Source organism: Dendropsophus ebraccatus, chromosome 10 (genome assembly GCF_027789765.1).
Source record: "Dendropsophus ebraccatus isolate aDenEbr1 chromosome 10, aDenEbr1.pat, whole genome shotgun sequence".
Taxonomy (NCBI): Eukaryota; Metazoa; Chordata; class Amphibia; order Anura; family Hylidae; genus Dendropsophus; species Dendropsophus ebraccatus.
This window is the reverse complement of record NC_091463.1, coordinates 85,911,733-85,978,526: the sequence shown is the minus strand read 5'-3', so window position 1 is coordinate 85,978,526 and position 66,794 is coordinate 85,911,733. Positions and strand designations below refer to the sequence as shown.

Below are 66,794 nucleotides of genomic sequence, written 5' to 3'. Positions count from 1 at the left end.
AGCGGCGATCGGAACCTTTCCGGGTCATCGGTGACCCGATGACCCGGAAAATATGGCAGTCGGTGCTGTCCGAGGACGGCACCGACCGCCATTACTGTAAAAAGTAATGGTGGCCAGGTGCCACCGGCCCGATCGCCGTGAACGGCCGGCCACTACCGGCCGGCCGTTCACGGCGATCAAAGTCCCCAAAAGTTATAAATACCTGCTCCGGACCCCTCAGCTAGGTAACTGAGGGGTCCAGAGCAGGTATTCGTACATTACTCACCTGTCCCGGGGTCCTGATCGGCGTCTTCCAGGTTCGCGGCGTCCTCGTGGTCTCGTTCGGGTCTTCGGCTTCTTCCGTGACGTCACGTTCGGCTATTTTCGGCTCCAGCGTCGGGTTTTCAGGATTTTCCGCTCTGCTGCCCTCTAGCGGCTGATATGTGTAATACACTTATCAGCAGCTACAGGGATGTTCAGTATGTAGTAAAGTTTTTTCTTTTGTTTTTTTTTTCAATTTTTTTTTTTTCTATTTTCTGCACCCTATCGCCGCTGAGTGTTGATCAGCATCGCACGAAAGTGTGCTGCTAATCAGCAACTCCTCCTTTTTGGCGTAGGGTGTTTTTTTTCTCTATCCTACTGCCACGGTCTGCTGATAAGTGCCGCACATAAGTGCGGCATTTATCAGCAACACCATTTTTGGCGTAGTTTTTTTTTTTTTTTATACTTACTGTAAAAAAACACGTAAAAAACACTACATTACACCACACTACACTACATTGAATAAAGTTTGACACTACACCACTACATACCCCATATACTAGTCCCCGTATAAAGATGACCCCCAGGGTGTTTTCGGCGTCAGAGGGATACGTTATTATTGCCTCCGACACCGAAACAGCCAGTGAGGATAAATGGGGGGATCCTTCGTTCCTCCATTCATCCTCATCCTCCAGTGACGTGTCTGGGGGATAGCGTAGTGTATGCTGCCTCCCAGACACGTCAGTACCATCCCAATAAGAGATCACGGTATGGCGTAAAATTCTACTAACTCTGTGAGCGTACCTCAGGGTACTCTTACAGATTTAGGGTAGGTGCACACTGCGCAATGGCGAAGATAAACCTTTGTGCATTCCGCAGCTGGCACCCACCGGCGGACTGATGCAGGCACGCGTCTCCACCCGTGTCATAGACTCCATGTTATGTTATACATTGGACAAAGAGCGGAATCCGCCCGTGCATAGAATGGAGCTTATGACATGGACGGAGACGCGCGCCCGCATCAGTCCGCCGGTGGGTGCCAACTGCGGAATGCACGAAGGGTTATCCTTCGCCATTCCGCAGTGTGCACGTACCCTTAGAGTGTATGAAGGAAGGGACACCCGAATGCAGCCCCCAGATGCCCCCCCCCCCCATCCTCGGAACAAGTGGGAAGATCATCCGGGAACTGATCTTCCCACTGCTGGATAAAGGTCACCACCACCTGTACGGGGATAACTTTTATACCAGCACCCCCTCTTCCGCTCTCTCGCTGCCTGAGCTACTGTAGCTTGCGGCACGATCCGAACATATCAGAAGTAGTAATAGGGCCCTAATATTTAGCAGCCATGGAGCGGACCTAGCACTTCTGGATATGAGGGAGCCCGTATCGCACCAGGACAACATTTTCCAGGTGACGTCCCCCACACTGGAGAAAGGGAGACCCCAGAAGAAGTGCAGAGTGTGGCGTAACATGGGGATCAGGAAGGACACCATTTTCCCGTGTGACACCTGTCCTGATCACCCCGGCCTCTGCATACTGGATCGCTTCAAGGCACACCACACGTCATTGGGGTTCTACATTATCTAAATTCTGTCCCTTATTCCTATTTCAGGGGTCACGTTGATCCAGGGATTATTCTGATCGCCATTATGGAGTCAGGAAGTAATTTTTTCCCAGTGATGAGGCTACTGTCGTCTGCCTCACGAGGGTATTTTGCTTTCCTCTGGATCAACACAGGTTGAGTTTGATGGACACCTGTCATTTCTAACCTTATAAACTAATAATTGGCCTAATACCCCCAAATAAATTAGAATTGTCCCTTTTCCCCAGCTAAGTAGGTATGGCCGCCATTCCCATTACAGGATGCCATGATGCAATTACAAAGCCTCTGTGCGGCCAGGACAGTAGAAACCCCCAACAAGTGACCCCATTCTGGAAACTACACCCCATAAGGAATCTAACAAGGGGGGCAGCGGGTATATGGCCCCCTGGTGACGGCCACATTTGGGACGTGAAAATGAAAAAAATGGTATTTTTTATTTTCACGGCACATGTTCTACACATGTGTCCGTCACCAGTGGGGTCCATATGCTCACTGCACCCCTCGTTAGATTCCTTATGGGGTTTAATTTCCAGAATGGGGTCACTTGTCGGGGGTTTCTACTGTCCTGGCAGCACAGGAGCTTTGTAATTGCGACGTGGCCTCCATCCTCCATTCAAGCCTCTAAATGGCGCTCTGTCCCTTTGGTGGCTTGCCCTGTGCCCATATGGCACATTATGTCCACATGTGGGGTATTTTCGTACTCAGGGGAAATTACCCTACACGTTTTGAGTTCATTTTCTTTTTTAACCCCTTGTGGAAATGGAAAAAAATCAAGGCTAGACCAACATTTAGTGTAATTTTTTTAAAATTTTTACTCTAAATCATTAATCTTGTCATGATTTTTTCATTTTCACAAGGGGCTAAAAGGTAAAAAAAACACTAAATGTGTAGCGCAATTTCTCCTGAGTACGGATATACCCCACATGTGAACATAAAGCGCCATGCGGGTGCAGGGTAAGCCTCCAAAGGGAAGGAGCGCCATTTGGTTTTTTGAGGCTGGATTTGGCTGGATTGGATTTCGAGGGGCCATGTTGCATTTAAAAGGCCATTGTGTTGCCAAGACAGTTGAAACCCCCCACAAGTGACCCCATTATGGAAACTGCACCCCTCAAGGAATGTATCAAGGGGTGTAGTGAGCATATGGACCCCACTGGTGACGGGCACAAATGTGGAACAATGTGGTGTGAAAATGAAATATTACATTTTTTACACTATAATGTTGGTCTAGCCTTGAATTTATCATTTTCACAAGGGGTTAAAAGAGAAAAAAAACACAAAATGTGTAGAGCAATTTCCCCCGAGTCCGTAAATACCCCACATGTGGACATAAAGCGCCATGTGGGCGCAGGGCAAGCCTCCGAAGGGAAGGAGCGCCATTTGGATTTTGGAGGTTGGATTTGGCTAGAATGGATTATGAACGCCATGTCACATTTACAGAGCCCTTGTGCTGCCAAGACAGTGGAAACCCCCCACAAGTGACCCCATTATGGAAACTACACCCCTCAAGGAATCTAACAAGGGGTGTAGTGAGCAAATGGACCCCTTGATGATGGGCACATTTGTGCCGTGAAAGTGAAAAAATGAAATTTTTCACTTTCACGTCACATTGTTCCACATTTGTGCCCGTCACCAGTGGGGTCCATATGCTCACTGCCCCCCTTGTTAGATTCCTTGAGGGGTGTAGTTTCCAGAATGGGGTCACTTGTGGGGGGTTTCCAGTGTTTTGGCAGCACGAGGGCTCTGTAAATGCGATGTGGCCCTTGAAATCCATTCCAGTGAAATCCAGCTTCCAAACGCTCCTTCCCTTTGGAGGCTCGTCCTGCGCCCGCTTGGCACTTTATGTCCACATGTGGGGTATTTCTGTATTTGGGAGAAACTGCGCTACACTTTTTGTGTCTTTTTTTCCTTTTATCCCTTTGTGAAAATGAAAAATTGAAGGCTAGAACAACGTTTTAGTGTAAAAAATACTTTTGTCTTTTTTCACGCCACATTGTTCGGAAAATCTGTGAAGCACCTGTGGGGTCCAAATGCTCACCGCACCCCTTGTTACATTCCTTGAGGGGTTTAGTTTTCTAAATGGTGTCCCTTTAGGGGTGTTTCTTATGTTTTGGCACCCCAGAGCCTCTGCCAACCTGAAGTGGTACAGTCAGAAATGACCAAATATAATGGAGCCATTGAAATTCACTAGGCGCTCCTTTGTATCTGAGGCTTGTGGTTGCGTCAAATAGCGCAATAGGGCCACATATGGGGTATTTCTATAAACTGCAGAAACGGGGCAATAATTATTGGGGTGCATTTCTCTGGTAATAGGGTCATAATTATGAAAAATATTGGATTACAATAAAATCTCTGCACAGAAAATAAAAATTTTCAAATTTCTTACACACTTAGCTTTTATTTTTGTGACTCCCCTAAAGGGTTAAAAAACTTTCTGGATGTGCTTTTGCAGAGTTTAGGGGGTGCAGTTTCTGAAATGGGGTGCTTTGTGGGGCTTTCTAACACACAGTCCCCTCAAATACACTTTAATTAGGGGCCCACCTGAACAGGTCCCTAAAAATATCTGATTTTGAAATTTTACCGAAAATTTGGAAATTTGCTGCTAATGTTTTACGCTTTCTATTGTTTAAAAAAAATGAAAGATAGTTTAATAAATGCCGCCAACATAAAATAGACATGTTGCTAATGCTATTTAATATATAATTTATGTGATATAACCATTTTCTGTATAAGCAGAAAAGTTTTAAAGTTGGAAAAATGCATTTTTTCACAATTTTTCACGCTATTTTGTTTTTTTTCATAAAGATTTGTTATAAGTATCGACTCCAATTTACTAGAAATGTGAAGTACAATATGTCACGAGAAAACAATCTCAGAATCAGCCGGATAGGTAAAAGCATCCCAAAGTTATTAATGAATAAAGTGACTCTGGTCATATTCATAAAATTTACTCCGGTCCTTAAGGCCATTTCAGGCCCGGTCCTTAAGGGGTTAAAGCTATGGATTGGTCTGCCCATTTCTCAGATTGAGCACATCTGTGACATCATCTCCTCCATCCACCAACATCTCGTTGTACCACAGACTGTCCAGGAGTTTCTTTAGGTCTAGGAGGAGATCCCTCAGGAGACCATCCACCACCTCATCAGGAACATGCCTACGTGTTGTAGGGAGGTCATCCAGGCACGTGGAGGCCACACACAATACTGAGCCTCCTTTTGACTTACAGGACATCACATCAAAGTTGAGTTAAGGACATTGCATCAAAGATAGATAAGCCTGTAGTGTATTTTTCACTTTAATTTTGTGTGTGACTCCAAATCCAGGACACCAGTGGTTAATAAATTTGATTTCCATTAATGATCCCAGATACTGAATGCTGACTGAGACAGAAAAACTGCCACACCTCTGATTGCAGTGGGTAGATCTTTGTAACAAGTGCACTGCTCCACAGCTGTTGAGTGCCATTGCTGCCTTGGGGTACCCATCGAGTGCCTGGGTCTTCCTGAATGCTAGTCTGCTAACTAGCTAATGGTGTACCCCTTGGTGTACCTTGGGCCTACCTGAATGCTAATGTGCCAACTAGCTTATAGTGTACCCTGGGCCTTCCTGCACACTAGTCTGCCAAATAACTGATGGTGTACCCCTTGTTGTACCCTTTTCCCTCTGCAACCACAACATTATGCTTGGGACCTGATGCTGGCTTAGTGGAATAAACACATCTCCTTCCCCTGATGAAGATGACGATGCCTGTGCTCCCAGATTCCATGTGGGTTCTGCCACATCATCGTAGTCAGAGATGTAGGTTTCCTCTCCAAGACTGTCTTTTTATGGTGGGATGCCTTTCGATCCTGTTACTTTGTAAGAAGGTGCCCCTGCTTGGCTCTCATGACTGCTTTGGGGCCTAGCAACCCCTGGAGTTTAACCACTGCCTTCCAAATGCTGACTGTCCTCCCATTCCTCAAAAAGGGGGGATTTTCCTCAGCCCTATCTCCTGTCATGTCTTTGCCGTAAGCACCTATGGTGGACCATCAGCCAGAGAGCTTATGACAAGCCTAGCACGATTTTTTTGAATCAAAATTAACTTTAAAATTAAATAAATAAAAATGAAAATTAAATTGGCACTTACAGTAAATTGGTGCCACTTTAAGAGGGGACAAAGGGTGCCACACAAGGGGAGATGAAGGGGTACTTTAAGGGTATAAACCCACACACCGTATATGCAGCAGATACGCAACAAATACGCAGCAGATTTGTTGGTACAGATTTGATGCTGTGTTCAGTTATTTAGATCTAATCTGCTGCGAGTTTGCTGCGAGTTTGCTGCGTATCGCAGCAGTAAATACGCTGCATATACGGTGTGTGGGTTTATACCCGTATAAAGGTGATTGGAATGTATTTAAGATTTTACACCGCTAATCCAACAAAGTTTGACTGGCTGAAGATTGTATTTGTATCTATCTATTTTGGATTTTGTTTCAGATTTACGGGTATATAGTGGCGATTACGATTTGGTCACTATCCTATATACTGAATTAGATCTGTTTTTCATGTGTAGCATGCATTATATTGGGGCTAGAGGCCTGGTTTTATATGGGGTTGCTTTGTACACTGGATTTGATTTTGGACTTGAGATTTTCCAATTTTTGGTATTGTCACTGTTATACTAACCTACGCTTTGAGTCTACATACGAAACTACGCTTTGAGTCTACATACTCAGGTAAAGAAGGAGGACAGGCTCAACCACCTTATTGATGGCTTTATGCGGTGCAGAATAATGGTCCAACAACTTTTCCAGTAAAAAAAATGTGTCCACCAATAAAGATATTTCTTATTTCTTCTTATAGACTTTGGGCCCTATTCCACCGGACGATTATCGTTCAGATTATCGTTAAAACGTTTGAATCTAAACTATAATCGTTCGGTTGAAATGCAGTTAACGATTAACGACCGAACGAGTAATCGTTTTATAAGACCTGGACCTATTTTTATCGTTGCTCGTTCGCAAATCGTTCGCATTGAATAAGACGTCGTTCGCAGTAGATACAAACGCAATAGCGAAGTAATAGCGAAGAAAAAACGATCGCAAATATGATCATAAATAACAATTATCATTCCATGGAAATGAGTGAATGTTTTCAGGTCTTTCGCAATAGCGGTCGTTTGAGATCGTTAATCGTTAACGATTATGCGAACGATAATCGTCCAGTGGAATAGGGCCCTTAGAGTAACTAAGAGGAACTTTATGCAATTTGACAATTTGTCAGATACATTGTACAGGTACATATTGCTGAGTGACATGAGACAAACAGTAGCCAAGTTGCAGAAAATCTAAATAATTTATGTAAAGTCGTTGTGAAATGGTTCTTCAACAATATGTATAATTTGTGGATATAATTTGGAAAGGTGATGAATGTGATCATATTTATTTTAAAGTTATGTTATAACACTCATGTATTCATTTGAAAGACAAGAACAATGTATTCTTTGTACTGAGCTGAGCTCCTCTCTTCATAGCTAAAGAAAATAATAGAAAATAAGGAAGTTTCCATCTAGAATATGTAATGTTTCTAATGTACAAATAAAAATAGAATAAGTATTTAGAAAGTCTTAACCTTACAAGATGTCCAACCATCGAAGAAGGGCATGGGTAATGGATTGGATGACTAAGTGACCAAAGTCTAAGGTACACTTTAAAATCCAGTCCTAAATTTGCTGTAAGGCTTGATATAATTTGTTTCTCGGAATCCATATCGAGATTGTTCAGTGTCGTATCTAACCCTATTATGTTGTTTTCAGATGCTTGAGGTCTTTATGTGTTCTGAATTCTCTCTGAAGTTTGAGTATACTTTATGGAGGAACTAAGGATGCCTAATACAATATAGGGGCATAGAGAACAGAGGTACCTAAATACTTAGGAAGACACATAGAGGTATAACCACTATATGGATGTACACTATAGTATATAATATTCCTCCTTATATATAGGCCCCCTCTCTGCCTCCATATAGCAGTTAGGTCACTTCTGCATGACCACATAGTGTGTCATCATATAGTAGTTAGGTCCCTTTGTTCTCTGTGCTCCCATATAGTATTAGGCATACTTAGTTCCTCCTTATTGTATACTCCATACTTAGGCCCCCTATCTGCATACATATAGTGGTTCTACCTCTTTGAGTTTTCCTATAGTAGTTAGGTCCCTCTGTTCTTTGTGCCCCCAAATAGTATTAGGCATCCTTAGTTCTTCCATATAGTATAGGCCCCCCTCTGTGCCTCCGTACAGTAATTGGGCCCCCTCTCTCCATCTATATAGTAGTTATGTCTCTCTGTGACCCATATAGTAGTTAGGTCACGTCTGTGCATAGATGTAGGTAGCCCCACCACTACAGTTGTTAGCTAGTTAGTTGTATGCCCCATTTAGGTAATCTCTCTGTAGGTAATCCCTCTCCCTTGTAGGTGATTATTTATCTGCAGGTAATCCTCTGTAGGTAAGTTCCCTTCTCCTGTAGGCAATCTCTCTAAAGGTAATCCCACCTGTAGTAAGCCTCCTCCCCTGTATGTAATCTCATCTCTCAAATCAATCCTCCTGTAGATAATCCCCATTCCTGTAGCTAACCCCTGCTGGTAATACCCCATCCAGTAAACCCCTTCCCCTGTAAGGGATTCCCCAATGTTGGTATTCATTCTCCTAATATGTGCTTATAGTAAAAAGCTTAGGAGAATCAGGGGGCGTTGGCACTTAATCAGAATCAATGGGTGCTGCTACCAGGGGTTTAAAACATTAACTGGGGGACTGGCTTTGGCCAGTCCACCCCTGGCAATGCTGAAAGGCTATATAATGTTTTAGGCTATGTCCCTGTCACAGCCTTAGGGTATGTTCACACTGAGTAAATAAGGCGGAATTCCACGGCGGAAGACTTAGAATAATGCCATCAGCAGCCAATTGAATCCCAGGACAGGTCATAGATAAAAGTTGTCTATCCAATGGTACCAATAGTTTGGGGGGCAGGGAAGTGGCGTCTGGATACAGGTTCACTTTAAAGGGAAACTGTAGCGCAAGGGGTGCCTCAATGTTATTCGGGGTAAACTCCTTCCCGGAGCACCCTTAGGAGCACTGCCGCACCATCCGGCCTGACCCCTCCATTGATTATCATTAGAAGAGGCAGGCCAGATGATGTGGTAGTACTCCTAATGGTCCTAATGGTGATCTAACCTGCTAATAGTTCCCCTTTAAGGTTAAATCAGCAGTGTTCTTAAGAGGTTCATTTCTAATTGCACTTTATATATCTCTATATATTAAACTATTATTAGAGATGAGCGAATACGATTCGATCAAGATGATATTCGATCGAATATTGCGGTATTCGAAAGATTCTAATTAAATCGAGTTGTGTGGGGAATACGCGGGAAACATTTGAAAGCCCTCCCATCGCAGTTGGCGCTTTTTTTTAGTTCAATCACCATGCAGGAAGGCCGTAAGGGACCCTGGGAGTATCCACGTAGCGCGAAAACGGCGTCAACCCTCATTGGATGGCTGAACCACATGACCTTGAATCTTAAATACTTGGCTCTTGCCTCTCGACCGCAGATGCGCTTTCAACCTAGCCAGGGAAAGATCTTGCAGCAGGGAGAGATAGGTTTTAGTAGCTTTTTGGTTAGGCAGGCTCAGTGTCGGACTGGGGTACCTGGGGCCCACCAGAGGAAATGATCCTTGGGGCTCACCAAAGAAGAATCGTTAAAAAGCAACATACTGACCCGGCCCTATCCTGGATTCATCTGAATCTGTGACAACTCCCTTGTGAATGACATGTTTTCAGTAGAACTATAACTCTCAGAATACCCTACACTTATGATCCTCCGGTCCTCCGATGGCCCAGTCCGACACTGGGCAGGCTTACTACAGAACCCAAAAGTCCTTTTCAGGGCTAAGATCCAGTGAAAAAGTCATCTCTGAATCCAAAGCATTTCTCAGTGCTAAGACATAGATGATAACAACAGCAGCAGCAGCAAGTGTATTCATTCCGGTACCCAGTGTGTACAAGTGACTTATAGTGTCCCTGGTTTAGCCCACTAAGGGCACGTTAATAAGGACACCTGATATATAACGTTCCAGTAGCCCAGTAAAAGGCACGTGATACATTATGTTCTAGTAGCCTAGAAAAAGGCACGTCATACATACTGTTCCAGTAACGTTCGTAAAGCATGATGCGTGATATGTGCGAATAACATGATGCTCTAAAGACGCACATTGGAATCATGTATGTAACGCTGAGCAAGAAATACGAACGAAATGTGTGAACATTGCCATAAACTTTCGTAAAGCGTTCGCAAATATTCGAAACTGCGGAGAGTGGCATTATACTGCTATTTTGGGGTGTTGGGTGCACCCAGGAATGCTCCCCCTAATGTCCCAGTGTCATTCCAGAGGTGTTCGAATCAATTAGGGAGGTTTCATGGGGGACTTGGTGACCTCCAAGTGGTCGAATTTTGATTTCCAATTTTTCTCCCATAGATTATAATGGGATCGAATATTCGTTCAAATAGTCGAATCTCGGTGCCTATTCGATTCGAATTCTCAAAAGTCGAATATTTCACTACTCGCTCATCTCTAACTCATTATCATTATACCCTTGTTACTAGGAGTAAATGTTTGCTATTATTTTCTCTTTGTCTCATCTCTTCTCCCTGTGGGTTTTTTTAATGACCCAAGGGAAACTCTGAATACACAATTGTTTGTCTATATAATCCCCACACCTATCACCACCGCGCTCCGTTATTCATGGAGAATATCCCTGACACTTTTCTTTCAATCTCTCCCTTGTGCAGCTGTAATTTGCTGGATATATCATTTAGAAATTTTATGTTTTAATTTGTGCAAAGGTTATGTTTTATGTTCTTGGAGCCGAGCCTGTACTGGAACAAATGCATAGAGTATATGTAACTATAGATATAGTAGAGTTAACAGTCAGTGTCGTGTGAACTAATTATCATGCTAAAGCTCTGACTGTTAACTCTGCTACATCTGTATTTGCCACAGCTGACAGTATTCCTTACCTACAGATGTAGCAGAGCTATCAGTCAGGCTTGGTGCGTGAAAGCATCGAGGTAATGTTCTATGATACATCATAGTAGGTACACAGTATGGGCTTCTATTGTAACTTCTTGTACATTTGTAAGATAACAAATACTATTGAAAATCCTTTTTATACTTATGCTTCATATTATAACAGATAAATACTGAAATAGTTCTGCAAAAATGATATGAAACATTATTTTTTTATATTTGATTGAAAAATTATTGAGATTATTGTTATCTTGAAATTCTATTTTTTTTTTTCTTCCATTTTTCAATTTAAATGGATCATGGTAATGTGACCACAACGACCTATTTCATCATTCTCGGGATCTCAGAGAAGCCTTTATTACAATGTGTTGTCTTCCTCCTGGTTCTGCTCATTTATCTCCTCACTCTTGGAGGTAACATCACCATCTTCCTCCTTGTTTGTCTAGATCACCATCTCCATACTCCCATGTACTTTTTCTTGGCCAACTTGTCTCTCTTGGACGTTAGTTGTTCTACAATCTCTCTTCATAAAATCCTTATTTCCTTCATATCGGGAGATAACACTGTCTCAGTTGTTGAATGTTTTGTGCAAATGTTTGTCTTTTTGTCGTTGACTTGTAATGAATTATTAGTATTGGCAGCTATGGGTTATGATCGCTATGTCGCTATCTGTAACCCTTTACGTTATCATGTGGTCATGGACTCTAAACTTTGTATCTTTTTGGCTTTTCTATGTTGGGGTTGTGGTTTTCTTGAGATCTTACCAGGTTTTATAGAGTTATTCAAATTAACTTGTTTTAAATCCAATGTGGTGGACCATTTCTTCTGCGACGTGGTGCCAGTCTTGAAGCTATCCTGCAGTGACACATCTTTTCTTCAGTTCTATACCCTCACTGTGGGGGTGCTTATTTGTTCTTTTACCCCCTTTGCCCTTACATTCATCTCCTACGTTTTCATCATCTCCACCATCTTGTCCATACGTTCTAGCAGTGGCAGACGTAAAGCCTTCTACACGTGTTCCTCTCACCTTATAGTTGTCCTCTGTCTCTACGCTTCTCTTGTCTTCCAGTATTTGAGACCATTTTCATCCATCAATTTAAGCTCCAATAAATATTTATTTTTGTGTAACACAGCTGCCGTCCCTATACTGAACCCCCTGATCTACAGCCTGAAGAATAAAGATGTAAAAGCCGCTATTAGGAGAAGAATTAAATTTGTGGGAATCCCAACTAATAGTAAAGATCATAAACTAAACATATAGATACACCCAGCGCAGATAATTAGTGGGTCAGTCAGAATAAGGAGGATTATATAGGTGACAAATACCTGTATGGAAATCCAGCTGGAAAGGTAAATATATCACTTGCCCAGATGCCGATATCAATGGAGTTCAGCCGAAGTCCACATCCAGCTTTTATGCAGTGTAGAGAAGTTAATCAATGGGAAGAAATCTTCTGAACTCGGCAGATGCTCCGGCCGGTAGCACTGCACATAAGTTCACACAGTCCAGTTTTCCGTAGCAAAAAAGTGGGATCCTGAGTGACGTCACGCTCCTTAGGTATGGATCCTAGTGCAAGCCAGAAGTTATCCTATGCATTTCAGTGTACACGGACACCTATACTAACACAGTGAGTTGACTGCATTACTAATAGTAAAGATCATTGAAACTATGACTTTAGGGTTCTGCCGCATGAAGAATTTAGTTTTTTAAGTTTTATCAGGGCTGTATTGGAAATACTGGAATAATAACATTGTGACTGATCTTTTAAGATATACCTGTCAGATCACATTCAGAAAACATAATGTTGTTATTTATTATATTAAAGGGTCAAAGACAACTGCTAAGGTATGAAAGTGTCAGGGCCCAGGGGAACAAAAAGAGACAGGAAAAGTGGGGCCTAAGGCTAGCACACACAACGCTGTCCAAGTATACTCACAGAGCAGGTCCTCAACAACCATCCACAACTGCTCTGAAATAAGTGCTCAAACAGCACAAAACACGGACAGAAAAAATACAAACAAAAGACCGGACACAGAAAAGAATGGTCAGACAGGCCAGGTCAGCAACAAAGAGGGCGAGCAAGGTACAAAAACAGACAAAGTAAGTACAGTTAGACACAAGCAGGCAAAAGGTCAGGATACCAGAAAGCACTGAAAGCAGGACAAAATGCTGGATGAACAGAACGAGCTGGACAAAGCAACCGAGAGCCCTGGACAGAAGGAAGGAAGATTCCTATAAGGGAAACAAAGTCCCAGACTCAAAGCTCATAGGTCCAGGCACAGAAACACTGAAGAACAGAGGAGAGACCTGTCCATTAAAGGGGTAGTGCGGCGCTAAAAAATTATTCACAGAATAACACACATTACAAAGTTACACAACTTTGTAATGTATGTTATGCGCCATTTTGTGCCAAACATCATCTTCGGACGGATCGCTGAATCCCTGCCGCCGTCCCCCCTCCGCCGCGTCACAACTGTGCTCAGCCGCGATTGGCTGAGCATAACTGTGCTCAGCCAATCGCAGCTGAGCGGCTGATGACGCGGCGGAGGGGGGGCGGTGGCAGGAATTCGTCCGTCCGTCCAAAGATGACGTTTGGCACAAAATGGCGGACGGCTCTCGACACGGATCAGGTAATGTATAATGCACCACACACTTCCGGGTACACGGGTGGGGGGGGTGGGACACGGGAAGGGGGCGATTCACAGACATAACATACATTACAAAGTTGTATAACTTTGTAATGTGTGTTATTCTGTGAATAATCTTTTAGCGCCGCACTACCCCTTTAAAGTACGGCAGAGAACTATGGTAACAAGGCAAGAGCAAATGTGCAGGGAGAACTGAAAAACATGGAATGGACAACTGAAGCTTTGAAGGACACAGAAAAACTTGAAGCAGAATATTAACCCCTTTGGGACACAGTTATTTTTGTTGTTTTTTTAATCCTGGTGTTTAACCCCTTAAGGACAGAGCCTGAAATGGCCTTAATGACAGAGACAAATTTTATGAATATGACCAGTGTCACTTTATTCATTAATAACTTCAGGATGCTTTAACCTATCCGGCTGATTCTGAGATTGTTTTCTCGTGACATATTGTACTTTACATTTCTGGTAAATTGGAGTCGATACTCATAACGAATCTTTATGAAAAAAAAACAAATAATGTGAAAAAATGTGAAAAACTGCATTTTTCCAACTTTGAAACTTTTTTGCGTATACAGAAAGTGGTTATACCACATAAATTATATATTAAATAGAATTAGCAACATGTCTACTTTATGTTGGCGGCATTTATTAAACGATCTTTCATTTTTTTTAGACAATAGGAAGCTTAAAACATTAGCAGCAAATTTCCAAATTTTCAGTAAAATTTCTAAATCAGATATTTTTAGGGACCTGTTCAGGTTTAAAGTGTATTTGACTGTATGTTAGAAAGCCCCACAAAGCACCCCATTTCAGAAACTGCACCCCCCACACTCTGCAAAAGCATATCCAGAAAGTGTTTTAACCCTTTAGGGGAGTCACAGAAATAAAAGTGTGTAAGAAATTTGAACATTTTAATTTTCTGTGCAGAGATTTTATTGTAATCCAATATTTTTCATAATTATAAACCTATTACCAGAGAAATGCACCCCAATAATTATTGCCCCTTTTCTGCAGTTTATAGAAATACCCCATATGTGGCCCTATTGCGCTATTTGACGCAACCACAAGCCTCAGATACAAAGGAGCAGCTAGTGAATTTCAACGCCTCCGTTATATTTGGTCATTTCTGACTGTACCACTTCAGGTTGGCAGAGGCTCTGGGGTGCCAAAACCTAAAAAACACCCCTAAAGGGACACCATTTAGAAAACTACACCCCTCAAGGAATGTAACAAGGGGTGCGGTGAGCATTTAAACCCCACAGGTGCTTCACAGATTTTTCCGAACAATATGGCGTGAAAAAAGAAAAATTTATTTTTTACACTAAAACGTTGTTCTAGCCTTCAATTTTTCATTTTCTTAAAGGGATAAGAGGAAAAAAAAGACACAAAATGTGTAGCGCTGTTTCTCCTGAGTACGTAAATACCCCACATGTGGCGATAAAGTGCCAAGGGGGCGCAGGACAAGCCTCCGAAGGGAAGGAGCGCCAATTGGCTTTTGGAAGCTGGATTTCACTGGAATGGATTTCAAGGGCCATGTCGCATTTACAGAGCCCTCGTGCTGCCAAGACACTGGAAACCCCCCACAAGTGACCCCATTCTGGAAACTACACCCCTCAAGGAATCTAACAAGGGGGGCAGTGAGCATATGGACGCCACTGGTGACGGGCACAAATGTGGAACAATGTGACGTAAAAGTAAAAAATTTCATTTTTTCACTTTCATGGCACAAATGTGCCCGTCTTTAAGGGGTCCATATCCTCGGTGACCCCTTGTTAGATTCCCTGAGGGGTGCAGTTTCCAGAATGGGGTCACTTGGGGGGGGTTTCCAGTGTTTTGGCAGCACGAGGGCTCTGTAAATGCGACATGGCGTTCATCATCCATTCTAGCCAAATCCAACCGCCAAATTCCAAATGGCGCTCCTTCCCTTCGGAGGCTTGCCCTGCGCCCACATGGCGCTTTATGTCCACATGTGGGGTATTTTCGGACTCGGGGGAAATTGCTCTACACATTTTGTTTTTTTTCCCCTCTTTTAACCCCTTGTGAAAATGATAAATTCAAGGCTAAACCAACATTATAGTGTAAAAAATGTAATATTTCATTTTCACGCCACATTGTTCCACATTTGTGCCCGTCACCAGTGGTGTCCATATGCTCACTACACCCCTTGTTACATTTCTTGAGGGGTGTAGTTTCCATAATGGGGTCACTTGTGGGGGGTTTCAACTGTCTTGGCAACACAGAGGCCTTTTGAATGCAACATGGCCCCTCGAAATCCATTCCATCCAAATCCAGCCTTCAAAAACCAAATGGCGCTCCTTCCCTTCGGAGGCTTACCCTGCACCCGCACGGCGCTTTATGTCCACATGTGGGGTATTTGTGTACTCAGGGGAAATTGCGCTACACATTTAGTGTTTTTTTTTATCTTTTAGCCCCTTGTGAAAATGAAAAAATCATGACAAGAATAATGATTTAGAGTAAAAATTTTACAAAAATTACACTAAATGTTGGTCTAGCCTTGATTTTTTCCATTTCCACAAGGGGTTAAAAAAGAAAATGAACACAAAACGTGTAGGGTAGTTTCCCCTGAGTACTAAAATACCCCACATGTGGGCATAATTTGCCATATGGGCACAGGGCACGCCACCAAAGGGACAGAGCGCCATTTAGAGGCTGGAATGGAGGATGGAGGCCATGTCGCATTTACAAAGCTCCTGTGCTGCCAGGACAGTAGAAACCCCCCACAAGTGACCCCATTCTGGAAACTACACCCATAAGGAATCTAACAAGGGGTGCAGTGAGGATATGGACCCCACTGGTGACAGGCACTTACGTAGAACATGTGCCGAGAAAATAAAAAATACCATTTTTTTTCATTTTCACGTCCCAAATGTGGCTGTCACCAGGGGGCCATATCCCCGCTGCCCCCCTTGTTCGATTCCTTATCGGGTGTAGTTTCCAGAATGGGGTCACTTGTGGGGGGTTTCTACTGTCCTGGCAGCACAGAGACTTTGTAATTGCATCATGGCCTCCTCTAATGGGAATGGCGGCCATACCTACTTAGCTGGGGAAAAGGGACAATTCTAATTTATTTGGGGGTATTAGGCCAATTATTGGTTTATAAGGTTGAAAATGACAGGTGTCCATCAAATTCAACCTGTGTTGATCCAGAGGAAGGCAAAAACTCCTCATGAGGCAGACGACAGTAGCCTCATCACAGGGGAAAAATTCCTTCCCGACTCCATAATGGCAATCAGAATAATCCCTGGATCAACGTGACCCCTGAAATAGGAATAAGGGACAGAATTTAGATAATGTAGAACTCCAATGACGTGTGGTACGCCTTGGAGCGATCCAGTATGCAGAGGCCGGGGTGATCAGGACAGGTGTCACACTGGTAAATGGTGTCCTTCCTGATCCCCCTGTTACGCCACACTCTGCACTTCTTCTGGGGTCTCCCTTTCTCCAGTGTGGGGGACGTCACCTGGAAAATGTTGCCCTGGTGCGATACGGGGTCCTTCATATCCAGATGCGCCCGCATCAGTCCGCTGGCGGGTGCCATTCGCCATTCCGCAGTGTGCACGTACCCTAAATCTGTAAGTGTACCCTGAGGTACTCTCACAGAGTTTGTAGAATTTCACGCCATACCGTCATCTCTTATTGGGACGGTACTGGCGGAAAAGACGTGTCCGGGGGGCAGCGTACGCTACGCTACCCCCCAGACATGTCACTGGATGATGAGGATGATGAGGATGAATGGAGGAAAGAAGGATCCCCCCCATTCATCCTCACTGGCTGTTTCGGTGTCGGAGGCAATAATAACGTATCCCTCTGACGCCGAAAACACCCTGGGGGCCATCTTTATACGGGGATTGGTATATGGGGTATGTAGTGGTGTAGTGTCAAACTTTATTCAATGTAGTGTGGTGTAATGTAGTGTTTTTTACGTGTTTTTTTACAGTAAGTATAAAAAAAAACCCTACGCCAACAAAGGCGTTGCTGATAAATGCCGCACTTATGTGCGGCACTTATCAGCAGACCGTGGCAGTAGAATATAGAAAAAAAACACCCTACGCCAAAAAGGAGGAGTTGCTGATAAGCAGCGCACTTTCGTGCAATGCTGATCAACATTCAGCGGCGATAGGGTGCGGAAAATAGAAAAAAAAAATTTTGAAAAAAAAAATAAAAAATTTCTACATTCTGAACATCCCAGTAGCTGCTGATAAGTGTATTACAAATATCAGCCGCTAGAGGGCAGCAGAGCGCAAAATCCGGAAAATCACGAGGCTGGAGCCGAAAATAGCCGAAAGAAGCCGATGGGGACCGCCGGAAAGACCCGAAGACGCGCCGGAAAGATGGAGGATGCCGCGAACCCGGAAGACGCAGATCAGGACCCCGGGACAGGTGAGTAATGTACAAATACTTGCTCTGGACCCCTCAGCTACCTAGCTGAGGGGTCCAGGGCAGGTATTTATTATTTTGCTGGACTCTGATCGCCGTGCCACTGGCCCGATCGCCATTACTTTTTACAGTAATGGCGGTCGGTGCCGTCCTCGGACAGCACCGACCGCCTTTTTTTCCGGGTCATCGGGTCACCGATGACCCGGAAAGGTTCCGATCGCCGCTATTGGCTGATCTGAATTGATTGTTAATCACCCCCCGTGCCGAGAAGCTATGATGGCCTGCTATGATTTATAGCAGGCCATCTGCCCCGATCGCTGTGTGCGAACACGCAGCGATCGGGGAAACATCGGGCGTAAATTTACGCCCTGATGCGCTAAGTACCAGGGCGCGAGGGCGTAAGTTTACGCCCGATGTCGTTAAGGGGTTAAAAGGCCAAATCGCTTGCACTTTTTATCACCTACAAACTCACATAAGCCCTTATTTTTTGTGACACCACTTGTACTTTGCAATGACAGTCTTATTTTTTTCACAAAATATGCTGCGAAACCTGAAAAAAATTGTGTGGTGAAATTGATGAAGAGGAAGCAAATTGTTTGATTTTGGTGGGTTTAGTGTTTACGCTGGTCACCCTATGGTGAAACTGACTGTTATCTATGTTCCCTAATTCAGTATGATTACAGTGATAGGTAACTTATAAACCTATTATTTTATCTGACTGCTTTTAAAAAATTAAAAACTAAATGTGTTTAGAATTGCTCTATGACCATACTTATAACGCTTCTATTTTTTGATGTATGGGGCTATTTGAGGTGTAATTTTTGTTCCATGATCTGTACTTTCTACTTTTTCCAGATCTACTTTTTATGTACTTTTTACAGATCTGATGTGAAAAATCTGCAATTATGCACTTTGGCAGTTCACCATGCAAGATCAGGAATACCATAATTTAATAGTTCGGGTGATTCCGCACTCAGTGATACCAAATAATATTATTTTTTATTTATTTTTACAAAATAGAAAAAGGGGAGAGGATTTAAACTTTTAATTTGGAAAGGGGGCTTATTATTAAAAAGACTTCTTTTTTTACCACATTAACTTTTAGCCCCACTAGGGGCACCTATGAGCAATATACTGATTGCTCAGAGGGATCAATGTAGTATGTATATACTACATTGATCCATGAATCTACTGTTCAGATCACCCTTTCACGATTGCTTCGCGCGGAGGTGGGGGGTCCATCCGGCCACTAGACCACCAGGAGAGGTGTTATATAGCCATTTAAATGCTGCTGCATCTAAATAGTTAATTAGTTTGGCACGGCAATCGGTCTCCGATGGCTTTTAGCTGATAGCAGTCGGGAGCCACGAGGTTCAGAGCGTGGTTGTGGAGTGACTCCTCTCTGACCTGCCCCAGAACATACGGGGTTTAAGGCTAAAAATGTAATCTCTGGTGCAGAGGTCGTAACTTCACCCAAGAGGGCGGCACTGATGTTTTATCAGGCATGATAAAGACACTTCCTGTCATGGCTTTCATAGATATGCTTCCCTAAGCTATAGCCTACAATCCCTACGGGGTCTTATGACTGAGGTTCCAAAAACTATTTCTAATGTTGCCATTTAAAGTTTGTAATAATTATGTCCATTTGTTACATGTGATGCTTTGTCTTTGTTTTCTATTATTACTAATAACTTTTACTTTAGAACACACACAAAACAGACTATTGATTATTCTTGAAACTTTAAAGCTCTTATATCTGGAAACCAAAGTAAGACGCCTTATACTTTTGTGTCATTGTTACCTTGGCATCCACATAATCTCCCATAGAACTGCAACATTACTTGCTAAACTTTCTCTAATTCTAAAATTTCTTTGAAGTATGGGTAGGATATCATTGAAGGTCATGTCCACATGTGCTACAAACTTTTTTGAGGTCATCAAATTTTTTAAGAGCATTCTGGGACATTTTAGCCACAATTGGTCCCTAAGGGCTTGTCGAGACCATTCTGTGAGGATGGAGCCATGGTATCGTTTTCACCGGAACCTGCATATGAGGGTCAGAGATTTATTAGGGTCTCCAAACAGTTTTTTTCTCATGCATAACTACTGCCCGTTTGGTAAACCGTTGTGATGGTAGGAATTTCCGCCCTTTACACCCTACTAACACCAAGCTGCTACCACCCTAGACCGGGAGCATCATTTTAGATATTTTAATCCTGACTCTTCTCAGTACCCATAGTAGTGGTGGGCACAGACTAACAATAAGAAGGTTAGCTTTGTAATGGAAAGCCATCTGTAAAACAGCTGCACTTCTAAGCTAGTAATGTGGAAAAAAAAACACTAGGAAAGACATTTTTTTTTTTATAAAAACACACCCCACCCTTGTCCATATAAAAGGGTGGAATATAAATAAAGTTTTATTAGTAAAGAGGTAAACAAAACAAATAGTTTATTTATCTAGCCTTGGTCCAGCTCTGCTACTAGGCTTTATGGGTAAGGGCAAAAAATGTGCCAAATTGTGAATGGGGATTGTGCAACACAATCTGACACACCTTCTGCTTTTGTTGAAAAAAACCTCTGTGGCACTAAGCAGAAACAGCAAGTCAGTCCTGTATACAACAGATCTGGCTTACTTTCTTGCATGGCATAGATGAACTGTGACAGAAGCAGCATGCTCCTTCCAGGGATTCTACAAACAGTAAGCCAGGGATCCACAAACAGTAAGCCAGGGATCCACAAACAGTAAGTCATGAACAAATAAAGTATCCCTAGCTAGTGGAGCAGGGATTATCAGTAGTCCTGCTTCGCTTTCCATTGTACTCTACGCTAATAGCACTGAGCACCATATTATAGCCATGGCAGTCCTTGGAGCCTTGGTCAGACTCTTAGCTGCCATGGCAACTGCTGTGTACCAAAAGTGACACAGCAAGCTCCATCAGATCCTGTCAGATCCATTACATGCTACTTACCATCTGACATTTATAGAGCAGTGTTGAGCCACAAACCTGAACACTCAGCATTTGACACCCAGTTGGATGTCGCCCTAGGGCTGCCAGGAAAACATGGATGCAGCCTATGTCTGTATCCATGTTTTCCAGGACTCTTTAGAGCAGTATCCAACTTCTCCAGCTACTGGGAGTGAAATGCTGAGCGTTCGGATTTGGAGAACAGTTCCGAACAATTTGGCTTGTTTGCTCAACACCAGTAAGGGTACTATTACACGGAACAATAATGGGCCGAATCGCTCCACGCTCCAGGGCTGCTGCTGCCGCTGCCTGCTTCTCCCCGGGTCCCACGTGCTCTAGCTTCTGAGTGGCCTGTCAGCTGACAGGCCGCTCAGCCAATCACAGGCCACGGCGGTCCCGGCCTGTGATTGGCTGAGCGGCCTGTCAGCTGACAGGCCGCTCTGAAGCTAGAGCGCGCGGGACCCGGGGAGAAGTGGACCGCAGGAGCAGCCCTGGAGCGTTAATGGGTAATGTATATAGTTTAAGCAAGGGCTGCAAGGACATCGGTAACGATGTCCTTGCAGCCCTTGTTAAATGATTATCGGGCCGTGTAACAGGCCCAGCAAACGAATGCCGATCTAGCAGATCGGCACTTGTTTACAGGTATTATCGGGCCCCCATCAGCCTGTGTAATACCACCCTAAGGAGACAACTACTAGAAGTGGACTAACTTGTGTTCGTTTTAGTAGCAGCAGGCTTTCTGCCCTGTTATGCAGCCGGGATCCTGCTGCCCTAGATAGCACAATAATGCACACAATGATAGAGGAAGCTACCTTCCTCTGTCATTCCCTTTACATGGCATGTTCTCTGTTGACCACTGCATGTAAAGCGTTAAACTGTTGGGAATGAGCTCCTCTTCGTTTCTGGCAGTTGCAGCAGGGTCCTAGCTGTAGCTGTGTATTACACCCGGGCTCCTGCTGATTGATCATGAAGGGTGCAGTGAAAAAGTCCCAAAAGCTTCAGTAATAATCCCAACCTCTGTTCTGGGAAAACTGTTGTGCTGTTAAATATTCTTCATAAATGAATTGGTGTCTTAAAAATTGATTTAAGACACTTTTAGGAACATTTGCTACAAAATTTCTCAGCCCTGTAATGTCTCTAAAAAGTCACCTCCAGGTTAGATAAACTTAACATGCTGAGGATAAAGGGAAGGCTCTTCTCTTCCTTCTTCCGGATTGGTGCTCTGGAGTTGGTAACCCTGTCCCCAATGCACCAAACTGCCTTACTAGATGCAGTATTAGGCCAGGTTCACACTACATATAACACCAGCCATCACAGAACGGCCTGTGTTACTAAAGATCATCCTGGCCGGTACTGCAGTATCAGCCAAATTATCTTAATTTCTGCTGACTTTGGATGCGGGCGCACCCGAATTCACCGCCGCACACAATGGAGTGTGCGGCCAGAGCCACACACACTGTTGTGTGAACTGACATGTTCTGTGCGGCCGCTATTCAATGAATATCGTCAACACAAAACTGACATATCAGTTTTTCGTGCGGCCAGATGGAATCCTGGACCGAATCATATACTGTGTGTATACGCTGCGGCCTGGATTCCATCCATTCCAATACAATATATGTTTTGCAAAAATCACGGCCATTGTGCAAATCGCAACAACAGACGTGATTTATGCAAAATATACATTGTGTGAACATGGCCTTAAACTGCAAACTCAATGGAAAAAGTGTTAAGGATGAAGATAAGAGACTTACCTTCATCCTCAGCGCTCTGTGCACAGTAGCAAGCTATTAGCAAATTAGAATCGGTTAGGTGTCTAACAATCATGGATGGTATAGACCTGGCATGTCCAAAGTCCGGCCCACGGGCCATTTGCGGCCCGCGTTCCGAACTTTTACGCCCCCCCCCCAGGTATCCGGCAGCAACAGATACCTTGCGCCACGCCACTCTAGTGCACAGAAAAGTGCACTACAGCAGTGTTTTTCAACCAGTGTGCCGCGGGCGCCGTCCCCCTCACCTACTGGCCCGGACGTGCTCCTCTAATCAGGGGAGACCAGGAGCGTGGTGGGCCCACCACGCTCCCGGTCTCCCCTGATTGGAGGAGCACGTCCGGGCCAGTGGGTGAGGGGGACGGTGCCCGCGGCGAGCATCTCAAGGAAGGTGAGCAGGGATGGGGGAGAAACAGGAGATAAGCAGGGGGGAGAGAAACATGGGGATGGGGGAGAAGCAGGGGGGAGAGAAACATGGGGATGGGGGATAAGCAGGGGGGAGAGAAACATGGGGATGGGGGATAAGCAGGGGGGAGAGAAACATGGGGATGGGGGAGAAACGGGGGAGAGAAACATGGGGATGGGGGAGAAGCAGGGGGGAGAGAAACATGGGGATGGGGGAGAAACGGGGGAGAGAAACATGGGGATGAGGGAGAAGCAGAGGGGAGAGAAACATGGGGATGGGGGAGAAACATGGGAGAGAAGCAGGGGGGAGAGAAACCTGGGGATGGGGAGAAACGGGAGAGAAGCAGGGGGGAGAAAAACATGGGGATGGGGGAGAGAAACAGGGATATCCCTTTTGTGTTTATCGAAACAGGCCCAGGTTTCACACTGAGTGAGTATAAATACATTTAGAATCTATATTATTAACTATATGTATAATATGTACTGTTTTAGTGTCATTTTGTGCCATTTTGGTTGGTGGTGTGCCCCGGGATTTTTTTAAGTATAAAAAGTATGCCGTTTTCAATAAACTTTGTAAAAAAAAGTTTATTTGCATTCATTTTAATGGTCTAAAGAATGTCAAGCAAAATGGTCGGCCCTCGCACATGTTCACTTCATCAAATTTGGCACTCTTCGAAAAAAGTTTGGACATGCCTGGTATAGACCAAAGAAATTTGCACTAACATAAAGTACAATGTATCAAGAAAAATTATTTCAGAATCACTTTCCTAAGTTAACGAATCACAAAGTTATTAGCCCACATTTTAATTGCACTTTATGTATCTGTATACAAGTTAGAAACTTCAAAAGAGATATTTTTATTATTTATCCATTATCTTGTGTGCTTTGGGTTATCTTCCTCTTATCTCTTCTCCCTGTGGGTGTTTTAATGACCCAAGAGAAACTCTGAACACTCTAATATTTGTCTATATAATCCCCAGTCCTATCACCACTGCGCTCCATTCATTTGTGAAGAATATCCCTGACACTTTTCTATCGATATTCAGTTTGCTGAATATATAATTTATGTGTTCTTGGTACTAGCAATGTAACTGGAAAACAGATGAATAGAGTATATTTATACTCTATTCAATTCATATGAACAGTCAGTTTTAGGTATCATGCTACATCTCTGACTGTTAACTCTGCTACATCTGTATGTGCTACACCTGACAGTATTCATTACCTTACCTACAGATGTAGCAGAGTTAACAGTCAGACTTGGTTCGTGAATGTATCAAGGTAATGTGTGATGGTACTGTACATCTCTACACAATATGGGTTTCTATTACAACTACTTGTGTAACATAAAAATACTATTGAAAATATTTTACACTTATGTTGCATATGGTATATGTTCTATATGGTAATAGATACTAAAATATTTTAGTTCTTTAAAAAAAAATCCTAAGTTTTTGTTTAAAAAAAATTTACTTTATTGTTATTTTTAAATTCCATTTTTTTTAATTATACAATTTAAATGGATCATAGTAATGTGACCACAACGACCTATTTCATCATTCTCGGGATCTCAGAGAAGCCTTTATTTCAATGCTCGGTCTTCCTCCTGGTTCTGCTCATTTATCTCCTCACTCTTGGAGGTAACATCACCATCTTCCTCCTTGTTTGTCTAGATCACCATCTCCATACTCCCATGTACTTTTTCTTGGCCAACTTGTCTCTCTTGGACGTTAGTTGTTCTACAATCTCTCTTCATAGAATCCTTATTTCCTTCATATCGGGAGATAACACTGTCTCAGTTGTTGAGTGTTTTGTGCAAATTTTTGCCTTTATGTCATTGACTTCTGATGGACTGTTGGTTTTAGCAGCTATGGGATATGATCGCTATGTTGCTATCTGTAACCCTTTACATTATCATTTGGTCATGGATTTTAAACTTTGTGTTCTCCTGGCCTCTCTGTGTTGGATTTGTGGTTTCCTTGAATGCTTACCAGGTTTTCGAGAACTCTTTAAATTAACATGCTACAAATCCAATGTGGTGGACCATTTCTTCTGTGACATGATGCCTGTCCTGAAGCTATCCTGCAGTGACACGTCTATTCTCCAATTCTATATGTTCACTGTGGGGGCACTTATTTCTGCTTTTACCCCATTTATCCTAACATTCATCTCCTACATTTTCATCATCTCCACCATCTTGTCTATACGTTCTAGCAGCGGCAGACGTAAAGCCTTCTACACGTGTTCCTCTCACCTTACAGTTGTCCTCTGTCTCTACGCTTCTCTTTTCTTTCAGTATCTGAGGCCAACGTCATCCATCAATTTAAGCTCTAGTAAATATTTTTTTTTGTGTAACACAGCTGCAGTCCCTATATTGAACCCCCTGATCTACAGCCTAAAGAATAAAGATGTGAAAGCCGCTATAAGGAGAAAATTGAAATTTGTGGTAACTTCAACTAATACTGAAGACCACTGAAATCTCACGCTTTTGTCCCATATAGTTTATTAGTTTTATCCAGGCTATAATGAATAATTGTGACAGATCTTTTCAGATATAATTTTCAAAACTCATTCAAGGAACATAATGTTGTTTTATAGTACGCCACCTGACACCTTATTTATTGTTACTCAACTATTACAATAAAGGATTTTGACTCCAGTAACAGTGTTATTCTTATCTATAGCCTGTATACACTGAGAGGCTAAAGAGTAACAATGTTTTGAGCTTTTGACCTTCAGGCTCCATATCTCACCATCCACTACAGCTTAGTATTTCCTAAATCCATCTTTGGCTTTCAACACTGCTTGAATCCTCCTGGGCATGCTCTTCAAGCATGTCAAAACCGATATCTGATCCCAGGTCTTTTCTACACATTCCCAATGTTGGTGCTTACTGGTCAACTCACTTGGGTACAAATACAGCTCTTTCTTCAACTCTACACACAAGTGTTCCATTGGGTTAAGGTCTGGGGACTGTGGGGGCAAAATCAGCAACTTTACCTCATTGTCATTGAACCATTTCTTCGCGAATCTTGACGTATCGTTTGAATCGTTGTTTTGCTGAAACACTATGAAACACCCATAGTACTTAACCCTTACAGGACCCGGCCAATTTAAATTTTTGCGTTTTCATTTTTTCTTCCTTGTGCTTAAAAGGCCATAGCACTTGTACTTTGCAATGACAGGCTGAACTTTTGCATAAAGTACAATGCAAAACAAGAAAAAAATTCAATGTGTGGAGAAATTGAAAACAATTGGGGGGGGGGGGTGTTTTTACGCCGTTCGCTCTGGGGTAAAACTGTTATATATGTTCCTCAAGTCGTTACGATTACAACGATATGTAACATATATAACTTTTATTTTATTTGATGGCTTTTAAAAAAATTTAAACCATTGTTAACAAATATATGTTCCTTAAAATTGCTCCATTCCCATGCTTATAGCGCTTTTATCCTTTGGTCTATGGGGCTGTGTGAAGTGTCATTTTTTGCTTTCTATCGGTATCTTGATTGCGTATATATGCTTTTTTAAACGCTTTTTATTACAATTTTTCTGGATTTGATGCGACCAAAAATGAGCAATTTTGCACTTTGGGATTTTTGGCCGCTTACGCCGTTTACCGTGCGAGATCAGGAATGAAATAAATTAATATTTTGGGCGATTACGCAAGCTGCGATATGAAACATGTTTATTCATTTATTTATTTTTATTTATAACATGGGAAAAGGGGGGTGATTCAAACTTTTATTAGGGGAGGGGGCTTTTTATTAATAATAACACTTTTTTTTTTTTACACTTATACTAGAAGTCCCCCTGGGGGACTTCTATTATAACTACACTGATCTCTCATTCTGTCAGTGTTTTGTCAGCGTAGTGTCCAGTGGCTAGAGCTGCTACCAGGAGACATGGAGGAGGCCGTAGGAGGGCAATAACACAGCAGCAGGACCGCTACCTCCGCCTTTGTGCAAGAAGGAACAGGAGTGCAGTGGCAGGGCCCTGCAAAATGACCTCCAGCAGGCCACAAATGTGCATGTATCTACACAAATAGTTAGAATTGGACTCCATGAGGATGGTATTGGGGCCCAACGTCCACAGATGGGGGTTGTGCTCACCAGCATTGGCAAACTCACCACTGGTGCCCTGTGCTTTTCACAGATGAAAGCAGGTTCACGCTAAGCACATGTGACAGACGTGACAGAGTCTGGAGATGCCATGGAGAACGATCTGCTGCCTGCAACATCCTTCAGCATGACCGGTTTGACAGTGGGTCAGTAATGGTGTGGGGTGGCATTTCTTTGGAGGGTCGCACAGCCCTCCATGTGCTCCCCAGAGGTAGCCTGACTGCCATTAGGCACCGAGATGAAATCTTCAGACCCCTTGTGAAACCATATGCTGGTGCGGTTGGCCCTGGGTTCCTCTAATGCAGGACAATGCTGGACCTCATGTGGCTGGAGTGTGTCAGCAGTTCCTGCAAGATGAAGGCATTAAAGGGAACCTGTCACCCCCCGTGCCGGGGTGACAGGCTCCCGACCCCCCGTTACAGCCCCCTATACTCACCTGATCCCGCCGGGTCCCACTTCTGGATCCGGTCGGGTCACGGAGATATCAGCCACTGCAGCCCGGAGCGCGCTGAGAGATGAGTCCAACGCTCATAGAGAATGACGGAGCGCTGGACTCGCCTGTCATTCTCTATGAGCGTTGGACTCATCTCTTAGCGCGCGCGCGGGTCTGCAGCGGCTGATATCTCTGTGACCTGACCGGCTCCAGAAGCGGGACCCGGCGGGATCAGGTGAATTTAGGGGGCTGTAGCGGGGGGTCAGGAGCCTGTCACCCTGGCACGGGGGGGTGACAGGTTCCCTTTAAAGCTATGGACTGGCCCACCCGTTCCCTATACCTGAATCCGATTGAGCTTATCTGGGACATCATGTCTCCCTCCATCCACCAATGTCACGTTGCACCACAGACTGTCCAGGAGTTGGCGGATGCTTTAGTCCAGGTCTGGGAGGTGATCCCTCAGGAGACTATCCGCCACCTCATCAGGAGTAGAGACAATCGAACAGTGGAAAATCTTAGGTTCTATAGAACTCGAACCTTGTCAAACCTTCCGCATTTGATTCCCGATGCCTTCCTGGTCCATGGGGAAGGAGGAGACAGCCCGTGTACCGCCTGGAATTCTAAGATTCAGCCTAGGTAATATGCTGTATCCTCCTTCCCCACGGACCGGGAAGGCCATGGAAATCAAATGCGGAAGGTTCGACGAGGTTCAAGTTCTATAGAAGCTAAGATTTTCCGCTGTTTAATCATCTCTAATCAGGAGCACGTTCAGGCATTGTAGGGAGGTCATACAGGTACGTGGAGGCCACACACAATACTCAGCCTCATTTTGACTTGTTTGCATCAGCCTGTAGTGTGTTTTTTCACTTTAATTTTGTGTGTGACTCCAAATTCAGGCTGCCACTGGTTAATAAATGAGATTTCCATTGATGATTTCTATGTTATTCTGTTATCAGCACATTAATATTAAATTAGAATATTTTATTCATTCAGATCTAGGATGTGTCATTTGAGTATTCCCTTTATTTATTTTCAGCAGTGTCCATAAAATGTCACGAAAGAGTTAGTAGATTTCCGTACATATTTTCCATTGATTATTATTTCATTTCCAGTTGCTCTTTACTTATTAATGTAAAAACTACATCAAATAAACAAGTTTCCTGGATATACAAGTTTTTGTAGTTTCCTGGATATATAATCTACATGACTCATGTATAACTGGTGGCAAAGATGGCAGTATATTTTGTTGAACTTAACCTGCAATGAAACCAAGGACTTGACTCATTTTCTATGTGTATAAAGTAGCAGGTAATACTTTATTCTCATGGCTTCATATTGCAATAACTAATTTTATAGAAATTCTCAGTTCTCAGGAAATTTTATGAGCGAGACATATTTGTTTTTTTATATTTTTCAAAATTAACAATTTTATTGTTTTCCTGAAATATAATGTTGTATTCTAACATTTAAATGGATCATGGTAATGTGACCACAACCACCTATTTCATCCTTACCGGGATCTCACAGAAGCCATTGTTGCACTTTATTGTTTTCCTCCTGGTTCTGCTCATTTATCTCCTCACTCTTAGAGGTAACATCACCATCTTCCTCCTTGTTTCTCTAGATCAGTGATTTTCAACCTTTTTTGAGCCGCGGCACACTTTTTATACTTAAAAAATCCCGGGGCACACCACCTACCAAAATGGCACAAAATGACACTAAAACAGTACATATTATACATATAGTTCACGGAGTTCACTCTTGGGGGTTTTAAATCAGCTTCTTATCACCACAAGAGCTGCTTTTTAAGCCCTCAAGAGTGACATATGCCGGGCAGAGATCCTTTCAATAAATTATTCATTTTAAAAAAGTGAAATAAAAAAGGATAACCCCCTCATATATACAATCCCATGTAACCTCATACATACAGTCCCATGTATTCCCATATATATATATATATATATATATATGTATATATATATATATATATATATATATATATATATATATATATATATACAGTTCCATGTAAACTCATACATACAGTCCCACGTATATGAGCACATAATTATCAGCACCATATACTGTGGTGATGTGCACTGTATAGCCACAGTATATGGTGCTGATAATTATGTGGCTCATATAACTGCAGTATAAAGGGGTACAATGAGACGTACTATGGCCATGAGGCCAGAGTACAAGTGCCCCCTGCTTTGCCCTCATACAGTAATAATGCCCCCTGCAGTATGCCCCATATAATAATAATGCCCCCTGCAGTATGCCCCCATATAATAATAATAATGCCCCCTGCAGTATGCCCCATATAATAATAATGCCCCCTGCAGTATGCCCCCATATAATAATGATAATGCCCCCTGCAGTATGCCCCATATAATAATAATGCCCCCTGCAGTATGCCCCCATATAATAATAATGCCCCCTGCAGTATGCCCCCATATATTAATAATGCCCTCTGCAGTATGCCCCCATATATTAATAATGCCCCCTGCAGTATGCCCCCATATAATGCCCCCTGCAGTATGCCCCCATATATTAATGCCCCCTGCAGTATGCCCCATATAATGCCCCCTGCAGTATGCCCCCATATATTAATGCCCCCTGCAGTATGCCCCATATAATGCCCCCTGCAGTATGCCCCCATATAATGCCCCCTGCAGTATGCCAATATGCACCAATAGTTTAAAAAAAAACAAAAAAAAAACAAACCATCATACTCACCTAATCGGCGCTGTGTGTTCTCCCTCCTCTTCAGGCTCCGTCCTGTGAGCCGCGGCGACTGAACCTCCGGCAGGCGTGATGACGTCACATCATCACGCCTGCCGGAGAGGTCACGTCCCGGCCTCCCATAGGCTGCTGGCATGAAGTGCCGCGGCCTATGGGAGTCAATGTCAGAGCAGGACGCTGACAGGTCCTGCTCTGACATTGTGCGCGATTGAATGTTTCGCCCGCTCACTGTGTGAGCGGGCGGAACATCAATCCATCGGCATATCCCTAGAAGCTGCGCGGCCGCAGCTTCTAGGGATATTAAAGGGACAGTTTCTAATTTCCGACCGGGATCCCGCGGCACAGCTGGCGGGTTCTCACGGCACACCAGTGTGCCGCGGCACCCCGGTTGGGAAACGCTGCTCTAGATCACCATCTCCATACTCCCATGTACTTTTTCTTGGCCAACTTGTCTCTCTTGGACGTTAGTTGTTCTACAATCTCTCTTCATAGAATCCTTATTTCCTTCATATCGGGAGATAACACTGTCTCACTTGTTGAGTGTTTTGTGCAAATGTTTGTCTTTATGTCTTTGATTTGTGATGAACTGTTGTTATTGGCGGCTATGAGTTATGATCGCTATGTTGCTATCTGTAACCCTTTACGTTATCAGTTGGTTATGGATTCCAAACTTTGTGTCCTCCTTGCCGCTCTATGTTGGGTTTTTGATTTTCTTGAATGCTTACCAAGTTTTATAGAACTTTTCAAATTAACGTGTTATGACTCCAATAGGATGGACCATTTCTTCTGTGACGTTGTGCCTTTCCTGAAGCTATCCTGCAGTGACACATCATTTCTCCAGATCTATATTTTCATTGTAGGGGTTTTTATTACTGGTTTCATCCCCTTTGTTCCTATATTCATCTCCTACAGTTACATAATTTCCACCATCTTGTCTATACGTACCAGCAGTGGCAGACGTAAAGCCTTCTACACGTGTTCCTCGCACCTTACGGTTGTCCTCTGTCTCTATGCATCTCTTGGCCTCCAATATTTGAGACCAACGTCATCCACAAATTTAGGTTCAAGCTAATATTATTCTTTGTTCAACACAGCTGCCATTCCTATACTGAATCCTCTGATCTACAGCCTGAAGAATAAAGATGTGAAGGCCGCTATAAGGAGAAGAATGAGATTTTCTGTAATATTGCTTAATACTAAAAACAATAACAAAAAATAAAGAAACCATTAAAACCATGACTTAACCCTTCAGGCATGTTTGCCAGTACTCATTTAGGGAACATAAGCAAAATTGGTTAAAAGAAAAAAAACATTGGTTTGATTTTAAAAGAGCAGTTTAAAAAGTTAACGTCAAGCTCTGATCGTGTACAATGTGTCATGCAGACACATAAGTAATTCTTTTTTTTTTAAAAGGTTATTTTTATTTATTCCAATGGGGGATTACAAAAGCCATCAATCAAAAAAAGGAAAGGAAGGTTGTCACGTCCTGAGATTAAAAAATTCTCTACTTTATTCCAATGGATTAAAATCTCATGGTACAAAAGTCACAAGTAAGGAGTCAATAAGAAGTATCTTTTTGTCTCCTTACTTGTGACTTTTGTACCATGAGATTTCAATACATTGGAATAAAGTACAGAATTTTTTAATCTCAGGACGTGCCGACCTCCCTTTTCTTTTTTTGGTTCGTGTTTTATTAAGGACTGGGATATCCTCAGGTTGGGCACTCACCAGGTGAGCTGGATGAACTGTTTGCTTTTACAAAAGCCATCAATACTGCAATTGTGTGATTTGCTTTTTGTTTTTTTCATTTTGTTATTTTTAGGTTGCAGAATTATTAAATCATTGTGATATTATATTTATGTTGTTCTTAATGTTTTATCTCTCAAGTGTATTATTAACACGAAAAAAGTAATAATGATATTAATAATAATTTGTTTATGTGTCATGTTCTTCTCCATTCACAGACCTGTGGCATAACTTGCTTTTGAGGTATGAGCTGTAGTGACATTTTGATCACTATTGAGAAATTCTTCATGGTATTATGGCATTGAAACTTTTTTCTTTCAAATGTTTTTTTTATGTTTTGATAGATTTTAGGGTTTTTTTTTTCTTTACATTTGCTGGCCAGATTCCACATGTAGTTTGTTCAATCCAGGGTTATAACAATTTAACGATTGATGGTTTTCATGAAGAGGAACCACTTGGTTATGTAATAAGCTTACTAGTCTGGTGCAACTTTGACACACCTTGGCATGTCCCACCACTCCTTCCTCTTCCCAGCCACCTGCCCACTTGCACTGTCAGGCAGTATCTACCTGAGGAGGACTGATCTGCAATCAGATGTAGTTGAATTTCCTAGCTTAATTGTACAATAGTGTTTTTCATGGGTTTGATTACCTGGTGAAAATGAAATATAAAAAATGAAAAGAACATATAGTGTTTAGTCCTCCAGACCACAAAAGTCCCAACCTTTAGATATAACAATTTTAATTCATAAGGATACCGTAGGATAATAAAATAAAAGTACAATAATAGTAAATATCAAAACTTATAAATCATATACATTCGTAAAATGGCTAAAAGAATGCAATATTAGCAATGTAGTGCCGCTGGGTACTGGCCAGTGTTGTGTATAGCGTTAGTTCAATATGTCAGTTGGGGCCACAGATCAAGCAGTAATAGATGGAAAGCGTTAGTTTCTGCTTAGTGTCTGTGTTGCTTGCAAGTCACAGTTATCATAGGATTTGTAGTCCCTCTGTTGATCATATATCTCACCGCTCCCGATATCCGATGCAATGAGATACCCGATATCAGTCAGATCAGATCGCACTTAATGTGGCGAAAAATGACACACTTTAAGTATGTGGAATGGCGTCTGTGACGCCGCTCACCCGTCCCAATCTAGTTGAGGTCTGCTGTCGCGGCTCTCTCCCTCCTGCCGAGGCTCTTAGTTGCGATCGCTCATTCTGAGCTGGAGAGGCTCCTGCAGTTTGTCCTCGTGTTGTTGGCGTTTGCGCGCCGTTCTAGATCACGGCCTTGCTTTGTATCCCGGCCTCGTTCTCGCTCTCACCTCGGATGTCTCTGTCTAGGGTGAGATGCTGGTGGGGATAACAGATGATTGCCGTGAGTTGGTCGGGTGAAAGAGAGGTGATGGGGGGCCCCCCAGTAGCGGTGTATCTTGCAATAATTGGATAGTTTCTAATAAAAATTCGTATATTTTGTGCCAAATGCGTTTCAAGGTTATACTGATTAACCCCTTCGTCAATGGCGATGGTGAGCAATAGCAGTCATGTCAGTCCTGACTGACTGACATAAATCCCGTGCGCGCCGATGCGCACCGCCGAAAACCTACGCCAGCTGAGGACTGGAGTAGGTTTTCGGCGTATATTTGGGCGGAACGGATGGTAAATCGTGCGGACTCTGAGTCCGCGCCCTCCGTTCCGCCCACTACACGCCCCCTTTCCGCCCCCCTGGCGTACTCGGCGGAAAGTGCCGATTTATTCGCAGATCGGCCATTTGCGTATAAAAAAATACGCAAATCGCCACTTTCCGCCAAAAATCATCCGTTCGCAGGATGATACATGTGGCCCTATATGTTCTTTTAATTTTTTATACTTTTGCCCATTTCTAGGTAAGGGCATTTTAGTTTACCTCGACCAAATTAGTTACTGAAATTGTGAGCTGCACCCATATATTTTTCTCTTCCACTGAAAATGAAATATAGATATTCCTTTTTTTTCTCCTTATTGAAACATTTAAAAAAAAAAAAGTGCAAAGAATTCCTAATTGGGTCCAAATTAGTTTTTTTAACACAATGATGAGAAAAAAAAATCCATCAGGCAAATTAAACCCTGGGAAAAAAAACTGTTAATGGTCTCTATGCAAGTGATTTACCAATAGACCATGGATCCAACATTGCAAAAGTTGGTAATTTAACTATGTCTAATTGTAATTTCTGTCTGGACTAAACACTCAAAAAACACTGCAAGCGGGCAGCAAGCTGGGAAGCAGAAATTATTCATGAAGGCGGAGGACGAAGGGGTGGTAAAGAGTGCCAGAGTGCGGTACAAACACTGATCTAAAACTCCTCTTTAACTCTTCATTCCAGTAGGAGACCCGAGATAATCCACTCCACAGACAAATTACCAAAAGGTAACATGCTTGCAAGGGGACTGCCCCCCTCGACTGACCACTACGCAATAAACACACCCAGCTCTACACAGGTTCTTTACTCCATGTAAATTACAGTGCAGTTATATTTAGTGACTCACAGGGGACGTCTTCTCTGATTAGAGTTGTTTCCTTTTCATTTTCATGTTTCATTTTCATTTCCATTATAGATGCCCCCTCTATGTAGTCTCCCTTACAGATGGCCCCCTTTGTGGACTCCCTCTTATAGATGCCCCCTCTGTGTAATTCCCCCTTATGATCCCCCCTGTTGTCCCCCTCTGCCCCCCTTATAAATGGCCCCCTGTGTTGTCCATCCCCCTTATAGATGGAACCCTGTGTTTTCCCCCTTATAAATGCCCCCCTGTGTTGCCTCCCTTATAACTGGCCCCCTTATGTTGCCCCCCTTAAAGATGCCCCCTGTGTTGGCCATCCACCTTATAGATGGCCCCCTTGTATTGCCCCCTTATAAATGCCCCCCCCCCTAGATAGCCCCTTCAAAGCAGATAAATATGAAAAAAAAAACACAACTCACCTAACAACTCACTCCCCCATCGCAGCTCCCTTCTTCTCACTTCCCCTACAGTGTCGGTCTGCCCCGGGCTGATGCACAGCTCCATGGGGGTGTCCCCGGGATTACCAGCAGCGCACGCACCAGGGAACTCAGTTCAGTATGCTCCTGGGCTGTTACTTCCGGCACAGAGAGTGTCTATAACGAGCGCTCCTTGTGCCGGCGCACATTGCGCTGCCTGGGAATCCTTGAGACACCCCCACGGAGCCGAGCATCAGCCAGACTGCCTCTTGTGACCACAAGCAAAGCACTGCTTGCGGTCACAAGAGTGATTGATACGACAAGAAGAGGGACAGTGCAATAGAAAGGGGGGCCCCGCTGGTCTCCCTATGCCACTGACTGGACCCCAAACAGTTGCAGCACCCGTGAGGCCAGCTCGGCTTCAGGTGTTGCAGGCAATACCATCTTCGGGGGCAGATGTAGACAATAAACAATCATAATTCAATAACTAAACTAATTTTAATATACTTTACATGGAATAGTCTGGGCCTATACTTGTGTTTTCCTTGATACACTCTTTGTACTGGTGCCTCCCTGATTTTTTTAACCATTTTTCCAATAGCATGTTATGGGCATATATGTGAAATCATATTACAGCCTAGCGTGTAGATAACCACACTAGTCGACTTGCGGTTAAAAAACTCAAGTTTTCTGGTATCAGCTGCTGTATGTCCTGCAAGAAGTGGTGTGTTATTTCAAGGCTGACACAGTGCTCTCTGCTGCAACCTCTGTTTGTGACAGGAATTGTTGAAAGAAGGAGATGTTTTATTTGGGGATTTTCTACTGCTCTGGACAGTTCTTAGCAGCCATTGGCTCTCTGCACTGCCAGTCACTCTTGTGGCTGCAGGCAGGATTTTTTTTTGGCAACATCACCAAGCCTATGTATACAGCATATATATATATAGAGAGAGAGACAGAAATAGAGAGAGAGAAGTGCAGCGCTTTGTGTAGTGCATAGAGGAGTTTTTTGTTATTGGGCCCTGTGAATCCTAGCTACGTCCCTGGGAGGACATATACCACTCCGACCTCCGTGACAAGTGTCACAGTGGTACCACAACACCTGCCCTTGCAAGTTCCTACTAGCACCCTTGGTTTACCACACCTCCATTTTTTGTCATTCATTGTGTCTAGCGATTTAATTCACACAATACCACCAGGGTAATCCCCTAAACATCTTGCTCCAAGTCTCCAACAAGGAGGACAAGTGACAATCTCTCAAACTTGCCAACACAACTGGATGTGGAATCACAATGCCCAGCCTGCCCAAAGGTACTATCCCCTAAGTGGTGTTCATCCTGGGCAGTGAAATGCATGTATTCTGAGACTAACTGGAAATACCATTCTAAGAAAAGGGTGATTGTAAGGATTTGAACATGGCAACCAATTATATCACTGTACAATGAGATGGAATTTTACTGCTAGCTATGGTCCTCTACACCACAGTCACCTTTTTACTCCACCTTATTCCCCCAACAGATGCCACCTTATACACTGGGCAGCCACTACTTATATGCAGCACTGGATCATAGAGAAGATGGATGAACCTCCAAGCCTTATGTAAAAATATATTTTTTAACCCCTTAAGGACCGGGCCTGAAATGGCCTTAAGGACCGGAGCAAATTTTATGAATTTGACCAGTGTCACTTTATTCATTAATAACTTTGGGATGCTTTTACCTATCCGGCTGATTCTGAGATTGTTTTCTCGTGACATATTGTACTTCACATTTCTTGTAAATTGGAGTCGATACTTATAACGAATCTTTATGAAAAAACCCAAAATAGCGTGAAAAATTGTGAAAAAATGCATTTTTCCAACTTTAAAACTTTTCTGCTTATACAGAAAATGGTTATACCACATAAATTATATATTAAATAGCATTAGCAACATGTCTACTTAATGTTGGCGGCATTTATTAAACTATATTTCATTATTTTTAGACAATAGGAAGCTTAAAACATTAGCAGCAAATTTCCAAATTTTCAGTAAAATTTCAAAATCAGATATTTTTAGGGAACTGTTCAGGTTTAAAGTGTATTTGAGGGGACTGTGTGTTAGAAAGCCTCACGAAGCACCCCATTTCAGAAACTGCACCCCCTAAACTCTGCAAAAGCACATCCAGAAAGTTTTTTAACCCTTTAGGGGAGTCACAGAAATAAAAGCTAAGTGTGTAAGAAATTTGAAAATTTTAATTTTCTGTGCAGAGATTTTATTGTAATCCAATATTTTTCATAATTATAAACCTATTACCAGAGAAATGCACCCCAATATTGATTGCCCCGTTTCTGCAGTTTATAGAAATACCTCATATGTGGCCCTATTGCGCTATTTGACGCAACCACAAGCCTCAGATATAAGGGAGCGCCTAGTGAATTTCAATGGCTCCGTTATTTTTGGTCATTTTTGACTGTACCACTTCAGGTTGGCAGAGGCTCTGGGGTGCCAAAACCTAAAAAACACCCCTAAAGGGACACCATTTAGAAAACTACACCCCTCAAGGAATGTAACAAGGGGTGCGGTGAGCATCTGGACCCCACAGGTGCTTCACAGATTTTCCAAACAATATGGCTTGAAAAAAGACTAAAGTATTTTTTACACTAAAATGTTGTTCTAGCCTTCAATTTTTCATTTTCACAAAGGGATAAAAGGGAAAAAAAAACACAAAACATGTAGCGCAGTTTCTCCCGAGTACGGAAATACCCCACATGTGGACATAAAGTGCCAAGCGGGCGCAGGACGAGCCTCCAAAGGGAAGGAGCGCCAATTGGCTTTTGGAAGCTGGATTTCACTGGAATGGATTTCAAGGGCCATGTCGCATTTACAGAGCCCTCGTGCTGCCAAGACACTGGAAACCCCCCACAAGTGACCCCATTCTGGAAACTACACCCCTCAAGGAATCTAACAAGGGGTGCAGTGAGCATATGGACTCCACTGGTGACGGGCACAAATGTGGAAAAATGTGACGTGAAAGTGAAAATTTTCATTTTTTCACTTTCATGGCACAAATGTGCCCGTCATCCAGGGGTCCATATCCTCACTGCACCCCTTGTTAGATTCCTTGAGGGGTGTAGTTTCCAGAATGGGGTCACTTGTGGGGGGTTTACAGTGTTTTGGCAGCACAAGGGCTCTGTAAATGCGACATGGCGTTCATCATCCATTCTAGCCAAATCCAACCTCTAAAATCCAAATGGCGCTCCTTCCCTTCGGAGGCTTGCCCTGCACCCACATGGCGCTTTATGTCCAGATGTGGGGTATTTACGGACTCGGGGGAAATTGCTCTACACATTTTGTGGTTTTTTTTCTCTTATAACCCCTTGTGAAAATGATAAATTCAAGGCTAGACCAACATTATAGTGTAAAAAATTTAATATTTCATTTTCACGCCACATTGTTCCACATTTGTGCCCGTCACCAGTGGGGTCCATATGCTGACTACACCCCTTGTTACATTCCTTGAGGGGTGTAGTTTCCATAATAGGGTCACTTGTGGGGGGTTTAACTGTCTTGGCAACACAGGGGCCTTTTGAATGCAACATGGCCCCTCGAAATCCATTCCATCCAAATCCAGCCTTCAAAAACCAAATGGCGCACCTTCCCTTTGGAGGCTTACCCTGCACCCGCATGGCGCTTTATGTCCACATGTGGGGTATTTCCGTACTCAGGGGAAATTGCTCTACACATTGTGTTTTTTTTTATCTTTTAACCCCTTGTGAAAATGAAAAAATCAAGACAAGATCAATGATTTAGAGTAAAAATTAAAAAAAAATTACACTAAATGTTGGTCTAGCCTTGATTTTTTTCCATTTCCACAAGGGGTTAAAAAAGAAAATGAACACAAAACGTGTAGGGTAGTTTCCCCTGAGTACGAAAATACCCCACATGTGGACATAATTTGCCATATGGGCACAGGGCAAGTCACCAAAAGGACAGAGCGCCATTTAGAGGCTGGAATGGGGGATGGAGGCCATGTCGCAATTACAAAGCTCCTGTGCTGCCAGAACAGTAGAAACCCCCGACAAGTGACCCCATTCTGGAAACTACACCCCATAAGGAATCTAACAAGGGGTGCAGTGAGCATATGGACCCCACTAGTGATGGGCACATGTGTAGAACATGTGCCGTGAAAATAAAAAATACCATTTTTTTCATTTTCACGTCCCAAATGTGGCCGTCACCAGGGGGCCATATACCCGCTGCCCCCCTTGTTAGATTCCTTATGGGGTGTAGTTTCCAGAATGGGGTCACTTGTGGGGGGTTTCTACTGTCCTGGCCGCACAGAGGCTTTGTAATTGCATCATGGCATCCTCTAATGGGAATGGCGGCCATACCTACTTAGCTGGGGAAAAGGGACAATTCTAATTTATTTGGGGGTATTAGGCCAATTATTAGTTTATAAGGTTGAAAATGACAGGTGTCCATCAAATTCAACCTGTGTTGATCCAGAGGAAGGCAAAAACCCCTCGTGAGGCAGAGGACAGTAGCCTCATCACAGGGGAAAAATTCCTTCCCGACTCCATAATGGCGATCAGAACAATCCCTGGATCAACGTGACCCCTGAAATAGGAATAAGGGACAGAATTTAGATAATGTAGAACCCCAGTGACGTGTGGTGCGCCTTGGAGCGATCCAGTATACAGAGGCCGGGGTGATCAGGACAGGTGGCACACTGGTAAATGGCGTCCTTCCTGATCCCCCTGTTACACCACACTCTGCACTTCTTCTGGGGTCTCCCTTTCTCCAGTGTGGGGGACGTCACCTGGAAAATGTTGTCCTGGTGCGATCCGGGGTCCCTCATATCCAGAAGCGCTGGGTCCGCTCCATGGCTGCTAAATATTAGGGCGCTATTACTACTTCTGATATGTTTGGATCGTGCTGCAAGCTACAGTAGCTCGGGCAGCGAGGGACCAGAAGAGGGGGTGCTGGTATAAAAGTTATCCCCGTACAGGTGGTGACCTTTATCCAGCAGTGGGAAGATCAGTTCCCGGACGATGTCCCCACTAACTCCGAGGATGGGGGGGGGGAGTGGGCATCTGGGGGCTGGATTCGAGTGTCCCTTCCTTCATACACTCTAAGGGTACGTGCACACTGCGGAATCGCGAAGGATAACCCTTTGTGCATTCCGCAGTTGGCACCCGCCGGCGGACTGATGCAGGCGCACGTCTCCGTCCGTGTCGTAGACTCCATTCTATGCACGGGCGGATTCCGCTCTGCGTCCAACGTGTTGATGGAATGACGGATGATGGAATCCGCCCATGCATAGGATAGAGTCTATGACACGGGCGGAGACGCGCCCCTGCATCAGTCCGCCGGCGGGTGCCAGCTGCGGAATGCACGAAGGGTTATCCTTCGCCATTCCGCAGTGTGCACGTACCCTAAATCTGTAAGTGTACCCTGAGGTACTCTCACAGAGTTTGTAGAATTTCACGCCATACCGTCATCTCTTATTGGGACGGTACTGGCGGAAAAGACGTGTCTGGGGGGCAGCGTACGCTACGCTACTCCCAGACACGTCACTGGATGATGAGGAGGATGAGGATGAATGGAGGAATGAAGGACCCCCCATTCATCCTCACTGGCTGTTTCGGTGTCGGAGGCAATAATAATGTATGCGTCCGATACCGAAAACACCCTGGGGGCCATCTTTATATGGGGATTGGTATATGGGGTATGTAGTGGTGTAGTGTAAAACTTTATTCAATGTAGTGTGGTGTAATGTAGTGTTTTTTTACGTGTTTTTTACAGTAAGTATACAAAAAAAACCTACGCCAAAAATGGTGTTGCTGATGAATGCCGCACTTATGTTCGGCACTTATCAGCAGACCGTGGCAGTAGGATATAAAAAAAACCACCCTACGCCAAAAAGGAGGAGTTGCTGATTAGCAGCGCACTTTCGTGCGATGCTGATCAACACTCAGCGGCGATAGGGTGCGGAAAATAGGAAAAAAAAAAATTGGGAAAAAAAAATTTTTTTTTACTACATTCTGAACATCCCTGTAGTGGCTGATACGTGTATTACACTTATCAGCCGCTAGGGGGCAGCAGAGCGCAAGATCCGAAAATAGACGACGCTGGAGCCGGAAAAATACGAAAAAAGACGACGCTGGAGCCGGAAACAGACGATCGGGACTCACGGAAGAAGCCGAAGTCCCGACAAGATGAAGGGGACGCCGGGAACCCGGAAGACGCCGATCAGGACCCCGGGACAGGTGAGTAATGTACAAATACCTGCTCCGGACCCCTCAGCTACCTAGCTGAGGGGTCCGGAGCAGGTATTTATTACTTGTGGGGACTTTGATCGCCGTGAACGGCCGGCCGGCTGGCCGGCCGTTCACGGCGATCGGGACGGTGGTACCGTGACCACCATTACTTTTTACAGTAATAGCGGTCGGTGCCGTCCTCGGACAGCACCGACCGCCATTTTTTTCCGGGTCATCGGGCCACCGATGGCCCGGAAAGGTTCCGATCGCCGCTATGGGCTTATCAGCCAATAGTGGCGATCGTCGGCATGGGGGGGGTTAACAACCCTCCATGCCGACAGGGAGAGATGGCCTGCTATGTATTATAGCAGGCTATCTCCCCCGATCGGGACCCGGCCGGCCGCGGCGCCCGTTTAAAGGGCTGACGTACCGGTACGTCATGGGTCCTTAAGTGACAGTGATCCATGACGTGCCGGTACGTCATGGGTCCTTAAGAGGTTAAAAATGGTAAAAAAAAAAATACAATACAAATTCATTTTACTCAAAAAGTTTATAAACTTCATGAAAAAAATTGTAAAGGGCATTGAAAATTATTATTACAAATATCATAGCGTTACAATTTTATAACTAGAAGTAAATGTATGTTCCCAAGCAAATATCTGATCTCTCTTGGTACTGACCCAAGGGGAACTCCCAACGCTCTACATTTTGGCCATTTAATCCCCCGCACCTATTACCACCATGCTCCATCCAGTCACAAAGAATGACACATTCCTCACATTTTCTTCCCTTTGTAGCCGTTGTTTAATATTTGGGTCACATTTCGCTTTGGACAAGTATGATGATATACTGTGGGCTTTGTTTGATTCTTTTTGTTTTTTTAAACCTTCAGTGAAATTGATGAATAAAAGCATAAAGTATATTTGACTGCTCAGTATGAGCTTTTATTACAAGTATTTCTACATACACAAGGCAGTAGGTACTACTGATAATCCTTTACATTTATGTCATTCCTACATGAAAATAAATAGGAATAAGACATTTCTTTTAATAATCTTCTTAATTCACAAATTGTAATTATTATTGTTGTTATTATTTTAATTTCTATTTAAATGGATCATAGTAATGTGACCACAATGACCTTTTTCATCATTATCAGGATCTCAGAGAAACCTTTATTACACTTTATTATTTTCCTCTTATTTCTGCTCATTTATCTCCTCACTCTCGGAGGTAACATCACCATCTTCCTCCTTGTCTTGGACATTAGTTGTTCTATGGTCACTCTTCATAAAATCCTTACTTCCTTCATATCAGGAGATAACACTGTCTCGATTTTTGCTTGTCATCTACAAATATATGCCTTTATGTCATTGACTTGTAACGAACTGTTGGTATTGGCAGCTATGGGATATGATCGTTATGTTGCTATCTCTAACCCCTTACATTATCATCTTGTTATGGATTCTAAAATTTGCATCAACCAACCGTTTCGGGGCTTTTTAAATTAATCTGTTATAAGTCCAATAGGATTGACCATTATTTCTGTGACATTGTGCCAGTCCTGAAGCTATCATGCAGTGATACATCTTTTCTCCAGCTCTATTTTCTCACTGTAGGGGCATTTATTACAGCTTTTACCCCCTTTGCCCTTCCATTCATCTCCTACATTTTCATCATCTCCACCATCTTGTGTATACGTTCTAGCAGTGGCAGACGTAAAGCCTTCTACACGTGTTCCTCTCACCTTACAGTTGTCCTCTGTCTCTATGCTTTTCTTCCAGTATCTTCCAGTATCTGAGGCCAAGGTCATCCATCAATTTAGGCTCCAATAAATATTTCGCTTTGTTTAACACAGCTGCCGTCCCTATACTGAACCCCCTGATCTTTAACCTAAAGAATCAAGATGTGAAGGCCACTATAAGGAGAAGAATTAGTGTTTCTGTAGCATCAACAAATACTCAAGACCATGATGGGAATATTGAAGTAATAAAATTATGATTAAACTCTTCAGGGAATGTGGAAAAAAAAACATTGGGTTCACAGATCGCTTACTATTTAGATATAGGGAAAGATCTGGTAATCATGACTGGTGAACAATTCCAAAGACTTGCAGATGGTTACCACACTGATCATTCTGACATGGCACAGCCATGGTGGATCAAACGTTGTTGTGATAAAGCAAAGTATTTCATTCTGTAGGGAACAGTATTCTAAACCGAACACTGCTCACCACAGTAGGTTCTCAGTGGCAACTACTGTAGTTCTTCAACCACTAATCGTAGAAATGTAGGTAAACCACTGCACACTTCAGTTGAGCAAGTGACGATGAGTTTTATTTATAATGCAAAGTTAAAAACAAAGTTTTTGTTCCAACCAGAATATACAAGAATATAAGTTAGGAGACCAAAAATCCTATATGGCATGTGGCAGTGTAATGTTTTGGTAATTCCTGGACCTTCTTCAGGCCATGGGGTCTCTGTGCATAAAGGAGGAAGAGTCTTGTCTTCTCCTAAGTAATCTCATTTTCATTTTACCATTCAAGCTTAAAGAGATATACTGTACTGGTGATTTATTTCTATGCTTGGTTCTGCTTAGGTAAAAATTAAACTCTATACTGTACTTTCTCTCCTCGTTCTGCCACCACTGCCATTCTCACAAAACCTGGTCCCACTCTGGGCAGCTCCAAGGTTGGTACAAGGAATAGTCCACTCAGCCTATCCGTGACTGCAGCATTGTCCCTAATGCTAATGGTATTTTTTCTCTTCTTTTTACCACTAGCCAGAATTTTCTCTGTTTTAGTTTTCCACAACCCAAGATTACATTCTGCGGTAAAATCCCAAGGAGTGTCTACCAATGGACATGTATACAGACCAGATTGGTTTTTCATGCAGAGAACATTTGTCGGTTTCCTTCTCTGTGACAAATTCAGACATTTTGGTAAACAAAGCTACACTTTCAGTAATCACACGGACACTGATACCCAGTGGGGGTAAAGTCTGATGACTTTTCTCTTTTAAAGTCCCGATTTGTACATGAAAAATGAATAAATATTAACTTTTTTGGCTGTTGCCAACCACCCTCTATTGAAAAGCTTGAGCACACAAAGTCCCGACTAGACTGTATTGCTCATGAAAGTGTAGTAAGGAAGGAGGTGTAGAGTTGTATCTCAGAAGAGATCACATGGACCAAAGAGGAGCCCGTAGGAGGGTCAGCACAGGTCAACGTTTCGCGTCTGTCTATTGAATCACAGACTGCCTCTCATTACCTCCGGCCCTCAGACACACTGATGTGTTTGGGACCGCTCTCACTGCAGCACTCCCGCACACATCAGAAACCCCTTCAGTGCTGGAATGTATATATACATTCCTACTGCACGGGGTATGACCAGTAGGAACGGATATATACATATTATTGACGGGAAGGGGTTAAAACATTCTGCCACAAAACATATAAAGTTACATTTCTGAATAAAATGTAACCCCAAAATTACTATTTTAACAAAAAAATATAAAAATCATAACAATAAAATAAAAAGGTCTCTGTATACATAAGCCTCTGTATTTACCCATATAAGTAATGACTGACTGCAGGGAAAGTGTAGCCAAACATTGCAGCCAACCAAGGTTGTATGTACAGATTGTGTTGCCACATGCATTTTGACCTAATATCCTCCTATTAAAGTGAGATTTACATGAATCTATTTACATAACGGTTCTCTCTTTTCTCAGCAATCATAATGATTAGTCAGTGTTAACAAAGGAGAAGATGGGTGATAAAACTATGACTTCTCATCAGTTGTTATGCCATACAAACAATTGTTGTTAGCATGAGTGATAGGAATGAATAAATGGAACAATATATTTTAAAATAAAATAAAAATTAAATTTCATTTCATAAAATTAAATCTTGGCACTGCCATGTTGTCACGGCTGTGGTGGCGTCCTGTGCTCTGGGAAGCCACCTCACCTGCTCCTTCTCTTCTCTGGAGCCTGTGTGCCACGTCCCGGCACCGCCATTCCTTGGGCCCCTGGGGGGAACCACAGCTCTCCCCACTCCTGTCTTTGATTTTTCTGCCCAGCAAGTGCATCCCCGCCTCCTAGGCTGCTTGCCGGTTTCCTAGATTTAATAGGCTAGTGCAACCTTAGGCTATGTTCACACTACGTATATTTTCGTAAAACTACAAAATTAATACAATTAATATGAAAATATACGTGCCGTTGCCGCCTATAGAATCCTGGCCAGAGTCTATACAAATAGTATACACTCCGTCCAGGATCCATAGCGGCGCAGTGAGAAACTGACATGTCAGTTTTCTGTGGCTGCTATTTATTGAATAGCAGCCGCAGAAAACCCTGTCAGTGCACACTGTGGAGAAAGCGACTTTGACCTCACGCTCCATAGTGTGCAGTGGAGAGTTCTGATGGGGGCGCGCCATGAGAACTAAGCGGCGCTGAAGATCATCCGGCCGCTACTGCAGTACCGGCCAGGATGATCTTTTCTGAGACTGGCCGTTCCGTCTCATATAGAATGTGAACATAGCTTTAATTGGCTGAAACCTAAAGCCTTCCCCTATTTAAGCTAGGCATCACCTGACTCCCTTTTCCTATCTTACATATTTATTACATTGCGTATGCTATCATGATTACATTTCCATTATTATTACATAACATATTACACATATGACCCTTTCGAAATAAATAAACAAACATGTTTGGTATCGTCGCGTGCGTAATCACCCCAAACTATGAAATTATCATATTCCTGACCATGCACGGTAAAAGGTGTAAGCGCAACAAAAAAAAAATTCCAAAGTGCAACATTTCACATTTTTGTTCACATCGAATCCAGAAAAATTGTAATAAAAAATGATCAAAAAGTCACATATAGGCTATGTTCACGCATCGTTTAACAGCATCAGTTGCATAGCAACTGACGCTGTTAAACAGCCAGCCGCCGGGCTGAAGTCATCCCGTTCCTTTTTCGAGTACAATTATTGGCTCGAAAAATAAGGGCTCATGTGGGTCTGTTAGGGAAAAAAATACAAGTGCTTTGGCCTTTTATACACGAGGAGGAAAAAACGAAATTTGAAAAATGAAAATCGGCTACGACCTTAAGGGGTTAATATGTTTTAAAATAAACTTTTTACTTCTAATGGCATTTGGAGCTGGAGGAATGCATTCATTCTATTTGTCTTATACTACTACTGGGAATCGGTCCGAGTTGGACAGTCTTAGGGCCCTATTACACAGGACTATTATCGTGCGAAAAATCGTTATATCGTTCAATTTTAAATGATTATCGTTCTGTGTAATTGCAAACAACAATGTTCATATGTCGTTCATATGTCGTTGACCGTTAATTTACATCTGAACCTAAAATTATCGTGAATCGTTCGTTGTAATTCCACATTCCTTCGCTCAAGTTTCGCATTTTTTCACTACCTGTTCAGTGTAATTGCACATTGTCCATTGTTTTCCTAGGATCAGAAAGAATAAACGATCATAGTAACGGTTGTAACTAAAGACCATCGTTCTGTGTAATATGGTGAACAATTTCAGGTTAACGATAAAAGATAAAATCAAGTTTGCGATTGTTTATCGTTAGTCGTTAATTGTTAAATATTGCTCCATGTAATAGGACCCTTACATGCTATTCGCTGACACCCACCCTGCAAGAGTTTTGTGAGCTGATCTCCATTCTTCTTTATTCTATTGCAAGATAACTATGGCTACATCTGTAAAAGACGGACAGACCTTTCCACCACTTGTAAGATAGACCTTGTTTGCTACTTGCTAAGGACTGTCCACATTGGCTCAGAGGGAAAGTTGCTGATTTGAGATTGTCATCTATGACTACTATTGCGTATATAATAAATAAAGATATGCAAACTCGTCTGATCTCACTCTTTGCTCTAGTATCGCGGCATTTGAAAGTACTCGATACTCAAACTAATGCCGTGTGGTGTTCAAATAACATTGAAAGTCTCCTCCGTGCATGTTTGGCTGCTTTAATTAGTCTCTAAACATGCGGGGAAGGGGCTGGGACATCCTGCTACACAACAGCTATGTTGGCTTCTGGCATAGCAGTGATTGACTGGCTGCATCAGGTGACCTGGGTCAATAAAGTCCTAGGTCCTCAGATGCGCAACCTAGTTGTTTGCTGTTACTTGTGAGGGAGAGCTGCTGAAGCAGGGAAGAGGTAGCGTACGCTTAGGATATGTTCACACTAAGTAAAAGCCCCACTAACGATAAACGATGGCAAACTAGGTTGTTTATCGTTTACCTAAAATCGTTCACCATATTACACAGAACGATGGTCGTTAGTTACAATCGTTACTATGATCGTTTGCTCCTTCTGATCCCAGCAAAACAATGGACAATGTGCAATTACACTGAACGGTTAGTGAACAAATGCGGAACTTGAGCGAACGAATGTGGAATTACAGTGAACGATTGGCGAACGATTAACGTTAATTTTAGGTTCAGATCTAAATCAACGACCAACAACACACAAACGATTTTTCAATCGTTGCCTGCAATTACGCAGAACGATTATCATTTAAATTCGAACGATATAACGATTTTTTGCACGATAATCGTCCCGTGTAATAGGGCCCTTAGTGTGTCAATTGGATGCCGCATGCACCGTCGCTCCCTGCTCAAAGAATTGACAGGTTATGCCAATGTCTCAGGACTGGACCCATCTTTTCCCAGCACCTGGGGAGAAGCGGCAAAGAGCAAAGCAGCCTTTAGTCTATAGTAGCTCCAAGAATTCAATCATTTTCCTTGCTATTGCTTTTCCTTATACTAATTACATGATAGAAACTTAAAGAATAAAGATATTAAAACTTACTAGTACAACTTTGTGTTTATCAGCGTCACATCTCTTCTCCCTGTGGTTTTTATTGACTCGAGAGAACGCCTTAAGCTCCACCATTCATCTATTTAATCCCTGCACCTACCAGTACCGTACTCCATCCATTTATGAAAACTATCTCTGACTCTTTCCTCTTGTTTCTTCCTTTGTATAGCTTTAGCTTACTGGATCTATCATTTTAGAATTGACATGTGACTTACTTCACTAGATGCAAGGATTATATTGCATTTTATTATTTATTTTTTTATTTTACCCGCACACAATCAGCTTCTATTCCAAGTGTTTGTATCGTTTGTTGTATTCTTTAATGTTTTCTATTTTATTTAAATAATCTTCTTTATTATTATCTTGATATGTTTTTTTTTCTTTAAAATTTAAATGGATCATGGTAATGTGACCACAACGACCTATTTCATCATTATCGGGATCTCGGAGAAGCCATTATTACAATCTTTCGTCTTCCTCCTGGTTCTGCTCCTTTATCTCCTCACTCTCGGAGGTAACATCACCATCTTCCTCCTTGTTTGTCTAGATCACCATCTCCATACTCCCATGTACTTTTTCTTGGCAAACTTGTCTATCATGGATATTAGTTGTTCTACAATCTCTCTTCATAGAATACTTTTTTCCTTCATATCGGGAGATAAAACTGTCTCATTTGTTGAGTGTTTTGTGCAAATATTTTTGTTTTTGTCATTGACTTGTGATGAACTGTTGGTATTGGCGGCTATGGGTTATGATCGCTATGTTGCTATCTGTAACCCTTTACATTATCATCTTGTCATGAGTTCTAAGCTTTGTTCCATTCTGGCCTCTCTGTGTTGGGTCTTTGGTTTACTTGAAGGCATACCAACATTAATGGGGCTTTTCAAATTAACCTGTTATGACTCCAATAGGATGGACCATTTCTTCTGTGATGTTGTGCCAGCCCTGAAGCTATCCTGCAGTGACACATCATTTCTCCAGTTCTATATTCTTACAGTCGGGGTGCTTATTTCTGGATTTACTCCCTTTGCCCTTACTTTTATCTCCTACGTTTTCATCATTTCCACCATCTTGTCTATACGTTCTAGCCATGGCAGACGTAAAGCCTTCTACACGTGTTCCTCTCACCTTACGGTTGTCCTCTGTCTCTATGCTTCTCTTGTCTTCCAGTATCTGAGGCCAACGTCATCCATCAATTTAGGTTCCAATAAATATTTTTCTTTGTTTAACACAGCTGCCGTCCCTATACTGAACCCCCTGATCTACAGCCTGAAGAATCAAGATGTGAGGGCCGCTATAAGGAGAAGAATAAGAGTTGCAGTAGCATAAAAAAAAAATACGCAAGGCCATGATGGGAATATTGAAGTAATCAAATTTTGATTTAACTCTTCAGGGAACATGATGTTTAAAAAACCATTAGGTTCACAGATCGCTTACTATTTAGAGATCTAGCAATCAAGGCTGGTGAACAACTCCAATGACTTGCAGGTGGTTACAACAATAAATATTCTGACATGGCACAGCCATGGCCGATCAAAAGTTGTTGTGATAAAAGAAACAGTATTTCATTCTGTAGAAAACAGTATTCTAAACTGCACACCGCCCACCACAGTAGGTGTTCAGTGGCAACTGGTTCTGCAAACTTCAGTTGAGCAAGTGAAGATGAGTTTTATTCATAATGCAAAGTGAAAAACAAAGTCTTTGTTTCCACCAGAATATACAAGAATATAAGTTTTGAGACTGAAAATCCTATATGGCATATGGCAATGTGATGTTTCAGTCCTTCCCTGACCTTCTTCAGGCCATATGGTGTCTGTGCATAGTGGAGGAAAAATCTGGTCTGGTGGAGTTCAACCACACCAGACTCTTCCTCCACTATGCCCAGAGAAACCTTTTTGTTTGTCCTTGTATACTTAAAAGAGTCTTTTCCTAACCCTTTCAATTGGCTGGTGACTGTAGTCAACTAAATTAACGTCTTGTTTTTCCAAAAAGATACCATGTGCAAGCTCTGCAGCATCATGGCCCTACATCTTGATGACCTACACAAACAAATGAACCCTTTTACTTCCAAGGACTCAATGGAAAATACTATAATTTATGATAGGATCTAGACAAAAAAGCCAGAACTACGACCACAACTTGCATCAGGGACCCGGGACTGGGTGCAATTATGATGTGGTGTCTCTCAATGTGGGCAGTATGGGGCGAACAGATGTAAGAGAAGATGTGCAAATGGAATAATGAAGAGAATGGAATCCAGCACTCAACGAAGTTTGCCACTGCCTTGCTTTCTTTCCCTTGAATTGTTTTGGTAACATTTTTATTGCAGCATTAATAAACCTGCTTCTTCTAGAACTGTAATGCCCCATTTTCTCTGTTTTAGTTGTCTAGAACCCAAGATCACATTCTACCGTAAAATCCCAAGGAGCGTCTACCAATGGACATGTATACAGATCCAGTAGTGGTTTATAATAGGTCAATTTCGGGCAGTAGCCCGCGGCCCTGAGCTCCTGGGGGGTCCATGGCAACCCAAACAGTCATACTTTTGGTGGTTTATTATCTCCTGGCTTCAGTTCTGCCATGATTTGCTAAACAAATTGCTACTTTACTTTTCATAAATTTTGCACAAATCAGGGCATTGTGACATTATCTATCTTGTACTATGAACACCACGTCAGTGCTACCATAGATAGAGTAGGGTGGGGGGGGTCCAGGCTTGGTAAACAGCCTGGGGCCTATGGTAAAGTTAATCCGCCCCTGTACAAATCAGACAGGTTTTTCTTGCAGAGAACCTTTGTCAGTTTCCATCTCTGTGACAAATTCAGAGTTAAGGCCCTATTCCACGGAACAATTATCGTTCATAAACTCGCTCCAACGACCGCTCGTTAACGATAATCGCTTTGCAGAATTGGTGTAAACGAGTGAACGACAAAGGCGAAATCGTTATACCGTTGTTCAAAATAGTTTTTCAGCATGTCGAAAAAAAGTCGTTGGTCTTTGAAAGATAATTTGCTAATCGGTTCGTAAAATTAGAAATCTTTCAGTCGTTCGTAAAAAGGTTTAAAAAAAGTAGGTGTGTGGTATGGTCATGATCACCCCGGCGAACGTTTTAAACGACCATGTAACGACCGCAAAATAATTGTTACACTACATATATTGTTCACGTTATGTGTTATCATCGCTAAAAAAAATCGTTTAGTGATCGTTAACGAACAGTCATTGGAGCGAGTTTATGACCGATAATCGTTCCGTGGAATAGGGGTATTAGACTCTTTCAGTAATCACACAAACAGGGATACCCAATGTAGGTAAAGTCGGATGACCTCTTTTCACAGCACAATTATTCTTCCTTTTCTGTTCTCTTTTGAAATCCCGATGATTGGTACACGTTGGCTGCCATTTTGTTATTTTTTTAAATGAATACATATTAACTGTTTGAACTGTTCCTAACCACCCCCATGAAAAAGCTTGAGCACACAAAGTCAAGACTAGACTATTACTCATGAAAGTGTAGTAAGGAAGGAGGTGTCATGACATCACAAACCTGACGCTAGACAAAGCTAGTGCCCAACTATACAAACTAAAACAAATCATCCCCCACCTCTTATTACTCCTGCCTCTTCAAAGTACAACTTTTCAACCAATGGAGCCCTGGGGGTAATAGTGTCTCAAAAATAAATGTTTTGCCCCTATCCAAGGCTTTAGCTTAGTCAGCCTTATGAATAATGATAGTGGTGTAAAATAAAATATTTTAGTGTATAATTCACAAAGCATCATTTTCCTATGTCTCCATATTTCTCTTTATTTACTGTGTACAGATTTCAGCAGACCACAGACATGTTTTGAATAGATCACTAGTCCATCACTGGTGCTTAAAGTAGCGAAAATATGGCATCTGCACAAACCATTGTCCCGATGCTTTCATTTCCACACATCATATTGGTTATTGCAGTACTTATGAGCTGCTAAGTGCCCTCGAGGAAATGGTGTATTCTTCTCAGTCTGGCAAAATGGTGCCACCTCTATCTCACTCAGAAACTGTCCAGGACAGTAGCAAATCCCCATAGCAAACTTCCTGCAGGGCATACTGCAGCTGATAGATCTAAATTTAAATTATACCTAGTATTAATCTAGAGGTGCCGATGTTTGGCTGAAAAGGTATTTGTAATTGGCAACATTGGAATGGCAGTGGCAGAGGATCTGATCTGGGCAGGTGAGTACATTTTTACAGTACCCCTGCTCTTTAAAAAATAAAAAAATTTAACCCTTGCATTGCCTCAATTAATACTGTTAGGAAAGTTAGGGGATACTTTTATTAGGTAATTATGAACCCCAATAACAACCAGTGACATTACCTATATTGTAGTATAGTTTTCTATAGGAATTGCCATATAATACTGTTTATTTTAAAATAGTCTACCCAAAAACATATATAATTACATTTCTGAATTTGTAACTCCAAAATGACTATTTCAACAAAAAATACAAAAATCATAATAAAGTAAAAAGGGCTATGGATACACAGAGACCTCTGTATACATAAGCTTCTGTAATGACTGACAGCAGGGAAAGTGTAACTAAACATTGCAGCCAACCAAGATTGTATTTACAGATTGTGTTGCCACATGCATTTTGGCCTAATATCCTCCCATTATAGTAAGATTTACACTAATCTATTTACATATTGGTTCTCTCTTTTCTGAGCAATCATAATGATTAGTTAGTGTTACAAACAATAGTTGTTAGCATGAGTGATAAAATAAATGGAACACTGCTTATGTGTCCCGCCTTACCTTTCCCTTTGATAAGTTAAGGAAAGGATTTTTTTAACAGCTTTTCACCACAATAGACTTTATTTAACTACCAATCTCCATGTCTGAGCTCATAGAATTATACAGTGAATACTTTAAATCAGAGAAGGTCATGATCTAAAGTTGCTATTAATTACTTTTTGATGTAAAAATAGCACCAATTTCTGCTTTGAAAATGGTGGTTTCACTTTTTTTCACCATGTGGTTCTAACATTGAAATCAATGGTGTGGCGCAGAGACGTTTTTGCCTGTGTGCACATATCCTGAATATTGCTGACCTACTTTCAGGATATGAGACCAGTAAGACAAAAGACAGGTGCAGCCCTTACACTGGCACCTGCCCTGCTGTCCCTGCCTATTTGCCTTGACAGCCCTAAATTGCAGCGGAAAACTAGTTGGCGGCCCCCCATATAGTGTTAATATGTAACAAAGACAGACAAGCACAACACAACAAATCCAAGTCAGGGGTCTAAGTCAGTAACAGGAGGGCGGCACAGTAAAAAACGGGTTTCAATAGAGAAGTCAAAAGTCCAGAAGCCAAAAGTCAGAATACCAAGTACACAATGCAGGGAATGCTAGGTCAAGACACACTAGTAAACTAGGCTCTATCGCAGGCAGGAAAGTGGGGCATGGGGAGGATACCTATGAGGCCTGGAGTCCCAACCCCCAGGCAAGATTGGGGCTGAGACTCCAGCCCCAGGGCACATGCTGACTTTTGACTGGTGGTGTCTGCCGTCAGTCAACAAATGAATCCTACAAACCTAATGCCGATTGGTCGGGGGGCGGTGAAGCCACGGCCACGGCAAAATACAAGGAATCACCAGCACGTCCCCAGCAACTCGGCAGGCTGCTAAGGACGCCGTTGACGTGCCCCTAACAACTGGTCGGGTCGGTCGCCAGGGATACCGTCGGTGCTGCCTGCTCATACTGATACATACTTTGACTGGATGATAGTAAAATAATTTCAGGATGAATTACTAAAATCTACTGTTCAGAGTTGATGGCTGATTTAAACCCTTCCCATATGACTCCATAGAGACATAGACAAAGGAATAAAAAAAAATATGTGTCAGGACTGGCAGGTGTAGACAAGACAAGAGACAGTGGGCCCTAGATCTGAACCCACCCACTGTCACCTGCCTACTTGCCTCAGTCGACCCTAGACCCTAGTCGCGGACAACCACAAAGACGTTCCCTACGCTACGTAAGTGAACACACAGAACAGTACAGACAGACGAACACAATAAAGAGTAATGGAACAAGCCAGGTCAAACCACACGGGCAACGAAGTACAAAATCAGCAACACAACGGGATAGTCAAAAGTCAGGCGGAGGTCAGAACACGGGTACGTCAGGCAGAAAAGGTATAGGACGGGCTTCGCAGGAGTAGGACAAGGGGAGATGGGACCAGGAGTGAACCCAATTAACCAGCACTGGAACTCTGTCTTAGCTTTGCTTTATACTGAGCAAGAGCCCGGTCCGGATCCTCATTGGACTGGTGCTCTGATTCTCCAGGTTACAGACAGGCAGAGAGACCCATCAATCACAGAGACCAGACAGGTGTCAAATCAAGTCCAGAAGCTTCTCAGCTTAACTGCTGCATGTCCGGAAGCTGAGAGGCAATCGGGTGTGGCACACAAAAGCAAAACACCAGGCCCAGTTCAGACCAGGCTACTGCAGATTCCTGACAGTATGTATGCCAGAATTGCCAACCTGATTTTTTAATGATATCTTAAATTACAAATCACAGACAGATAACATTTTATGAGCAAGGAATCATAAAAATTATAAGGTTTATGTTTCTATTTAAGACGCTTTGATAAAGCTGGGCCATATTGTCATTTTTTCAAATATACACCCCTGCTGTATTCTACAATTTGGGCTGGAAGTGGACTGCAGCTTCACAAATTAAGAAGACTGTGAGAGGCGGACACAAAGTGCATTGAGGTTCATTGAGCTTGGATTTAAAAATATTTTATTATCCAGTGCGCATATCAGACAACTGTTATCTACTCCAAGTGATAGAAGGCATTTCACATAATAGCTGTATGAACAGAAAGGAAACTAGTCCACTATTCCAAGTAGTACTAAGTAGTGTGTGGCATAAGCCTATTAACCCCTCCAATTACCATGAAAATAGCCTGATGTTGGAGATGTTGCCATATACGCTGGTGCAAACTGAAGCCTTCCACAGCCTCATGGAGACAACCATCAGTACTCCATCCCCAGCTGGCACTCTTTTTCATGCTGTGCCATACCAGCCTTACACCAGCACATCATGCGTAATAGACCAACGTGGTTACAGGGAAGGTCAACTTAACCACCTACCCATGACCATTGCTTGTGGCCAGGGTTGCTACATTTCCCTGACGGCACACTGGGTGGATGTGGTGGAGGCCAGGAATGATTTGGACCCAAGGTCGATCAACGTCCTATCAACCCCATGAATTGCATGCCCTACTGGTCATGGTTTCCTTGAAAGATTCTTCCACTTACACTCCAGATGCAATAATGTGCACCTCCTACCCTGCAAATGCCCATTCACCTGCACAGTTATCTCCCACTTCCACCACAGGTTCAAAGGACAATATGTCATATTGCCGCCCACCAATGTCCAATTTCAAATTAAATTTTAAATTCAATTCAAATTAAAATTTCAATTTCATATTAAAGATAAAACCACCAGTGTCATAACACAGAGGTTACCTAAGTTTAAAAAGGGTCACTCATCCGGCACTCATCCACAATTTCTACGGTTTACCACCAAATTCCATGGCCTCTTAACAATAATAAGAGGTGTTGAATTTCAATTAAAAATTCAATTAAAATGAAATTTTCTATTTCAAATTATAAATAAATTTATTTTTGAAAGGGGCCGCACCAGGATTTTAACCACAATTTTTACGGGGGTTACCACCAAATTTTATAGGGTCACACCAAGCCCACAATTTTTAAGAGTTTCATACCAGGCTCTTGCACACAATTTTTACAGGGGTCAACACCAAACATGTCAGCGATTTTATGGACAGAAACAAAACAGAGTAGGGCAGCACAGCCTGGAGTAGAGGAGTCTGATATAAGCTTTATGAGGTACACAGCCAGTATATACAGTGAGGACAGTGACTGATACTATATGCTGACCAACCCCTTTAAAGCGACTCTGTACCCACAATCTGTCCCCCCCAAACCACTTGTATCTTTGGATAGCTGCTTTTAATCCAAGATCTGATCTCATCATTAGGAATTCCACTGGCAGGATTTTCCCTATTCCTCTGCAGTGAACACTGCACAGGTGCCTTAATCCCTTAGTGCTGCAGCTAGTTTGTGCCTTAATGACCAGGCTCATTTTTCAAAATCTGACCTGTCTCACTTTATGCGCTTATAGCTCAGTGATGCTTTAACGTATGCTAGTGATTCTGAGATTGTTTTTTTTTTTTTTTCGTAACATATGGCACTTTATGTTAGTGGCAACATTTGGTCACTACTTTGTGAGTATTTTGTGAAAAACATCAAAATATCATGAAAATTTTAAAAATTAGCATTTATGAACTTTGAAATTCTCTGCTTCTAAAAAAGAAAGTCATAGCACATAAATTATTTAGTAAGTCACATTACCAATATTTTCTTTATTCTGGCATAATTTGGAAAACATATTTAACTTTTTTAGGGTTTTATGGGGCTTAGAAATTTTTTAGCAAATTATCACATTTTCGTGAAAGTTTCCAAAACTGATTTTTTTAATGACCATTTCTTTTTTTAAATGGATTTAGGAGGCACTAGACACCTTAAAGAATTAATCTAGGGGTATAAAGAGCATTTTGATCCTACAGGGGCTTGAGGAAAGTATTCACCATTAGGTGGTAAAAAAATGGAAAACTTTAATTTTCCAATAATTTATACGTTTAAATTAAAGTTTCTCATTTTCAAAAGGAACATGAGAGAAAAAGCACCACAAAATTTGTAATGCAGGTTCTCTTGAGTACAATGGTACCTCATATGTGGGTATAAACCACTGTATGGGCAAACAGCAGGGCTCAGAAGGGAATTAGCTTTTTCAATGCAGATTTTGCTGAAGAAGTTTTTGAGCCCCATGTGTGTTTGCAGTTCCCCTGTAGTGTCAGCAGAGAGAAAAAAAAACATACGTCATCCCATTTTGGAAAGTGCACCCCACAAATAATTTATCTTGGGGTAGGATGAGCATTTTGACTCCACAGGTATTAGAGGAAAGTATTCAAAATTGGCCAGTAAAAATTAAAAACTCTAATTTCCAATAATATGTTCGTTTAGTTTGAAATTTCTCAATTTCACAAGGACAGGAGAAAAAAAGTACCCCAAAATCTGTAACTCAGGTTCTTCTGAGTACAACAGTACTCCATATGTGGGCATAAACCACTGTATGGGCACACAGCAGGGCTCAGAAGGAAGGGAGCGCCAATTTTCTGGAGCAAAACCGCAGCTAGTAATACTTATTAGAATAGCGCACTTACTAAAATAAAAAAAAAAAAGAGATTACAGGTAATCTGGGGTAGTTACGGGCAACCTGCAGTGGTTACGGGCAACCTGTCGAGGTTAGGGGCAACCTGCTGTGGTAACGGCAACCTAGAGTGGTTACGGACAACCTGCTGTGGTTATGGGCAATGTGTGGTGCTTACAGACAATCTGGGGTGGTTACGGGCAACATGGGGTGGTTACGGACGATCTGTGGTGGTTACGGACAATCTGGGGGGGGATAAAACTTCACTTTTTATCCCGCCACCAATGAGAATGCTTTGATTATTTTTACTTTTTCCATCACTGTAAACAGAAATAGTCTGTTTACAGAGATGGCGGCGGCCATCTTGGAAGTGATGGCCGCCGGAGGAGGGGAGGGTTAGAAACCGGGCCACTAGGGGGTTAATCTGGGGGGTGGGTGGACACATTTTTCATCTCCCCTCGCCGTGGATTCACGGCGAGGGGAGATAAAAAAAAGTCAGCAGCAGCGCTAGCCAGGGCGCAACCCCACACACTGCCCCGACTCCTCAGCTACCTCCCGTAACTGGGGGAACGGGGTGGGGGCACCGCTGCCTTGTTCTCTGCCATCGCCGTAAAAAGTTGATGCCAGCAGAATAAGGCCCCTTAGTGACCGCCTTAAAAAGCCGTATAGGCGGTCACTAAGGGGTTAACGATCACGCCCATGCGCCGTGTTCTCACAGGTGATGAATAGGGGAATACCTGCCTGGGCCATTCCTAATGATGAAGAGGGTGGGGAGGAGGGATGGAGAGGTTGTGCCGGCCTAATGCGCAGACACTCTAGGCCATGGCAAATTGACACAGGGCTGTTGTTTAAAAGTTGTTTTTTAGGACAATAACTGCATCACCTGCCGAACGGACCCCAGGACAGATCTTGGATTAAAAGCAGCTATCCGAAGGTAGAAGTGATTTGGGGGGGGGGGGACAGATTGTGGGTACAGAGTGACTTTAAAGAATAAAAACATGAAAACTTACTAGTACAATTTCATTACTAAAAGAAAATCTTTGTGTTTATTAATGTTACATTGCTTCTCCCTATGGCTTTTATTGACTCAAGAGAACGCCTTAATGCTCCACCATTCATCTATTTAATCCCTGCACCTACTGTACCAATATCGTACTCCATCCATTCCTCTTGTCCCTTCTACTGTATAGCTTTAGCTTACTGGATCTATCATTTTTACAATTAACATGTTGTTCATTTCACTAGATGCAAGGATTATATTGTATTTAATTTAATTTTTTTTTTATTTCACCCGCACACAATCGGCTTCTATTCCAAGTGTTTGTATCTTCTGTTGTATTTTTAATTGTTTTCTATTTTGTTTAAATCTTTATCATTATCTTCAAATGTTTTTTTTTTTATTTAAAATTTAAATGGATCATGGTAATGTGAGCACAACGACCTATTTCATCATTATCGGGATCTCGGAGAAACCTTTATTACAATATTTTGTCTTCCTCCTGGTTGTGCTCATTTATCTCCTCACTCTCGGAGGTAACATCACCATCTTCCTCCTTGTTTGTCTAGATCACCATCTCCATACTCCCATGTACTTTTTCTTGGCCAACTTGTCTATCATGGATATTAGTTGTTCTACAATCTCTCTTCATAGAATCCTTATTTCTTTTATATCGGGAGATAACACTGTCTCAGTTGTTGAGTGTTTTGTGCAAATATTTTTGTTTTTGTCATTGACTTGTGATGAACTGTTGGTATTGGCGGCTATGGGTTATGATCGCTATGTTGCTATCTGTAACCCTTTACATTATTATCTTGTCATGGATTCAAAGCTTTGTGCCATTCTGGCCTCTCTGTGTTGGGTCTTTGGTTTACTTGAAAGCATACCAATATTAATGGGGCTTTTAAAATTAACCTGTTATGACTCCAATAGGATGGACCATTTCTTCTGTGACATTGTGCCTGTTCTGAAGCTATCCTGCAGTGATACATCATTTTTCCATTTCTATATTTTTACAGTCGGGGTGCTTATTTGTGGATTTACCCCCTTTGTTCTAACATTTATCTCCTACATTTTCATCATCTCCACCATCTTGTCTATACGTTCTAGCAGTGGCAGACGTAAAGCCTTCTACACGTGTTCCTCTCACCTTACAGTTGTCCTCTGTCTCTACGCTTCTCTTGTCTTCCAGTATCTGAGGCCAACGTCATCCATCAATTTAGGCTCCAATAAATATTTCTCTTTGTTTAACACAGCTGCCGTCCCTATACTGAACCCCCTGATCTACAGCCTGAAGAATCAAGATGTGAAAGCCGCTATAAGGAGAAGAATAAAATTTTCAACTGATGAAAATACTGAAGCAACTAAAATTAGGACATAACATCTTTGATCTATTAAACCATTTTCAGGAATTACTAATAAAATTGTTATGTAAAGAAAACTCATAACATTGTTGTATAATTTTTAAAAGGTTTTTAATTGTTTTAAAATATTTTTATTGAGTTTTCAGTACAGTACAGACCAAAAAAATTTAATTTTTTAAAACGGTCAAAGAACATAAATAAATGATAGAAGTTGCCTATCGTTGTAATCGAACTGACTTGAGGAACATAAATAACGTCAATTTTTCCCTCAGGGTGAGCAGCGTAAACACGAAACCCATAAAAATATTGTTTTGTTGTTTTCAATTTCACAAACCATTTTTTTTTCCAGTTTTCCAGCATATTTTATGGAAAAATTAAGTGCAAGTGCAATTGGTGTTGCCAAAAATAAGGGATCATGTGGGTCTATAGGTGAAAAAAATGCAAGCACTATTTCCTTTTAACCCCTTAAGGACAGAGCATGAAATGGCCTTAATGACAGAGACAAATTTTATGAATATGACCTGTGTCACTTTATTCATTAATAACTTGGGGAAGCTTTTACCTATCCGGCCGATTCTGAGATTGTTTTCTCGTGACATATTGTACTTCACATTTCTTGTAAATTGGAGTCGATACTTATAACGAATCTTTATGAAAAAACCCAAAATAACGTGAAAAATTGTGAAAAAATGCATTTTTCTGCTTATACAGAAAATGGTTATACCACATAAATTATATATTAAATAGCATTAGCAACATGTCTACTTTATGTTGGCGGCATTTATTAAACTATATTTCATTTTTTTAGACAATAGAAAGCGTAAAACATTAGCAGCAAATTTCCAAATTTTCAGTAAAATTTCAAAATCAGATATTTTTAGAGACCTGTTCAGGTTTACTGGGTTCACACTACGTATATTTCAGTCAATATTGTGGTCCTCATATTGCAACCAAAACCAGGAGTGGATTGAAAACACAGAAAGGCTCTGTTCACACAATGTTGAAATTGAGTGGATGGACGCCATTTAGTGGCAAATATTTGCTGTTATTTTAAAACAACGGCTGTTATATTGAAATAATGGCAGTTATTTACTGTTATATGGCGGCCATCCACTCAATTTCAACATTGTGTGGACAGAGCCTTTCTGTGTTTTTAATCCACTCCTGGTTTTGGTTGCAATATGAAGACCACAATACTGACTGAAATATACATAGTGTGAACCCAGCCTAAGTGTATTTGAGGGGACTGTATGTTAGAAAGCCCCACAAAGCACCCCATTTTAGAAACTGCACCCCCTAAACTTTGCAAAAGCACATCCAGAAAGTTTTTTAACCCTTTAGGGGAGTCACAGAAATAAAAGCTAAGTGTGTAAGAAATTTGAAAATTTTAATTTTCTGTGCAGGGATTTTATTGTAATCCAATATTTTTCATAATGATAAACCTATTAGCAGAGAAATGCACCCCAATATTTATTGCCCCGTGTCTGCAGTTTATAAAAATACCCCATATGTGGCCCTATTGCGCTATTTGACGCAACCACAAGCCTCAGATATAAAGGAGCGCCTAGTGAATTTCAACGCCTCCGTTATATTTGGTCATTTCTGACTGTACCACTTCAGGTTGGCAGAGGCTCTGGGGTGCCAAAACCTAAAAAACACCCCTAAAGGGACACCATTTAGAACATGGCGCTTTATGTCCACATGTGGGGTATTTACGGACTCGGGGGAAATTGCTCTACACATTTTGTGTTTTTTTTTTCTCTTTTAACCCCTTGTGAAAATGATAAATTCAAGGCTAGACCAACATTATAGTGTAAAAAATGTAATATTTCATTTTCACGCCACATTGTTCCACATTTGTGCCCGTCACCAGTGGGGTCCATATGCTCACTACACCCCTTGTTACATTTCTTGAGGGGTGTAGTTTCCATAATAGGGTCACTTGTGGGGGATTTCAACTGTCTTTGCAACACAGGGGCCTTTAAATGCAACATGGCCCCTCAAAATCCATTCCAGCCAAATCCAGCCTCAAAAAACCAAATGGCACTCCTTCCCTTTGGAGGCTTACCCTGCACCCGCCTGGCGCTTTATGTCCACATGTGGGGTATTTCTGTACTGGAAATTGCTCTACACATTGTGTTTTTTTTTATCTTTTAGCCTCTTCTGAAAATGAAAAAATCAAGACAAGATCAATGATTTAGAGTAAAAATTAAAAAAAAATTACACTAAATGTTGGTCTAGCCTTGATTTTTTTCCATTTCCACAAGGGGTTAAAAAGGAAAATGAACGCAAAACGTGTAGGGTAATTTCCCCTGAGTACGAAAATACCCCACATGTGGACATAATGTGCCATATGGGCACAGGGCAAGCCACCAAAGGGACAGAGCGCCATTTAGAGGCTGGAATGGAGGATGGAGGCCATGTTGCAATTACAAAGCTCCTGTGCTGCCAGGACAGTAGAAACCCCCCAAAAGTTACCCCATTCTGGAAATTACACCCCATAAGGAATCTAACGAGGGGTGCAGTGAGCATATGGACCCCACTGGTAACAGGCACATATGTAGAACATGTGCCGTGAAAATAAAATCCCCGCTGCCCCCCTTGTTAGATTCCTTATGGGGTGTAGTTTCCAGAATGGGGTCACTTGTGGGGGGTTTCTACTGTCCTGGCCGCACAGAGGCTTTGTAATTGCATCATGGCATCCTCTAATGGGAATGGCGGCCATACCTATTTAGCTGGGGAAAAGGGACAATTCTATTTTATTTGGGGGTGTTAGGCCAATTATTAGTTTATAAGGTTGAAAATGACAGGTGTCCATCAAATTCAACCTGTGTTGATCCAGAGGAAGGCAAAAAACCCTCATAAGGCAGACGACAGTAGCCTCATCACTGGGGAAAAATTCCTTCCCGACTCCATAATGGCGATCAGAATAATCCCTGGATCAACGTGACCCCTGAAATAGGAATAAGGGACAGAATTTAGATAATGTAGAACTCCGATGACGTGTGGTACGCCTTGAAGCGATCCAGTATGCAGAGGCCGGGGTGATCAGGACAGGCGTCACACTGGAAAATGGTGTCCTTCCTGATCCCCCTGTTACCCCACACTCTGCACTTCTTCTGGGGTCTCCTGTTTTCCAGTGTGGGGGACGTCACCTGGAAAATGTTGCCCTGGTGCGATACGGGGTCCCTCATATCCAGAAGCGCTGGGTCCGCTCCATGGCTGCTAAATATTAGGGCCCTATTACTGCTTCTGATATTTTCAGATCGTGCCGCAAGCTACAGTAGCTCGGGCAGCGAGGGACCAGAAGAGGGGGTGCTGGTATAAAAGTTATCCCCGTACAGGTGGTAACCTTTATCCAGCAGTGGGAGGATCAGTTCCCGAATTATCTCCCCACTAACTCGGAGGATGGGGGTGGGGGGCATCTGGGGGCTGGATTCGGGTGTACCTTCCTACATACACTCTAAGGGTACGTGCACACTGCAGAATGGCGAAGGATAACCCTTTGTGCATTCCGCAACTGGAACCCATCGGCGGACTGATGCAGGCGCGCGTCTCCATCCGTGTCATAGACTCCATTCTATGCACGGGCGGATTCCGCTCTCCGTCCAATGTGTTCATTCTTTGGACGGACAATGGAATCCGCCCATGCATAACATGGAGTCTATGACACGGGTGCCTGCATCAGTCCGCCGGTGGGTGCCAGCTGCGGAATGCACAAAGGGTTATCCTTCGCCATTCCGCAGTGTGCACGTACCCTTATAAATCTGTAAGTGTACCCGGAGGTACTCTCACAGAGTTTGTAGAATTTCACGCCATACCGTCATCTCTTATTGGGACGGTACTGGCGGAAAAGACGTGTTTGGGGGGCAGGGTACGCTACGCTACCCCCAGACACGTCACTAGATGATGAGGATGAGGATGAATGGAGGAAAGAAGGATCCCCCCCATTCATCCTCACTGGCTGTTTTGGTGGCGGAGACAATAATAGCGTATGCGTCCGATACCGAAAACGCCCTGGGGGCCATTTTTATATGGGGATTGGTATATGGGGTATGTAGTGGTGTAGTGTAAAACTTTATTCAATGTAGTGTAGTGTAATGTAGTGTTTTTTACATTCAGTATAAAAAAAAACCTACGCCACAAATGGTGTTGCTGATAAATGCCGCACTTATGTGCGGCGCACTTATCAGCAGACCGTGGCAGTAGGATATAGAAAAAAACACCTTACGCCAAAAAGGATGAGTCGCTGGTTAGCAGCGCATTTACATGCAATGCTGATCAGCACATTTACGTGCAATGCTGAACATCCCTGTAGCTACTGATAAGTGTGTAATATACACTTATCAGCCGCTAGGGGGCAGTATTCCGGAAAAAGGCGGAAAAAGACGAAGTTAGACGACGAGGGACCTGAAAAAAGCCGAATGGGAGCGCCGGAAATAGCCGAAGAGGACGACGCGAGAAGAGGACGCCGCAGACCCGGAAGACGCCGATCGGGACCCTGGATCCGATGAGTATGGCCCAAATACCTGCTCTGGACCCCTCAGCTACCTAGCTGAGGGGTCCAGAGCAGGTATTTTACACCTTGGGGGCACTTATATCGCCGTGATCGGCCGGTCGGTCCCGGCTGGCTGATCACGGCGATCGGGACCGTGGCACCGGGCCACCATTACTTTTATTAGTAATGGCGGTCGGTGCCGTGAATTGATCAGCCAATAGCGGCGATCGTCAGTACGGGGGGGGGGGGTTAATCACCCCCCGTGCCGACAAGCTATGGTGGTCTGCTGTTAGTAACAGCAGCCATCATTACCCGATCGCCGCGTGTTTACACGCAGCGGTCGGGTAAACATCGGGCGTAAATTTACGCCCTGGTGCGTTAAGTACCAGGCTGCGAGGACGTAAATTTACGCCCGATGTCGTTGAGGGGGGTGGGAGGCTGCACAGTTTTTGGTACTCGTGTCCTTGCCCTCTGCTGTTGCTTTGCATGGCTTTTTAAAGATTCTACAATAAAGCTACAATTTTTATGGTGAGTGCCCTCTGTATTTTCTCATTTTTTCTACCATTTGAAGTCTTGGATTATAAAACTGTCCTAGAAGTAAGCACCCCACTTTACCTATTATGTGTTATACTCATGCTTTGGACATTCTTTTTTATCGTAATGCCTACTGCTTTTTCTATTTGTTCAGACTGTGTACCTAGGGATGTGTCATCACCATGCAAGACAAAAACACTCAAACATTCCATAAACTTTGTGTCAGGATGGTATCTTTGCGGAGCGTTATGCGTCCCTCTGCTCATGCTGTGCGGCCGAGAAGGCGCTGATATTCTTATTCTGTTCTGTGTTTTGTTTTGCTGTGTCTGAACACTGGTTTATTTACTCTCTTTGGGAGACACCCCCGACTTAACCTGCTGAGTTCTGTCTGGCCATGTCAGGGTTAATGTGTGTTTTGGTTCTGCTGTGACTGACAACTATTCCTGCCAGTGGATCTGTTTTGTTCTCAGCTGTCTGTGCTTGGAGATCAGGCTGATGGTCCAATTACGTTCTGGACCAGAGCCCTGGCCTCCTACATAACAAACCTCAGTCTGTGCACTTATTGCTGGTTATTGACTTAGTCTCTGCCTGCTTGTATCTTCTGTGTATTTGCGATCCCTGATTTTTTGCCTTATTCCTTGACCTCCCTTGCTTGCCGCCTGCCCTTGACTATATTGCCTGGACTTTGACTACGTTTATTGGATTGTGATTTTTGTACTGCCCGATTGTTGTGACCCGGACTGTTTACTATTCTTCATTGTGTTTGTCTGTCTGTCTTGTATTTGTGTTCCACGTAGCCAGTGCAGGGACCGCCGCCAAGTTGCTCGCTGCCATCTTAGGGCGGATTGTGGCAAGTAGGTAGAGGACAGTGGGCGGGGTTGAGCTTAGGGCTCACTGTCTTGTCTTGTCCCGCTGTCCGGTTCCTGACAGAATAACCAGCCTTACTTTTTTTTTTTTTTTCCTTCTCTCTCCCCACCTGGCCATGGACCCTATGATAGCTCTGGTTGAGCAAATGCAAAGTCTCAACCAGCTCGTTCTGGACCTTGCGCAACGGGTGCAGCAGGTAGAGTCTTTCCTGGGCCAAAATGCCATGCTATCTGCTGGTGTTCCCCCAGAACCTCCAGTGCAACTTCCTGATAGGTTCAAAGGTGAGAGAAGGGCCTTTCGAATCTTCAGAGAGGGATGTAAGTTGTTTTTCAGACTTTGTCCTCGGTCCTCTGGGGATGAGAGCCAGAGAGTGGGCATTATTATGTCACTCTTACAAGGACCTCCGCAGGAGTGGGCCTTTTCTTTGCCTCCAGATGCCACTGAATTGTCTTCTGTGGATCAGTTTTTCTCTGCATTGGAGTTACTCTATGATGATCCTGACAGAGCAGCAGCAGCTGAGAGGCAGTTGACTACTTTGAGACAGGGCAAGCGACCGGTGGAGGAGTATTGTGCCAAGTTCCTCCAGTGGTGCGTTCCATCCGGATGGAATGATCCTGCGCTTAGGTGCAAGTTTAAGCAGGGGTTATCTGATGGCATTAAGGATGCCTGGACAGGACACCCAGATCCTTCCACCCTAAAGCAGGCCATGAATTTGGCTATTCGCATAGACCACAGGCTCCGTGACAGACATAGGGAGAGAGTAGGCTCTGACTCTTCTAAACACCCTGTCTCCTATTCCGTCAAAACCCCTCTTGTTACCCCTACTATTCCTGAGGACGAGCCCATGCAGCTGGGACTATTGGACGCCAGGACCAGGTGAGAACACCGGAGACACAACGGTCTATGTTACTACTGTGGTGACAGTGGCCATTTCATCAGTTTCTGCCACAAGCGTCCCAAGCGGCAAGAAAACCTGCACCCAGATCATTGGCGTCCAGGTGACTCCCAGGAAGGTCACTTGGGCGCACAGGTACCCTCCGGCGAAATTAATATTTCTAGT

The 66,794-nt window shown here is 42.8% G+C and overlaps 5 protein-coding genes and 1 pseudogene across 5 annotated transcripts; all 6 read left to right on the top strand.

The window, feature by feature from the left end:
* The first annotated feature begins 11,195 nt into the window (after positions 1–11,195).
* On the top strand, positions 11,196–12,164 carry LOC138766473 (olfactory receptor 6C74-like). Its single transcript, XM_069944064.1, has one exon. It carries the CDS (start codon positions 11,196–11,198, stop codon positions 12,162–12,164), a length of 969 nt encoding a protein of 322 aa, XP_069800165.1.
* Positions 12,165–24,609: 12,445 nt separating this feature from the next.
* On the top strand, positions 24,610–25,566 carry LOC138766472 (olfactory receptor 6C1-like). Its single transcript, XM_069944063.1, has one exon. The coding sequence runs from the start codon at positions 24,610–24,612 to the stop codon at positions 25,564–25,566; it is 957 nt and encodes a 318-aa protein (XP_069800164.1).
* Positions 25,567–29,114: 3,548 nt separating this feature from the next.
* On the top strand, positions 29,115–31,461 carry LOC138765915 (olfactory receptor 5V1-like). The gene is made up of 2 exons (XM_069943062.1): positions 29,115–29,260; positions 30,789–31,461. Exons 1-2 carry the CDS (start codon positions 29,115–29,117, stop codon positions 31,459–31,461), a joined length of 819 nt encoding a protein of 272 aa, XP_069799163.1.
* Positions 31,462–42,437: 10,976 nt separating this feature from the next.
* Positions 42,438–43,326, top strand: LOC138766471 (olfactory receptor 6C1-like; annotated as a pseudogene).
* Positions 43,327–48,582: 5,256 nt separating this feature from the next.
* LOC138766470 (olfactory receptor 5V1-like) lies at positions 48,583–49,518 on the top strand. The gene has a single exon (XM_069944062.1). The coding sequence runs from the start codon at positions 48,583–48,585 to the stop codon at positions 49,516–49,518; it is 936 nt and encodes a 311-aa protein (XP_069800163.1).
* Positions 49,519–58,886: 9,368 nt separating this feature from the next.
* On the top strand, positions 58,887–59,852 carry LOC138766469 (olfactory receptor 6C1-like). The gene has a single exon (XM_069944061.1). The coding sequence runs from the start codon at positions 58,887–58,889 to the stop codon at positions 59,850–59,852; it is 966 nt and encodes a 321-aa protein (XP_069800162.1).
* The last annotated feature ends 6,942 nt before the right edge of the window (positions 59,853–66,794 follow it).

Coding starts and splice junctions, on each gene's coding strand:
- LOC138766470 (XM_069944062.1), top strand. CDS start 48,583: ATGGATCATGGTAATGTGACCACAACGACCTATTTCATCATTATCGGG.
- LOC138765915 (XM_069943062.1), top strand. CDS start 29,115: ATGGATCATGGTAATGTGACCACAACCACCTATTTCATCCTTACCGGG. Junction 29,261..30,788: donor ATCACCATCTTCCTCCTTGT/TTCTCTAGATCA, acceptor GTTGGGAAACGC/TGCTCTAGATCACCATCTCC.
- LOC138766472 (XM_069944063.1), top strand. CDS start 24,610: ATGGATCATAGTAATGTGACCACAACGACCTATTTCATCATTCTCGGG.
- LOC138766469 (XM_069944061.1), top strand. CDS start 58,887: ATGGATCATGGTAATGTGAGCACAACGACCTATTTCATCATTATCGGG.
- LOC138766473 (XM_069944064.1), top strand. CDS start 11,196: ATGGATCATGGTAATGTGACCACAACGACCTATTTCATCATTCTCGGG.